Source organism: Quercus lobata, chromosome 2, assembly GCF_001633185.2.
Source record: "Quercus lobata isolate SW786 chromosome 2, ValleyOak3.0 Primary Assembly, whole genome shotgun sequence".
In the NCBI taxonomy this organism is placed as follows: domain Eukaryota; kingdom Viridiplantae; phylum Streptophyta; class Magnoliopsida; order Fagales; family Fagaceae; genus Quercus; species Quercus lobata.
In genome coordinates this window covers 37480494-37552582 of record NC_044905.1, presented here as the reverse complement: position 1 = coordinate 37552582, position 72089 = coordinate 37480494, and the positions used below count along the sequence as shown (strand labels likewise).

At 34.8% G+C, this 72089-nt stretch overlaps 3 protein-coding genes and 1 pseudogene across 5 annotated transcripts; all 4 read right to left on the bottom strand.

Annotated features, from left to right (window-relative positions):
- Positions 1–13593: 13593 nt before the first annotated feature.
- On the bottom strand, positions 13594–15535 carry LOC115975512 (40S ribosomal protein S18). 2 transcript variants are annotated; one of them, XM_031096313.1, is made up of 4 exons: positions 15530–15535; positions 15105–15265; positions 14818–15006; positions 13594–13894 (listed from the first exon to the last, which is right to left on the bottom strand). In XM_031096313.1, the coding sequence occupies exons 1-4, from the start codon at positions 15530–15532 to the stop codon at positions 13789–13791; spliced, it is 459 nt and encodes a 152-aa protein (XP_030952173.1). In that variant the 5' UTR covers positions 15533–15535; the 3' UTR covers positions 13594–13788. The 2 variants fall into 2 exon arrangements, with proteins under 2 accessions (XP_030952173.1, XP_030952172.1); XM_031096312.1 differs by lacking the exon at positions 15530–15535 and adding an exon at positions 15370–15468.
- Positions 15536–22430: 6895 nt separating this feature from the next.
- On the bottom strand, positions 22431–26491 carry LOC115963949. Its single transcript, XM_031083208.1, has 4 exons — positions 26021–26491; positions 25498–25760; positions 22882–25341; positions 22431–22758 (listed from the first exon to the last, which is right to left on the bottom strand). Exons 1-4 carry the CDS (start codon positions 26489–26491, stop codon positions 22431–22433), a joined length of 3522 nt encoding a protein of 1173 aa, XP_030939068.1.
- Positions 26492–38368: 11877 nt separating this feature from the next.
- LOC115974903 lies at positions 38369–43722 on the bottom strand (annotated as a pseudogene).
- A 4224-nt stretch (positions 43723–47946) lies between these two features.
- Positions 47947–59960, bottom strand: LOC115975511 (protein GIGANTEA-like). Of its 2 annotated transcripts, none has more exons than XM_031096310.1 (15): positions 59788–59960; positions 59079–59336; positions 58532–58603; positions 58298–58352; positions 58042–58184; positions 57634–57908; positions 55916–55971; positions 54494–54734; positions 54191–54341; positions 52526–52735; positions 50825–52360; positions 49980–50048; positions 49205–49423; positions 48798–48890; positions 47947–48582 (listed from the first exon to the last, which is right to left on the bottom strand). In XM_031096310.1, exons 2-15 carry the CDS (start codon positions 59163–59165, stop codon positions 48283–48285), a joined length of 3507 nt encoding a protein of 1168 aa, XP_030952170.1. In that variant the 5' UTR covers positions 59166–59336; positions 59788–59960; the 3' UTR covers positions 47947–48282. The 2 variants fall into 2 exon arrangements, with proteins under 2 accessions (XP_030952170.1, XP_030952171.1); XM_031096311.1 differs by having other exon boundaries at positions 59792–59960.
- Between the last annotated feature and the right edge of the window lie 12129 nt (positions 59961–72089).

The window sequence follows — 72089 nt, the reverse complement described above, 5'->3', positions numbered from 1 at the left end:
TTGTACTTGGTTGAAATAATCTTGAAAGGTATCAAATTGAAATTCATGATATATACCAAAACGAACTATAATTTTGCTCTTTCTTACACTTATCTATATAGAGACTACTAGAGAGAACCATTTAATATTAAATTAAATTAAAAGAAAAAAATAGTTGTAGGAAAGAAAAACTCACCACCGCCTCCCCATTCTCCTTCTAATTGAAGGAAAGAAAAATACCGCTGCTTTCCAACGGCAATATATCTCAAAATCACAGAGCAGACATTATTGTTTCTTTTATCAATTCTCTCTCTCTCAAAGAGATTTAATTCTGTTAATATACAGTTTAATCCTCATGGAGTTGGAGTTCAAAAGCTTTCTCATTCAAGAAGATGAGTACTGGGAAACATTAATTGTTCGTATCTCCTCTTAATTCTATATATGACTTATTATTCCATCTCTGAAGCAAATTTGTCGCTCAAAGATTTGTCCACTGATGATGATCACTCCTCGCTTGCACTTGAACATGTACAGACAGACAATCTACCATCTGATGAGAGCTTCTTTAACGCACTCGTGGATCAAACTTTGGACGTGGAAACTACTTTTGGTCACGACGATATCTCTTTTCTTCATACCCTTTCGGAGCAACGTTCTTATTGTGACAAGAATCAACAAGTACCATATGGATCTTCTTGTTGCATTGACAAGTTTGAGATTGACGTCATATTGGCCTGGTGGTGCTGATTTCTCCCTAAAACTTCTTTCTCTTCAACATTTTCTGAGGGTTCTACATTCTAAAGCATCTTCAATGATGGCGGCTCACAACTCTAGTAAAGAATTAATTCAATGCGAGACAGATCCACATGATTTTAATTGATTAATTTGCTAATTGTTTGGATGGTTCTAACAAAATATTATATAAGATCTTTAGTTTTTATTAATTGGCTTCTGTTAGAGCTGGAGTGATATATATGATTATTATTCTGGTGCTTATATAATAATATTGATTGTTCATACGCACATTGATCGCACAAGCTAGTGAACTTCATAGTTGTATTAGTCTTTTCTTTTCTTTTTTAAATAGTAAATAATATTTTCCTACTTTGTATCACACTTTTCTGAATATATTTGTCTATTTAGTCCTAATAAGGATGGACTGTGCTTCATCAAATTGGTAGGTATTGCTGATTTCTCCCTTCAACTTCTTTCTCTCCAAGATTTTATTAGAGTGCTTCTGCATTAATTTAAAAGCATCTAAGATTAAGTACGGCTCACAACTGATCTGATAAAAGAATTAAGGGAACTGACTCAATGCGATTCTGAGATTGATAATGTATATACAGATTCATAAAGGTTCTTGACTAGCTACATTTGTGAAGGCAAAATACTAATTTATTAGGTTTTTATTTTTATGTCTCGCTTCTCTTATTGTATGGAAAAAATTTTAATGGTATGGCAATTACTATTTAGGTTCAGGTGGTTTTTTCATGAAGATTAGGCTGGTTTGCTATATTGATATTGAAACCATGTTAGTTTTCTTCTCTTTAATACAGTCATTAGTTTTTTTTTTTTTTAGAACAATAGTCTTTTTCTTTTTTTTTTGGAAATAAGACTCACCGTTAATTTTCATCAAATAATAATACTTTGTTTATTTAATGAAATAAAACGACAATGAGCTTGTGCTACTACTTTCTACTGAACTTGATTAAGATTTCATTTATGCATGGGCTCCATTTCTCATAATTAATAATTAAGAACATCTAACCGAGAATATTAAGCTGGGACAGTACTCCATAGTGATTTCTCTAGTTCAACTTCAATATAGTCAACCACCAAATGTTTGATCAAAATTCTCTTAAGAGGTAGTGTAATTCTGACTTTGGTGACTTCATATAAGTTAGTTGTTTCTTAGAAACCAAAAGATTTTTTTTTTTTTTTGTTGAAAAATTTGTAGTTTATATTGTATTATTATACACTTTTGATAAATGTATACAACATTATAAACAATTGTTTAGTCTAAATTTTTTTTTTTTTTTTTTTTTTTTGATACTATAAGAAAACATACAAGCAGATTCCATAGGGTGCCGTAAGTACAAAAACAAAAGATTTAGAGGCTACATCCTCTCTGCATTCAACTCCCATATATATATATATATATATATATATATATATATTTCCACACCATTGCATCCCTCCAACTTAATTGGTTTCTTCTTATGATCTTATCACATCCCAACATACAAACTTCTTTTGTCAGCTCAGCACAACAACACCGTTCAGTTGCCAAGCTTGTATTCTTGATATTATCAAAATTTTGGGTTTTTCACTTTTTTGTTCTAGGTCTTGATTTTATTTTGTTAATTGGTTCCATTTGGGTTATCAAACTTTTGAGGTTTTTTTTTTGGGTTTTTGGGATTTTCAGAATTTTGAGGCTCTTTATTGTTTTAATGTTTAATCTAAGTTTTTGTCAAAAAAAAAAAAAAAGTTTTCTCTAAGTTTAAAGCAATACTTTTTTTTTTCCTATTTTAGAAACAAATACATGAGACATACATACAAGGAAGAGAAAGAAAAAAAATAACACAAAAACACATCGCAAACTCAACTCAAAAACTACAGTTACTTTAAAGCACTAAAAAAGAGCTTTATGGCTCTTAAAACTCTTCAGTAAATATTGTCACATGTCTAGCAATTTTTGCATAAACAATTTATGTGAATCCAATAAATTTAAATTTAAATTATTTAAAAGCTTTTTAGTACAATTTTATAGCTTTTAATAAAAATAATGAATTGATATCAATATTTATACTTAATTTTAAAAATGACGCTCAATGAGCTTCTATTTTTCAATTTAGTTACAAACAAGGGATAAAATTTCAAAATGCTTTATTATTATAGTTTGCAAAATAATGTAAATGCTAAAAGTACAGTTTTTAGTCAAATCTCCTTATCACAAAAACTCTACTACTAAGTATCCATTTGGGTCCGCAAACACAGATCCACGATTGCGTTTCTTTCTTTCTTTTTTTTCCTAGCCGTATGTTTTGACTTTTCAGCAGTGAACAGTGTACTGTATACTATTCACACATTTAAAAATTATTTTGGTACAATGTTTTCAATTTTCAATTTTAGCAAAATAAGTTCTATCTAAACGGACCTTAAAGCTTTGACTTTCTGCAAAAATACGAAATGTGCCCCCACTTAATTTTGATTATTATTGGACTTAACTAGGAGTATTGTAATATAGAGATTTTTAATTGCTGGTAAACTTAAATCAACTTGATTAAAATTGAAATTTTAATTAATTGAAATCACGTTATCATAACTCAAAATCATCACAATTATTTTAAAAATAATCTCGAAGGGTATAAAAATTGAAATTCAAACAAATGAAAATTTAATGACTATTTTCCTTTAAAAAAAAAAAAATGAAAAGTTTACCTTTTTTTTTTTCCTTCTTTCTTACAGAGAAAGAAAGCAATTTCCTACTTTCTCACTACCGCCTCTCCATATCCTTTTGGTTGAAGGAAAGAAAAATATAGCGCCTGGCTTATTTAAAAGCTTGAACCCCAAGTTTCCAACGGCATTATTTACAAAATCACAAAGCCAGTTTTGTTTCTATTATCAACCCCTAACCCACGTTCTCTCTCTCTCTCTCTCTCTCTCTCTCTCTCTCTCTTAAATATTTGATTCTGTTTACAGTTTGATCATGGAGTTCAACAGCTTTTCCATTCAAGAAGATGAGTACTGGGGAATATTGATATCTCCTCTTAATTCTACTACTACTACTTCCATCTCTGAAGCAGAATATTTGCCAATCAAAGAGTTTTCCTCTATTGATGATGATCAGTACTCCTCGCTTGTGCTTGAACATGTACAGACATACAATCTACCATCTGATGAGAGCTTCTTTAACGCACTTGTGGATCAAACTTCGGACGTGGAAACTACTTTTGGTCACGATATCTCTCTTCTTCATACCCTTTTGAAGCAACATTCTTGTGACAAGAAGCAAGAAGTACTATATGGTTCTTCTTGTTGCATTGACAAGTTTGAGATTGACGTCTTATTGGGTGGTACTGATTTCTCCCTACAACTTCTTTCTCTTCAAGATTTTCTGAGGGTTCTACATTCTAAAGCATCTTATCTTAATTAAAGGACAGCAACTCTGATAAAGAATTAAGGGGCACATGATTTTTGTTTAATTTGTTAATTGTTAATTTGGATCTTTGGATAGTTATAGCAATTTATATTCTACAAGATCTTTAGTTTTCATTCGCTTCTGTTTAGAGTGATATGGCAATCAGTATTTTGTTTTATGGGTAGTTTTAACTTCCCTTTTGTTTCTGGAGATAGATTACACAGACCTGGTGACTACTGGCTTGCTATATTGACTTCGAAATCTTGTTAATTTTCTTCTCTTTAATACAATGTCATTATTACTCATGGACATGGTATATATGATTATTATTCTGGTACTTAATATTTATTGTAGCACTCTACCTCATTGCTTCTTTGAAACCCAATACACACCCCCAGTGAACTTCCTACTTGTTGTTCAGTCTTTTCTTTAAAAATTAAAATTAAAAATCTATTTTTTAATCAAATCTTTTCCTTTCCCAGCTAGATTTAGTTCCATCAACGTCTGCATGTATTCTGAATATATTTGTTTATTTAGTCTTAAAGGATGGACTATGCTTCATCAAATTGGAGGGCCTCATTTAGTCTTAGAATATTGTCCAAAGAATAAAAAATTCTGCATTAATAGAGCGATGCTAAATACACAATTTTTTTTTTTTCCATTATAGTAATCAATTCTTTTTGTGCTATTTATTTCCCAATTGTGTACCTACAATATTCATTCTTCTAACTCGCCATTAAATTTATTGAATGATCACATCTTAAGTTGAAGAATAAAAGCCAATTTTAATTTTTAATAGTTTAGCTTAATTAGTATAGATGTGGCTAACGTTTTTCTCAAATCATTATCAACAATATGTATCAAAGCCTATCTAGTAGCCCAATGTGGGTTTAGAGAGATTGTCTCTCAACATAGGCCCAGACGAGAATATCAGAGATTTAATTATGGAAGATAGTGATACTCTAGACTTATATTGAATTAGTTAAGTAGGTATTGTGTGTGCTATGATCCACAACATCCTGAATTGATCTGGGCAATTTATAAACAATTACAAAGAACTTTAATTACATACTAAACTAATAAATTTGAGGTATAGTATAGATGTGGTTGGTGTTTTTTTTTCTTTAGTAATTAAAAATGAAATTACATAATAACTATGATTTGTGAGTAGCACAACCCTTAACTTCTATCTAAAATTCTTTTATGAATTTTGAAATTTCTTTTTATGATTCATCCAAACATGAAATTTGATTTGACAGAATTTTAAATTATGTGACATGGCTAGCTTTTGTATATAACCGGATCTACCAATTGCGTTTTCAAGTAAAAAGAATATGCCCCATACATCGAACTCTCGTTCTCCTTGCAATCTCATCTAGATTTGGTCAACTAGTTAGATTCCAAAATATATGCATGCTTGTTTTTCAAAATCTCACAAACAATTAAAAAATTATTATGTTTCAAATAATAGGATTTAACATCACATTATGTTTGCTAAGAGACTTGTAGTTCAATTGATTAGTATTTTTAGATATTTCCAAAGAAAACATCAAGAGTTCAAATTCTTGTAATTTAACTAGCAAATCTTGGTATTTCTAATGGACTAAACGTATAGTATTTAAATCCCTCCTCTCTCTTTGTAACTATTGAATTTATTAAAAAATCTACACCCTTAAACTAGACACTTAGGTCAGTAATTACTAGACAAAACATTGGAAATAACCCATTCTCGACCTCTTTTCATAGGTTGTAACATTTTTACGTACAAACCATGAACTAGTTAGTTCGAGAATTTCTGCCCAATGATTCATCAAACTTATTAGGAGCATCTTGATGTTGAGCTTGAAGGTTCAATATCGCTTCCATTTTTGTGAAATTGGTGATAAGGCATGCTATATATTCATACTAGATTTCATGCCCTAACAATAGAATTAATGCTCCATTATACAGCTTACAATATATAAAAAAGAAGCAGTAGGATTCCTAAATCTAGATTATGGTAAATACTCCATAATCCATATGCATGTCATCCACTGATCCATACAAACCCTTTTCAGCCCAGTATATAGGAATGAGGCTCCAACTTTCCAAGTGTGGAGGAGACAGTTCTAAAAACTTATTCGAAAGGAAGTGGACATGGTGGTATTGCTACGGCTCGTCTTTTACCTTCACATCGATCCAAAGCTTTGAGATGAGCCGAACCAATATCACTCTTGTATGCTTCTTTGCATAGCTAGCTTCTTCTTCTTCTTCTTCTTCTTCTTTGGTTTTATTGTAGAGTTGAAGCCGCCATCAGCGGCTTACGTGATCAATAATACCTTTGGATTCCCTTGTGCAAAGCAGATTTGCGTAATTCATTTCTGTCTCCATTGGGATATCGGAATTCTATAAAGTTTTTTGCTGCGGCAATGTTGATTTGATTTGATTTGATTTGATTTTTTTTTTTTTTTTTATCTAGATTTTATTTGATTTTTGGTATTGGGTTAATAGGTATTGCTAAAGTTTTGAGATTTGTTTTTTTTTTAGTTCTAGCTATATTTGATTTTAATAATTAGATTTAAGTGGGTTTATTGGAATTTTGAGGATTTTTTCAATATAGGGACCGTTAGCATTTTGGGTTTTTGCTTCTTTTGTGCTTTAGCTCTCCTTGATTTTGATAATTGGGTATTATTTGGGTTATTGAAATTGTGATCTTTTTTGTTGAGGTAATGCTGATTGTTCTTGAATTTTGGTATTATATTTTAGGGATTGTCAGACTTTTGAATTTTTTGTTGTCATTTTATTGGTTTTTTTTTTTTTTTTTTTTTTTTTTTTTTTTTTTTTTTGAGATAGAGAAAAAATTGTTAGATCTTTGATTGTTGGGCTTAACTCGGATTACGGGAATTTTTAGATTTTTAATTTTGGCAAGAATTTTGGTAAAGTTAAAGCTACTTGATTTAAAAAATTTAGTCTTAATTAATTGAAATCACCTAATTTAATTCAACACTTAATTTTTATTCTTATTATGGCACCCAAATTAAATATTTTTCTCTTAATTTATTACTTTATAATTTTTAATAAACTGTTCCTTATTATATAAAGCAAGCCATTAAAAAAAATATTTAAATTTTTAGATTTTTAATTTTAGTAATATATTTTTTTTTTAATTTCTTGCCTCCATAGCTAGGTTAGAATTGTATTGTATTGTATTTATATTTAAAATTAAAAAAAAAATGGCCATATTTTTTAGAGATAGTTTCAACATTCAACCTATGACTCTATTTTAATATTAACTAGCTTGTAATCTTATGCATATACATGGATATACTTAAAAATATACAATAAGATGCATAATATAGTTTATATATATATATAATTTAAATACTATTGATAGTCATTTTTATATTTTGTTAACTCTTTAAAAAAATTTGTAAGGATAATATTAGGTATAAAATTAATGTAAATTGTCCTTTTAAAAAAAAATTATTGTGAAGCATTTTTTTTTTTTTTTTTGGATTCATTTATTTTAGGCTCTTTGATTTTTGATTTGTACTTAATAACTCACTTGGATGAATATTTATTAAGTACATTCACTCAGCTTAAGTTTTTATTAACAAAAATCACTAATTAATGTAAATTTTTGTACCTAATTTAAGTTTCTCCCAGTTTCACTTATCATTATATACTAGACTAGTGTTGGCATTACCATTGCATGATTAGTTGTAGAATAGTATTCATATTAGTTCTAAACAAAGTGTCATCATTATTGGTTTACTTTTTCCTGTGTGCGCGAGGAAACTACGTAACAAGTAACATTCACTCACTTCGCTATCCCTGTCTATTCTCTCATCGCTCAAGACCTTAGTGCAGCAACATTTCTATTGCTTCGACCTCATTTACTCAAACACAGCCCAAAACTTGCTCATTAAATAGAATCAACATGGAAGAGGATCTTAATTATTCACTTGTAGGAATTTTTGTAAGCATTATTTTTGTTCAGAGTTTATTACTGGTGTGTTCTGTGAGTCCAAGTTATTTTAAATAAATTACAAAAATATTATTATTATTATTATTATTGCAAAATCAAAATGTAAGATATTTTGCATTTTAAAACAATAATTCTTTATCTTTAGAAACATTGTTTTCTTCTTCCAAAAAAAAAATTAATAATAATTGGGTATTTTTATTTTTAAAAAAAATGAGTTGATTTAAAATGAATGGAAATTCATTAGTCCCTTTGAGAGGAGTAATGAAATTCAATTAAAATCTTGATTTCTGTTGGTTCATTTGAAAGATTATCAGTCATACATTTATGCATGGGAGGATCCTACAAGATGATTGTGGAATTTTCAATTATTAAATATAATAATTTGATTTTAATAAATAAATAAGTAAATTGATTATTGAAAAACCCAATCCCAATTGAAATTATCCTTACTAATTAAGAAAAACTAGTTTATAACCCCATGCATATACATGGAAACACTTAAAGATATACAATAAGATGCATAATATATTTCATATATATATACATATATAATTTAAAGGACTTTGTTAACAGGTGCCGGTTAGTACTTGTTAATGAACCAACTGTGGTTCATTTATGATCTATCACAAATCCCACTGCATAGGAAATTGACAAAATTTTACTTTTCAGCTGTAGTTTATCACAAAATGATTTGACTTTCACCATCTAAACTGACACACATTTAATACATATTTAGTTTTTTCCACATTCCTAAAAAAACTTGAATAACTTATTTTAAATTTTATCACATTAACGGGTGTTGTACAACACCCGTTAACAACACCCTAATTTAAATACTATTAATAGTTATTTTTATATTTTGTTAATTCTTTAAAAAAAATTTGTAAGAATATAATTAGGTATAAAATGTAAATTGTCCATTTAAAAAAAAAAATTATTGTGAAGCATTTTTTTTTAAATTCATTTATTCTAGACTCTTTAGTTTTTGTACTTAATAACTCACTTAAATTAATATTTATGATGTGGTCCCACATTTAATTCTGAAATTAAGAAATAAAACTCTTTAAGAATAAATAATTTAGAACACATAGCGCAAAATTAGAACTCTAATTTCAAATTTTAATTTGAATTTCTCTCAACTTCACTTATTATTATATATATATAAATATAGATATATAGATTGGTTTTTGTGTAGGCAAGGTTCAAATCTCTCAATGATAAAAGATTTTAACAATTGAAATCAATTAATTCAAGCAGCACATAATTTTTGTTTTTATTTTTTAAGTGCTCCCAAAACGAATATTTTGCTCTTCATTACCTTATAATTTTTTATAATAAATAATTTCTATGTTCCTTAATTATAGGGGTGAAGGTGGAAAATAATCATAAAGTGGACCATTAAAAAAAAACAGTGAGGCGTAATTAATCCCAAAATATAGTAGCTGAAGTTACCCCCACCTTCCCATAATATAATCCTTGTAAATGAAGGAAAAGGTTTTACACTGAAAACCGCCTCAAGTTTATTAATTTTATATATTTAAAAGCCCAACCCCAAGTTTCCAACAGCTATATTATCCCATTATTTGCAAAATCACAAAGCCAGTTTCTTTGATCAACCCTATTCCACCAACACAAAACTCTCTCTTGCATTCAAAGATTTTGATTCTGTTTACAGTTTGATCATGGAGTTCAATAGCTTTCCCAGTCAAGAAGATGAGTACTTTGGAACATTATTCATATCTCCTCTTAATTCTATGACTTCCATCTCTGAAGCAGATTTGTCACTGAAGGATTTTTCCTCTGATGATGATCACTCCTCGCTTGCGCTTGCACTTGGACTTGCACATATACAGACATACAATCTACCATCTGATGAGAGTTTCTTTAATGCACTCGTAGATCAAACTTCAAACGTGGAAACTTTTGGTCATGATAATGATATCTCTCTTCATACCCATTTGGAGCAACTTTCTTATTGTGACAAGAATCAAGAACTATGTGGTTCTTGTTGCATTGACAAGGTTGAGATTGACGTGCTATTGGGTGGTGCTGATTTCTCCCTGCAACTTCTTTCTCTTCAAGATTTCCTCAGGGTTCTAGTTCTACAATAATATTTCAAAGCATCCCTAGATGAAGCCGGCTGATCACAAGTCACAACAACTCCGCTAAAGAATCAATCAAGGATGCCAACTTAATACGATTCTGAGATTCATAATGTATAAGCAGGCCCAAGGAATTTTGTTTTATTTGTTCGGATCCGGAGGTTTTGACTTGGTATATTGATAATGTTTTTACTTTTTATTGGTGAAAATTTAAAGGATGGTTTGAGGCGTAGTGGCCAAGAATTGGTATTGATTGTACACTAGCGCATTGATACCAGTTATTCGGTTTTTAAAAAAAATATGTATGCGTAACAAGGACACATACATGTAGTTGCATGTGCTGCCAGTTCCAGAGAGGACATATACATGTAGTTTGGCATTAAGACAATACATAGTAAATCGCTCTACTTCTCTACCAAGCTTTTTTTTTTTTTTTTTTTTTGAGAAGGACTTCTCTACTGAGCTTGATTGTACACTAGCGCATTGATCTCAACAGTACATGTTAACAGTTACAAAACTTGTTCTAGTTCAAAATACAAGATTGTAAGGTAGTAGGAAATAGTGATAGTAGAAACAAGGAACTTTCTCTCAAAGAAGGCTTCTAAGGAAAGAAGTTCTAAGGGGAGAAAATTCTGAAGTAAAAGCTTGTTCTAAACTTAAGGGACAACCCCCCTTAAATAGGCAAAATTTAGAGTGAACAGTGTTATGAATAGCAACAGGTAAATAGTAACGGATGAACAATGACAGGTGAATAGTGATAGATGAATAGTAAAAGTAAATTTTCCCACTTTTTGACTCATTTTTGGGGAACCATCCGTGGAGTTCAGAGACCTACAATTTTAGGGTCTATGCCATATTATTGATGTCCTTTTGTGCCAAAAGAAACCAATAAGCACTATCCTTCAAAGCATTGGCATTGTTGTCTTCTTGTGCTAAAGGAAATCAAATGAGCACTAGTATTGGGAATCTTCAGAAGTATCGTATTGGTGGGAAACAGGCTTTTAATAGTGGTAAATATTGAAGTGTTTTGGCCGTTGTGCAAGCCAGACAAATAGGAGAATCAAAATCTTCCACCAAATCTGGGGTATCTTGAAACAGTTCCGGATTTTCAGCAATTTTTTGTATTTGATGAAATGATAATGTTTTTACTTTTTATTGGTGAAAAAATTTAAAGGATGGTTTGAGCCTTTGAGGCGTAGTGGCCAAGAATTGGTATTGATTGTACAATGGCGCATTGATACAAGTTATTCGGTGTTTAAAAAAAATATGTGCGCGTAACGAGGACACATACATGTAGTTGCATGTGCTGCCAGTCCCAGAGAGGACATATACATGTAGTTTGGCATTAAGACAATACATAGTAAATCGGTCTACTTCTCTACTGAGCTTGATTTCATTTATGCATGGCCTCCATTATTTCTCACTAGAACATCTAGCCAAGTTTATTGGGTTGGACACTCCTGCGTGATTTCTGTGCTCCACTGAGGTCTGAGATGTAGTTAGGCATGTTCCCAATTCAACCTCAATATGGTCAGCCAGCAGGTGTTTGACCAAAAGTCTCTTAAGCTACTGTGTAATCCTGACTTTGAAGACTGCTGAGGAGGTCCATCGCAGCATCATATATGAATTTGATTTCAGTGCATTTGTAAGCCCAGACATAGTCCTAAGGGTGTGCATATATACTTTTGAATACCTCTTTGTCCTAAGGATGGACCATGCTTCAATGAAATTGAGGGGCCTCATTTAGTAATAGAACATTAAATTGAAAGCGGAGGAAAAGCTTCGTCGGCTAAAAACCCCACAAGAGGCAAAAATGCAAGTTTATATACGTGTTTTTGCTGAAAAATGCAAGTTTTATATGGACATATATTCTACTACTTTTTAGAAATCTGAACCAGTAACATGAACTAGTGGAAATTAAAGTAGCGAAAGGGTAAGAGTCGTTACTGAATTCTCCTTCATTCGCACCTGAACACATATAGGAGAAATTTGTTCCACACATCCATCTCATTGCGTAATTGACATTTACGAATAAGAGAAAAGCTTTTGTGAAACCAATGTGAGCAGAATTTTTCAGCTTATCTCTACTTTCAGTTTATTTTTGCTACTAATCTTGAGTTCCACTACACTTTTTGATACTATACTATTCAGCTAAATTTTACTTTTATCTATAATACTTTCAGCAAAAAAATTTCAGTTTCAACTAAATAAGATGTTCTCAAACATACACCCAGTAGGAAAATAAACATGGATCCGGTTAATGTTGGTCACTTTTATGGAAAATTAAAGAGCTGTTTAAAATGTTGTTCACTTTTTCATTTCTAATAACTTTTCTCACTTTCCTCTGTCTCATCCCCCTCTCTGCAAGTCCAAGCTTGAACAATTCACTGAAATCAATGCAAACCCATCTAAATCAAAGCAAAATTGTTATTTTTTTTAGTTGAGACAAAAATTGTATTAATGAATCCAAAGAATAAGTATTATACAACTGAGATTTAGCAAGCCCGTTCTCCAGGCAAGAAAGAAGCGAAAGAAAAAATTAAAAGAAGAACTAGTGGAGAGAGGCCGAGAGAAAATAACACGAAAATACAAGGAAAGAAGCCATATTGCATCATTGGTTATCCAAACCCAGAAAAAAGAACAAGAAAAGACCGAAACAAAAACCCACCAACCCAAAAGAAAGATCCACCAAAATCCAACCTCCAAGAGAGAGAGAGAGAGAATAAGCTCGTGACAGAAAGAGCATGAGATCTGAAACCATAAAGGCCAGGTCCAGAGAGAAAGAGAGGAGTTTACTCGTGAAAGAGAGCCGACTGTTTGTGTTGTCAATATCAGTGAGTGCTACAGTTTTCTAGCTAATTACAATAATGTCACAGGACAATGTAAATCAAAAATTGAAAACTAATCTTAAGAAGTCCTCTGAATGCAGTGTTTAAACACCTTAAATTGATAATCATGACTCAAACACTCCTAAAAATACACTCCTACCAAACAGGCCCCAAAGCTCCAAACAATAAGAATTTGTCCCCATAGCTTGCTGGCCCGGCCTGGCCCGGCCTTGCCCTGATATTTGCGATGTCCAAATATAATCAGTAGAAATCCTCATCGTGTTAAGAAAACAATCAACCTTCACTGTAATTTATTAACGAATTTACAAACCAGAACTTCCAGCTATGATATATCTAGCTAGCCTACTTGGCCCCATACCTCGGCTTTCGCGTCTCATTATGTTGAACATTCCAATTACTTGAGATCAAGCAAGGTATGAAGATTCAGGTTGGTGTTTTAAGCGTAAATTTCTTCTTAATATGGTACCAATCAAGGATTGGAAAGCATACATAGAGATGGATGCATTTATCAATTGCTTGATATATAATGCAACTCTGCAGATGGACTACACTAGATAGAACCATAGAAAAACCAAAATTGACCAAATATGATAATAGGGTTACAGGCTTAAAAACACAACCACAGTGAAACACCCAACCACAGCCCACAGTAACAAAAATCTAAAAATGTCCAATCAAACATACTAAATAGCCAAAAATCTGGATTGCCCAACCATATATATTTAGTTTGGAACAAAGAAAAATAAAATCTCAGCGCTTTTTAGAGACACCAACAGTCTTTCCCCTGCGGCCTGTAGTCTTGGTGTGTTGGCCACGAACACGAAGGCCCCAGTAGTGCCTCAGACCACGATGGTTCCTGCATACAACTCTCAAGAGTCAGCTCTATCTTATGTTTCACAAGCCAAAACTTAAAATGCAACCTTTTATGGTATTAAGAAAATGATATTCTAGCACCAGACATGTTTCTTTCACCAGGAGAGAGTAGAAAGTATCAGGCAAGACATATGTTATATTGGGGGACTATTAACACAGAAACCACACTAACAGCTAGTAAGAGTGATTAAACAAGTTTGAGAACATTCTGGAACACTCCACTGAATTGTTTGAGAAAGCAACTGCCACAGATTAAATGTCTTTTAGATAAAATATTTTGCACCAATATACCAAATGTTTGAAGAACAATTGTCAACAACTCCTCTGATCATTCTAAGGATGGTAAGTATTATCCAACAAGGGCAAAACTTAAATAAAATTCGGTTATGTAGTTCATTCATTAACGCAACCAACATGGTTAAATATAATTGGGAAACCTAAGGTACAGGTCCTTGTACCCTTCCAAAAATTTACAAAACATCCATCAAATATTTTATTTCATTTCATATGACTCCTAGGGAAAGAATCTCAAATCAATTCCATGAGTTCTAAGGGTTGTGTTGACTGCCTAGAAACAAATCTTAAAACAAAAGTAAAACACCATTCCTAGTACACAAACTGCAGTTAATAACTCTCTTTTTTTTCTTCTCATCAATTAAACCATGAGCATCAAAACAGGACTCAAATATGTAAGAGACAAAGTAAAGAGTGTCCATGTAAAAAGTGATTGTTCACCCCTCACAATCGACCATATTAGCAAATTGTGAAATTGGGTGTCCCTATATTATAAGTGATTGTCGTCCACCAATCACAACTGGGTGTGTCCCTAAACATACAATTCCATTCCATATAAAGAGAGAGATGAATTTAAAAAAAAAAAAAAAAAAGAGAGAGAGAGTAGTGGACCTGATCTTCTTCAAGCGTTCCAAATCATCTCTCAACTTCATATCAAGAGCATTGGAAACGACCTGAGAGTACTTTCCATCCTTGTAATCCTTCTTCCTATTCAAAAACCAGTCTGGGATTTTGAACTGACGAGGGTTGGCAACAATAGTCATCAGATTGTCCAGCTCAGCTGCACTCAATTCCCCAGCTCTAACAACAACAAAAACAAATTCAAAATCAATACGAGCAAATATTATATAAGATTTGAAACAACAACAAAAAAAAAAAAAAAATATCAAATCTAAGACCTCTTGTTCATGTCGACATCGGCCTTCTTGCAGACGAGGTTGGCGAAGCGGCGACCGATACCTTTGATGGAGGTGAGAGCGAACATGATTTTCTGCTTTCCATCCACATTTGTGTTCAGCACACGAAGGATGTGCTGAAAATCCTCGTTTGCCACCAGAGACTGCGCGCATTTTTCACACTCTCAATAATCAACATTCTAAATCTAAATCTAAATCTAAGTAGGGTTATAGAGCTATGATAACAGAGAGAGAATATATAATTTACCATTTTGCAGAAGAGACCACCGCGAGGCTGTTTGCGACGGACGCCGTGAATGAGAGAAACCGCTTTCTTGCTTTTCTTTCTTTACTTTTTCTCATCTCTGCCTTCTTATTCTCTTATATACAGTACTCATTAGGGTTTTCCACTTCCTACCTTTTTTTACCATTTTGCCCTCCCTCCCTCAATAATCAATATGAACGGCTTTCCCCTTCTTTTTTTCTTTTTTTTTTTTTTTTTTTTTTTTTTTAAATAAATGTTTCCGATATAATAAACCACAAATTTTTTTTTTTTTTTTTGTTACCACTTTTTTCAACACTATAGTTACAGCAGCACATACAAGACATGCGGAAAAAGAATAATGATTAAGGTTAATATTAAATTTTATTTGTATCATAAAATAAATATATAAATTTTTTAATTCTTAAAGTATATAGTGATTTACATTAATAAAAAAAAGATATTAATTTTAAGAACTTTGATAATTATGTCATAAAAAATCATTTAAGTTTTTAAAGTATATAGAGATATACATTAATTAAAAGAAATTAATTTTAAAAATTTAATAATTATATCATAAAAAATTAATCTCATTCAAATGAGAATTTTGATCAACTACAAAGTTAGGATAGCTATTTAAGATATAAATATCTATTTTATTACAATAGTTTTTAGTACCTATTTGCTATATGCAATACATCGACTCACTACAAATTTCTAAGAATGATAATGAATATCATCATCGTCCAACAATAAACAACTGAGTTTTGCTAAGAAAATAACAAAAAAAAAATTAAAAAGATAACAAAAGACATATGTCATCAAATTTTCCATTAGATAAATTATAAGTTTCGAAAATTTAAATCTAGAAAATCAATGTTCTTTAGATAACAAATAAAACACCTTATATCTTCATTCCAACTTTCTAAGAATTACTACCCTCTAAAACTAAAAATATGTGAAGAAAATTTTTGGAATGTTAAAATTTAGTGGGACTATTTTAGACATTACACAATAGAATATTTTAAGAATCATAAGCTTTCATTAGGGTTTAACTGACATATTTGCTATTTTCCAAGGAAAAATTGCTTGATTATAAAGTTTAAGGAGGAATTATAAACTACCCCAAACGTAAATGATGAAAAGTGTTTTTATCCTAAGTTTTTGTTTTTGTTTTTGTGTGTAAACTATGTATTTTTACTTAAAATGGTGCGCAAAGAAAAAAAATACAAAAAGTCAACCTAAGAAAATTGTATATGAAACAGTGAATTTTGGCTCAACAAAGCTAACTAAACCAACAAAAAATTTCTAAAAACACAACAAAATGACACAACATTTTATAATACCTTTATAATTTTGTTATATTTTATTTTGACTTGTAAAGAATTGACAACTCAGCAATTTCGAAAAATATTGTAACGACAACAAAATGTTTTAACATTTCACATAAAAAATGTTATATTCATAATATTTTCACAACAAATCATAAGTAGTAGGTTATTACATGTTGTTATAGGTGGGCAAAAAAGTAGTTTCATTGATAAGTTTAAATTAGAACTAATGACAATTTTCCACCTATGATTTGTTATGAAAGTGTTTTAAAAAATATTGTGGATGTAACGCTTCTTTTTTCACAATACATTTTGATATCACTCCGAATCAGTAAGGTGGATGATCTGGTTTCGGTGGGCTACTGAAGCGGTGGAAGGCCTACAAAAAGCAAGCGCAGTCAAAAAGGGGACTGGAGAAGACCGGCCAAACCCCCTCCGATGGCAAAGTTAGTCTCACAGGAATGAAGTTCCAAGTTTTTGGGAGTGAAGTCTCAGAAATGTTCTTACCTTTCTCAGGTTCAGACCGATCCTTTATATAGAGATCCTAAGGATGGTTATTTGTCCAATAACCTTTCCAAGATTTGTGGAAGCCAATGAGTCCGGAGTTAACTTTCTCAACGGCTACTAAAGTTGTAACCGCTAACGGAAGTTAACTCATTTAAGGGATTCATGGCGATAGCTACGGGTTTAGTAACCGTTACAGAGAGTCGAAAGTTTTCTAAGTGTTGTGTGTTCGTCCGTCTAATGTATGATGATCTAGTCGTCCTTGGACATCTGATGATCGTCCATGGACGACCTCCATGGACAAGTTTATCATCCATGGGAGACTTCATTGATCAAGAGTAATATCATCTTCTATGAACATTTTACATTCTTCTGGGGTGATTCTTGGTCCAACCTGCTCTATTGGCTCTGGACGATGCCTTTGGACGAATCAGAGTTGGACTTATTTTCCACTTCCCCGTCAGTTGCCCCTTTGTTCAAAGGGTCAAAGGGTCATCCAGGATATTGTTGTGATTTTAATAAGATTTCACTTTTTTGTGAGCCACGTGTCGCGAAGCTGTTAGTTGGCCAGTCGTGTCGATCCCGTTTCCCAAAGGAACTGCCACGTGTCAATTTTTGAGTGGCGAGCGTCGTTTCACTAACCCTGTTGCTGGGGCCTATAAATAGTGCATTCTCTTTCATACCCCTTACTTTCCTCTCATTTTCCCTTCTGCCATCTCGTCCAAGAGCCTCGTCCTAGTTCTATCAGGTATTTCTCTTTCTTTTTAGGTTTTCATCTTAAATCTTTCTACATTTCAACCATGTCTTCGTCTAGTAGTATAGAGAGGGAGATAGATGAGTACCAGGACGATTCTTCTGGGAGTGAGGGTAGTGAGGATAATGTAGATAGCTCGTCCTGTAGTGATTCCTCAGACGAGCATTACTCGTCTGGGGTTCCTGGCATTCCCTTAGAGGAATTTCAGGAACTACAACATAGGATGGCTTCTGGATCTGGGGCTAGCTCGTCCAGACAGCCATCTAGCCCTCCTCAAGACGAGGAAGAGGACGAGGAAGACGTCATTTATAGTTGTGCCCCAGAGGTAGCATCCACCTTAGACGCTGCCAAGTTAAAAACTCTTGTAGATAGATACTAAATTCCTAAAGAGCTTAACCCTCGTCTACCCAAGGCTGGAGAATGGTGTTGTTCTCCTTCCTCTGGTTTAGGGGTATATACTTCTTAACTTTTAGCTGGCCTTAGGTTTCCTCTAAATTCCTTCTGTAGAGACCTCTTCCAAAGGTTTGGTATTGGACCTAACCAGCTCAACCCCAATGATTGGAGGACGATAGTCGTCATGCAAGTGTTATGGCATGAGGCACTAGAAGGGAACCGTCCAATTACAGTGGACGAGTTCCTTTATTGTTATAAGCCTTCGGAGATAAAGAAATCTGCTGGTTTTTACCAATTCTTGTCTAGGGGCTCTTATTACAGTTTAATTAAGGGTCGTAACTCGTCTGACCAGTTTTGGAATAAAGAATTTTTTGTTATTTCTGGAAATTGGGCTGGGGACCCAGTTGATGTGGGTAGTCCCCCCTTCCCACCTTTTACCAGCCCTCTAGGTCGTCTTCGTCCTGAAGATATGTTTTCTTTCCATTTTATTTCATTTCTCCTTTTTTTTTTTTCCATCTTTCAATCGTCTAACACTTTCTCTTAGTGATGCAGCTGTTGTTCGTCCACGCTTGGACAAATTTTACTTGAACCGGATAGACGTGATTCGTACCTTCCCTGGGAGAACTTTCCACGATTCGGTAACTCTCAGTCGTCTAGCAGCTTGGGGACTCGGCCCAGTGCCTACTACAGAGAACCTTAGTCACGAGGAGACTACTCGTCGAAGTAAGTATCGTCCACTTTATTTCATTTCCCTTTCTTTTTTTTGATTGATTTTCCTCGTCACAAGGATAACTACAATGAGGGAAAACAAAGAGAAAACAGTGACTAGTGGGGACGAGGATGTTGCTGCACCCCCATTTGTCCAAGTGGCTTCCGTCCAGGCTAGGAAGAGGAAGTCTAAGTCAATTTCCAGTGTCGTGGACCTGGACGACCTATCTAGTCGTCGAGGCCCTAAAAAGCAAAAGCCTGGTAAGACTTCCCTTCCCAAGGTCCCCAAGTTTACACCTCTGACAGTGAACTTGGACGACCCTCTCGTGGATGTGGAGCTCGTCCAAACAATCCATCCCGTCCAGAATGATCCTCCCCTTCCACCCAAAGCTTCTCGCAAGCCTAGTTCGTCGGAGCCCTCTGATCGTCATTCCAATCTAGTTCTGGACGAGGGTTATGCATGGAGGATGTTCAAAGGAATTGTCACTAAACGTGAAGTTAATGAATGCTACAACATGTCAATGAAGGAATTTGAACGTTCTGGCATCCATGACCTTTTTAAGGTAAGTCTTTCCCTCATCCTTATGTGTAAAAAGTTTTTAACTTGAATAGGATGTCTAACTCCCTTTCGTCCACCTGCAGGCTATGTCAAAGTTTTATACAGCAACCTGCCAAGCCAAGGAGCTTGCTACAGAGGCTAAGATGGCTAAGGACAAAGCTAAGGAGCTGAACAATGAAGTTCTGCTCAAAAAGGGGGAGGTCCTTAGGTTGACCGAGGATTTTAATCGTCTACAAGGAAGTGAGACGAAGTTGAAGAACAAGGTGGAAGAGCTTAAAGTTGATAACTTAGAGAAGGATACCCGTATCGTCCATCTCGAAGGACAAGTCTTAAAGTTTGCCTCGTCCTTAGTGAAAGCACGTGAAGAAGCCATTACAGCCTTTAAGAAGTCTGACGAGTACAATAATTGTCTAGACAGCCACTATGCAGCTGGCTATGAGGACTTTCGTGCTGATGCTAAAGAGGCATATCCTAACTTGGACTTCAATTCTTTCAAGCTTCCCCTCGCTACTGAAAGTTCCTTGTTGCAGACGAGTTTTGAGGACGTCAACATAATGGACGATGCTAACACTGAGGTGACCAAGGACGACCCCAAGACTAGCTTGCCCAAGTGATTGCATTTTCCTTAGAAAATTTACTTTACTTTTATTTACCTTTTCCTGGAAGTGCCCGTTGTTTTGGGCTTTTCACTTCTTTTATTCAAGTTCATACAAGTACAATTGTCTCGTCCAAGATTATGGATGAGTCTTATATACAATTAGTTTCATTTTCACAACTTAAGGGGTTTTTGGACGTGGGTCGTCCACCCTTCTTTAAATTTCATGAACAAATGAATATTTTCTATTTTCACCTTCCATTGTGTTTGAATACATACATTTCCAGCTTTATGTATGAAATTTTTATTTTCATTATTCATATCATTTGTGGCTATATGGTTCGTCCACCCAGGAATTCAGTTTGCCTCGTCTTGAGTATAGGGGTGAATTTTTATTACATCACCAAGATAGAGCAAATTGAATCCTTTTAGCTTATGTATTGTTCGTCTATGAATGAATTCCTTTTTGATTAGATTTTATTCATCACTCAAATTTAGGGACGACCATATTTCCATCCTTGATAAGACTTCCCAGCAATTTCTCGTCCATGCAATGGATTGTTACACTGGTTTTTGCAGTCTTTGTTCGTCCATGTTTTGGACGGCCATTTCTTGGATTTCATCTCGTCTTGAGCTTTAGACGGATATACCTTTAACTCAGGTTTCATCTTGTCTTATGCTTTGGACGGATGTACCTTGTTTTATTTTAACTCGGGTTTCATCTCGTCTTAAGCTTTGGACAGATGTACCTTGTTTCATTTTAACTCAGGTTTCATCTCGTCTTAAGCTTTGGACGGATGTACCTTGTTTTATTTTTCCTTTTGAGGAAAGCTTATGGACGATACATCCTTGCGTCCAAGGATTTCATTCGTCCATGCTTATTTTCTTTTTTGTGGATTAGTTTGAATGAATATGCAAAAATAAAGGATTCCCATAATATACTTGAAAATACATCATATATATATTTGAAAATCCAAACTTATGTAAACATTCGTCCACAGGCATGGCACATGCTCGTGAGCTAGTTCCTTATGGAATTAAAAATACAAACCAACTCGTCCATGAATAGCACAAAAGTGAAAACACTAATGTACTTTCTAAGGGATTATTAAAATACTTAAAACACATAATAGTAGTAAATAAACATGAGATACTTCTGCTCGTCCAGATATCTCGTCCAAGGCCACCTTCGTCAAGAGTCGGCACTTATTGATGGTATTTCCTTAGGTGCTTAACATTCCAAGGGTGTTCTAGCCTCCGTCCATCCAAAGCTTCCAAATAGTAGGATCCTTGCCTTTTGCAGTTGATAACCCTATAAGGTCCTTCCCAATTTGGCCCTAGTTTCTTGTAGGCCGGGTTTCTTGTTGCCAAGGTAACCCTCTTCAGGACGAGATCCCCGATGTTGAAGCGCCTAGTCTTCACCATGGCATCATATTGTCTTGCCATAAGATTTTTGTACCTCGCTGTTCTCTGTTCTGCATCCATCCTGACCTCATCCATAAGGTCAAGGTTAAGACGGAGCTGTTCTTCGTTTTCTTCAGCTTGATACTTCCTCACCCTGTGGCTCGTCATGTGTACTTCTGCCGATATAACTGTCTCGCTTCCATAGGCTAGTTTAAAAGAAGTTTCCCCTATTGAAGTTCTCACTGTCATTCTGTAAGCCCATAAAACACCTGGTAACTCATCCGACCATACTCCCTTTGCCCCTTCGAGCCGAGTCTTAATGATCTTCAATAAGGATCGGTTTGCTACTTCTGCCTGGCCATTGGCTTGTGGGTGGGAGGGTGAGGAGTAATGGTTCTTTATTCCAAGTTGTTCACAAAATTCCCTAAAAGGTGTGTTGTCAAACTGTCATCCATTGTCAGACACTAGTACCCTAGGTACCCCGAATCTGCATACAATGTTCTTCCAGACGAAGTTCTTGACATTCTGTTGTGTAATTTTTGCTAAGGGTTCGGCTTCCACCCATTTTGTGAAGTAATCTATTCCTACCACCAGAAACTTCATTTGCCGAGTTCCAGTTGGAAAGGGCCCCAAAATGTCCAGTCCCCATTGCGCGAAAGGCCAAAGGGCCATCATTGGCGTGAGATACTCTGCTAGTTGTCTAGGAATGTTGCTGAAGCGCTAACATTGATCACATACTTTAACATATGCCTTAGCATCAGCTTGGATGGTTGGCCAATAGAATCAGCTACAGATGACTTTATGGACGAGTGATCTAGCTCACGAATGGTTACCACATGCTCCTTCATAAACCTTCCTCAACATGTAGTTTGCCTCGTCCGGAGCCAAACATCTTTTGTATAACACTTCATCCATAAGTATGTACCTGGCTGATTTGACCTTGAGCTTCCTAGTTTCGTCCTTCTCTTCTGGAAGCCTTCCATCCTTCAAGTATGACACTATTGGGGTCATCCAATTTTCGTCACCCTTTATCTGCAGCATCTCTGGAAGGTCTATACTTGGCATGTATTGTACTGCATCCAACTCGTCCACTGCTTCATTTGCAGACGCTTCTTTTGCCAGAATATCTGCTTCCACATTCTCTTCCCTTGGGATTTGAATGAAATCAGTTTTTTTGAATTTCTTTACAAGGCGCACTACCTTCTTTAGATATTTCTTCGCTCTGTCTTCCTTGGCTTCACATGTCCCATTTACTTGGCCTATGACCAACTGAGAGTCTCCCAAGACAAGTATTGAGTTTGCTTCTACAAACTTAGCCAACTCCAATCCCTTTAAAAGGGCTTCATACTCCACTTCATTATTAGTAGTCTGGTATTGCAAACGAGCCTTGTACTTTAACTTGTCTCCTTCTGGTGCCTGCAAAACAACTCCTATTCCTCCAGCATACAATGTAGACGATCCATCTACATGGACGACCCATTTTTTATTGTACTCTCCTTCCCCAAGATCCTCGTAACTCGGAGTGAACTTTGCAATGAAATCTGCTAGGGCTTGAGCCTTTATTGCGTTTCTCGGTTGGTACCGAATGTCGAATTCACTAAGTTCCACCGCCCATTGAATCAGCCGTCTTGCAGCTTCCAGCTTGTTCATTGCCTTCTTGAACGGATGGTCCGTCATGACATTGATAACATGAACTTGGAAGTAATGTCTTAACTTCCTAGAAGCTGTTATCAGTGCAAAAGCCAATTTCTCTATAAGCGGGTACCTTCCCTCTGCTCCTCTGAGTGCTCGGCTAGTGTAGTACACGGGTTTTTGTACTTTCCCTTCCTCTCTGATTAGAGCTGAGCTTACGGTATGTGGGGACACCGCTAAGTATAGGTACAGTTCTTCTCCTTGCACAGACGGACTTAATAATGGAGCTGTAGTGAGATAGTCCTTCAAGTTTTGGAAGGCCTTTTGACATTCGTCTGTCCATTCGAATGCCTTCCTGAGGATTTTGAAGAAAGGTAAACATTTGTCTGTGGCTTTCGAAATAAACCTGTTCAAAGCAGCAACTCGTCCAGTGAGGGATTGGACTTCCTTGATATTCTTCGGTGGTTCCATGTCCAATATGGCTTGGATCTTGTCTGGATTCGCCTCGATTCCTCTTTGTGAAACCACGAACCCTAAAAACTTTCCCGACAATACTCCGAATGCACACTTACTTGGGTTCAATTTCATCTTATATCGCCTAAGTGTTTCAAAGGTTTCCTGTAGATCGTCTAAATGGCTTCCCTCGTCTATGCTCTTCACAAGCATGTCATCGACATAGACCTCTACATTCCTTCCTATCTGTGAACGAAACATGTGATTTACCAACCTTTGATAAGTTGCCCCTGCGTTCTTCAAACCGAAGGGCATCACTTTGTAGCAAAACAAGCCTTGGCTGGTAATGAAGGAGGTCTTTTCCTGATCAACTTCATCCATCTTGATCTGATTATATCCTGAGAAGGCGTCCATGAATCTCAGCAATTGATGGTCAGCCGTAGAGTCCACCAATTGATCGATGCGTGGCAAAGGATAACTATCCTTGAGACAAGCCTTATTCAAGTCAGTGAAATCTACGCACATTCTCCACTTGTCATTTGCTTTCTTCACCATCGCCACATTGGCTAACCAATTCAGGTAATAGACTTCCTTAATGAACTGTGTCATGGTCAGTTTCTGAACCTCTTCCTTGATTGCCTTATCCCGCTCAGGAGCGAACACCCTCTTCTTCTGACAAACAGGCTTAGAAAAGGGGTACACATTCAATCGATGAGTGATTACACTTGGGTCGATTCCCGGCATGTCATCATGACTCCATGCAAAAACATCGATACTCTTTCTCAAGAATTGGATTAGGTCTTTTCTTGCCTTCTCCTTCATACCTGTTCCAATTCTGGTGAATTTCTCGAGATCATCTTCTTGCAAAAGAACATCTTCCAATACTTCTGTGGGCTCTGCAACAACCCTTCTTTCCTCAATGCTCATTGTCTGCACCTGTTCGTCCAAAGCCATCATGGCTAAATAGCATTCTCTGGTTGCCAACTGATCTCCTTGTGCTTGCCCTATCCCGTACTCCGTAGGGAATTTGACTGATAGATGGTAGGTAGATGTTATCGCCTTCCAACTGTTCAGAGTTGGTCTTCTAATAATGGCATTGTATGAAGACGAACAGTCCACCACGAGGAAATTAACTTCTCTAGTTATCTGCTGCGGGTATGACCCTACCACTACTGGTAATGTAATGGTGCCTACGGGCTGCACCTTCATTCCTCCGAACCCTATCAGTGGTGAACATACTGGGCGAAGTTGATCCCGCCCAAGCCTCATCTGTTGGAAGGTAGAGTAGTACAATATATCTGCTGAGCTTCCATTGTCAACTAACACTCTCCTGGTTGTATAATCTGCAATAAGTAGAGTAATGACAATTGCATCGTCATGCGGGTGATGGATCCTCTCAGCATCTTCGTCGGTGAAGGAAATGGCCTGCTCGTCCATTGATCTCGTCCTTGGTGATCTTCCAGAGAGTTGGACGTTTTGCACCACTTTGAGATACGTCTTCTTCGACTTGGAAGATTGCCCCGTCGAGTTTCCTCCAATGATAATCCTTATCTCTCCTAGTGGGGGCCGGGACGATTCCTCCATTTTTCCTTTCAACTTCTCATCTTTATGATCCCTTCCAACGAAGTGCCTCAGCTTTCCTTGTCTAATAAGATTCTCAATTTACTGCTTCAGGTCATAACATTCGTCCGTGTCATGCCCATGGTCCCTGTGGAAGCGACAATATTTACTCTTATTGCGCTTATTGGGATCTCCCTTCATCTTCTCTGGCCATTTTAGAGAAGGGTCATCTTTGATTTACATGAGCACTTGATCAAGTAGAGCATTCAGGGGCGTATAGTTTTGGCTTCTTCCCAAAGGACCCGTCTTCCTGTTATCTCGTTCCTTCTTATCTTCCGTCCGTCCCTTCTTTGGACGAGGGCCTTGTTCTAAGTGGCGTGCTGGGTGCGCTCCCATCCTTTCAGCTCTTTTCCTCTTCTTGGCTATGATCGCATCTTCTGTACTCATGAAGTTCTGAGCCGAATGGACGAGTTCAGCCATGGTTTGAGGCTCCTTCTCATATAGCTTGTGGATAAATAGATCAGAATTAATCCCATTATGGAAGGCCGCCAATAGAAGCTTGTCGTCTACCTCGTCCACACTAAGGGCTTCTTTGTTAAAGCGAGTGATGAATGACCGTAGGCTTTCATTCTCCCCTTACTCTATAGTCAACAAGCTGGACGAAGAACGCTTGTGTCTCTGTCCCCTAATGAAATTGTTAACAAACAATTTGCTCAACTCTTCGAAAGAACCTACAGAACTTGGGGGTATTTTGCTAAACAAACTTGTGCCAGGTCTTTAAGGGTGGTAGAGAAGGCTCTACACATGATTTCATTAGGGACCCCTTGAAGGTGTATCGTTGTCTTGAAAGTAGCAATGTGGTCAAATGGGTCACGCGTTCCATCGTACGAATCCAGGGAAGGCAGTTTGAATTTTGATGGTAGAAGATGACCGTTGATGGAAGCCGTAAAAGGAGAGTCAATTCTGTGGACCAAATCTTCTATGGGATTCGTCCTCCTCATGTTCTCTTTCATTTCCTCCATAACTTTCTTCATTTGGTCCATCTCTTCTTTTAAGTGTGGTACCGTCCGTGAAGTGGTGCCTCTTAACTGACTTCCAATCTCAGTATTTTCTCTATCACCATGACCTTGTGTTTGTCCTCCTTCTTCACGTTCCTCACGTGTCTGTCTTCTCTGATTGATCTCCATTCTTAACTCTTGGTTTTGGCGAGTCAACTCCGCCATTGCAGCCGCCATAGATTGCACATGCTGAACAGACGATGTCTGCATGACTGGTGCAGATTGGCGATCACGTTGGGGATCGCTTGAAGCGCCTCTGCTTCCCTGACGGCCTGGGCTAGTAGCCCTCGATCTGGTCCTGACCATCCTAACCTTTTGTCGCAGAAAAGAAAGTTGCAAAACAATCTCCTTCCCACAGACGGCGCCAATTGATATCACTCTGAATCAGTAAGGTGGATGATTTGGCTTCGGTGGGCTATTGAAGCGGTAGAAGGCCTACAAAAAGCAAGCGCAGTCAAAAAGGGGGTCGGAGAAGATCGGCCAAATCCCCTCCGATGGCAAAGTTAGTCTCACAGGAATGAAGTTCCAAGTTTTTGGGAGTGAAGTCTCAGAAATTTTCTTACCTTTCTCAGCTTCAGACCGATCCTTTATATAGAGATCCTGGGGACGATTATTTGTCCAATAACCTCCCCAAGATTTGCGAAAGCCAATGAGTCCGGAGTTAACTTCCTCAATGGCTACTAAAGTTGTAACCGCTAACAGAAGTTAACTCATTTGAAGGATTCATGGCGATAGCTACGGGTTTAGTAACCGTTACAGAGAGTCGAAAGTTTTCTAAGTGTTGTGTGTTCGTCCGTCTAGTGTATGATGATCTGGTCGTCCTCGGACATCTAATGATCGTCCATGGACGACCTCCATGGACGAGTTTATCGTCCATGGGAGACTTCATTGATCAAGAGTAATATCATCTTCCATGAACATTTTACATTCTTTTGGGGTGATTCTTGGTCCAACCTGCTCTATTGGCTCTGGACGATGCCTTTGGACGAATCAGAGTTGGACTTATTTTCCACTTCCCCATCACATTTATTTTCAGTTGTGGTTGGTTCCAATATGATATTTTATTATTTTATTTTGACCTATAAAGAATTAACATCTCAACAATTATGAAAATATTGTGTCAATTTATTGTGTTAATATTTTATTATAATGTGAAACAGTGCAAATTGGACAAACCAAAAAAAAAAAATGTAGCAAATCTACTATAGCTTTACGCATTCACCTCAAAAAAAAAAAAAAAAAAAAAAAAAAAAAAAAAAAAAAAGAAAAGAAAAAAAAAAGTGGCTAGCAAAACAATGAAAATTGAACAAATCAAAACTATTATAGAGAAGCTACTATATTTTTTCTTATTCACTCTTTTTATATATAGCTAGTCAAGGTACTGATAAAAGTGATTTATCTACTTCTTCTCTAAAATTTCTTAGATGCTTCCTCTCTTCTCAAAAAAAAAAAAAAATTAATAAAAATAATTTTTAGATGCTTTATCTACCTTTAACTTGTATTTTGTTAATTATATTTAATCAATATAATAAAAATTAGTATTATTTTTTTTAATGATCATAATAAATTCAATCTTATAGTTCATTTATCAATGTAATTATATGGTTAAATTCAATTGGAGAATCTAAAAAAGTAAAAATTTAACCCAAAGTGATAGTAATGTGTTTGTATGAAAGTAATATTATTTTAATCATAACTTGTCACAATTTTGTCACAAATATATGCACAAAATAATTTACTTTGTGATCTATAAATATGAAACAACAACAAAATGAATGTCATTTGAGATGGTGAGGTCAATTTAGTGAAGCTCAATGAAGGGGTTTTTTTTTTTTTAGGGGTATGATTGTATGACGCATATGTGAACTAAGAGTCTTTTTTTTTTTTTTTTTTTTATAAGAAACTTTGAAAATTTTTCATTAAACTGAAACCTCATACAGATTTAGTACATCTTTAAGCACTTGTTCAGCAATATAGAGCAGGATATCCTCAACCCACACATTACAATCTAAGACAGAAAAGGCCTTCCTCACCAACTGATGCGCAGCTGCATTCACCTCTCTATGCGCATGAGTAACCTTCCATGCCTTGAAGCAACACAGGCTTAACTTCACCCCTTCAATAACTTTGGAAATGGACCACGACACTGATTCTGCATTCAACAGGGCAGATACCACCTGTTGAGAGTCACTTTCAATTTCAATTTCCTTCAGGCCTAAATCCCAAGCAAGCCCGATACCCTCCTGCACAGCTAAAGCTTCTGTCTCTAATGCCTTTAGTGGGAGCTTAATATGCTTACTCATTGCGCCCATCATACAGCCAACCTTATTCCTAATAACCACTCCAATCCCACAGCAGCCATTCTCTTTAAACAATGTCCCATCTGTATTGATCTTGCACCAGCCCCTCTTGGGGGGAGGGGGGGACTATTGAAGGTTGGGAACATCTGGGCTTTTACCTGGATTATGGGAATCTTGCCTGAATTCCTTCATATAATCAGAGACTTCCTTTGTGATCCTAGCTGCATTCTTGCCCTGCCCCCCATACTTGACAGCATTCCTATGGTTCCAAAGACTCCAAGCCGTGACAACAAAGAGTTCCCAGTCAATGTTAGGTTTCTTCTCAATTATTTCCCAAACTAGCTCAATGAATTCCTGCATCTGGTCTGGTATATAGGGAAGTTTCAGCCTTGATTCACCCCACACTTCTAATGCTAACTTGCAGCCCCACAATATATGACCCGAGGATTCACTTAAGCCACACTGGTCACAACAATCCTTAATGCTAATTCCCCTAGACTTCAACCTGTGTTTTATCAGAAGGATATTTCTACATGAGTGCCACATGAACTGTTTGATTTTATTTGGACAGTTTAGATTCCAAATCAACTTCCATAGGGTCTGCATTCATGATTTATCAGATGTTCCCCCAGCATCAGCCTTAATATTTCGATTCTTCAACCATTTTTTAGCCACCTTGTAAGCACTTTTCACCGAGAATCTTCCATTGTCAGTCCATGCCCAAATCAAGGAATCTTCAAACAAACGAAGGCTAGTGGAGATCCCTAAAATCACCTCAACTTCATGAGGGAGGAAGGAGCATCTCACCTTGTCTGCATTCCAGGACCCTGTCTCCTTATCCAGGAGGTAGGACCCTCTCTGACTTTAAAGGGACCCTCGGGCTGATTGGCCTGAATGAATCTGGGGTGGGTAGCCACCTATCCGTCCAAATATCCACCTTTTCCCCATTTCCAATAATCCATCTAGACCCTACCTCCACAATATCCTTGGCTGCCATTATACTTTGCCAAATGTACGATGGTCTTCTTCCTAGTTGAGCTTCCTTAAAAGTCCTATCAGCAAAGTACTTCACCTTTAAGACCTTATGGACTAAAGAGTTAGTGTTTTCTTGTATTCTCCACCCTTGTTTGGCAATTAAAGCAACACTGAAAGTTCTAAGGTCTCTAAAACCCATGCCACCCTCTTCCTTAGGAGTACAAAGCTTTTCCCATGCAACCCAAGCATCTTCCTCTCTTTATCCTTCTGCCCCCACCAAAAGCTACTTATTATTGAGTTTAATTCTTTGCAAAGCGAATCCAGCAGCTTAAAGCAGCTCATTGTGTATGTGGGAATTGCTTGAGCTACTACCTTGATTAGGATCTCTCTCCCTGCACTTGACGGCAGTTTTTCTTTCCATCCTGCTATTTTCCTCCCCAATTGGTCCTTGATACGATTAAAGGCCTTTCTTTTGCCCTTCCCCACCAAAGGAGGCAGGCCAAGGTATCTTTCATGGTGTTGGATGATTTGGGTTCCGAAAATCTACTTCACTTGGTCTTGGACACCCTTACTGGTGTTCTTACTAAAAAACAAGGATGTTTTTTCCTTGTTAAGTTTCTGCCCCGACTCCGCTTTGTAGTCCTCTAACACCTTAAGTACCTTTCTACCCTCTTCCACGGTTGCTTGGAAGAAAACAATACTATCATCTGCGAAAAAAATGTGAGATATTTATGGCGCCCCTCTACACACTGATATTCCTTGGATGTTACCTTGCTCTTCCTCCTTTCTTAACATGGCAGATAGTCCCTCGGCACACAACAAGAACAAATATGGAGATATTGGATCTCCTTGCCTAAGCCCCCTTGATGGAACAATATTTCCTTTGGCCTCCCCATTGATTAAAACAGAGTAGGTTATAGTACTAATACACATCTTCATTAGGGAAATCCATCTCTCACTAAATCCCATCCTTCGCACAATAGCTTCCAAATACCGCCACTCTACCCTATAGTATGTTTTGCTCATGTCTAACTTTAGGGTCATCAATGCATTTTTACCCTTTTTCCTCCTATTAATACAATGCATCGTTTCAAAAGCCACCATCACATTATCTGAAATCAATCTCCCTGGGACAAAGGCATTCTGTGATTCAGTGACAACTTTAGCTAGGATTTTTTTCAACTGGTTGGCCAGAACTTTTGATATTATCTTGTAGCTCACATTACATAGGCTTATAGGGCAGTACTCGGTAATTTTTTGGGGAGACTTAACCTTTGGGATGAGGCAGATGTAGGTTTCGTTAAGTCCACTAGGCAACACACCCGTATTAAGGGCTTTCAGAACACAATTAATCACATTCGGCCCTGCTAAATCCCAATACTTTTGAGAAAAGATCGAGGACATACCGTTAGGGACTGGGGATTTTGTTGGATGCATTTGGTGAAGTGCACTCTAAATTTCCTCCACTCTAAACTCGGCAGTCAGAGCTGCATTCATGGCCAAGGTCACCCTAGAGCTGCATCAAAATTGGACAGATGATTCAATTCGAAGATGGAAGTAAAGTAATCCAAAATAATACCTTCAATACTCCTTGGGTCTTCCTGCCACTTTCCATCCGAATCCATAAGTCCCATAATACAATTTCTCCTCCTCCTCTAACTAGTAGTGTCATGGAAAAATTTCATATTCCGGTCACCCCATTTGATCCATGTCGCTCTTGACCTCTGGCTCCATATGATATCCTCTCTTATCAGGGCCTTGTTTATATCCGCTTTCAAATTCTGCACCTCTCCTGCCCTGTCATGGAGGCTGTTTAGGAATTCCATAAGCTATAGCTTCTCCCGCTTCTGTTTGATTGTGTGCTGCACATTCCCAAAAACTCTCCAATTCTAACTCTAAAGATTTTCCTTGCACCGCTTCAACCTGTCTGAGAGTTCTAAATTTGGATCACTACTACAAGTATCCCAAGCCGACTCCACCACCTCTCTACATCGATCATCCCTCATCCACATTGCCTCAAACATAAAACTTTTCTTAGAATTCCTCTAGTTCTGCTTGTTGCTTAATTTCAATTTGAGGAGACAGTGATCCGAAATTGACATTGCGGTGTGGAAAACTCTTGCATCCAGGAAATGCTTCAACCATTCCTCATTAGCCACCATTCTGTCAAGCCTAAGTTTTGTTCTACTATCATTGTCCCTACCATTACACCAGGTGAATTTCTGTCCAACAAAACCCAAATCAACCAACCCACATTTATTCATACAATCCTGGAATGCCTCCATTTGGCTTGCTTCCCTCTCCACTCCACCCAATTTCTCATACAAATACATAATTTCATTAAAGTCCCCAAATACTACCCAAGGCATATTACATTGAGCATTCAGAGATTCAAGGAGTTGCCAAAAAATGTACCTTTTGTTCGTGTCGAGGTGTCCATAAAAGCCCATGGCTCGCCAATGCTCCAAAGCCGAAGGCCCATGGACAATCACGTCTATATGGGAATTTGAACAGCTCTTAAAGGTAATTTCGGTACCCTTCTTCCACAATAAGGCTAAGCCGCTGCTCCTACCATCGCTTGGCACCATAATCCCCTGAGAATACTCAATCTTTCGCTGAATTCCTTTGATGCGATTCACATCGGCCTTCATTTCAGCTAGGAAAACCAGCGTCGGGTCCATTGCCTTCACCTTATCGGTGAGTATACAAACCGCTAGGGTGGACCCTAAACCCCGACAGTTCCACGCCAGGAGCATCATAAGGCTCAGCGGGGCTGCTTCGCAGCCTCTGCCACCCCACCAACCTTCTGTTCATTCTTTGCAACCTCACTCTGCTTCCCTATTCCCTTTCTTCTTTTTTGCTTTAACGTGTTTGGGTCCAGGTAGCTCAAAGGAGTAGAGCTCTCTCTCTTTTGTTTTATTAGGCTTTTGTCTGTAGTGGGCTCGTTGTTTTGATTTCCCCGTGCCAATCTTTTCCAGTGCTTGGTCGTTGGGCCTATTTTTTCTGCAACCCAGCCCACTAATGGGTCAAACGTCATTGTCATTGGGCCCAACACGAGTGTGGGGTCACCTTCCTTCACCTTAGATCTGGGTAGGATGGAATTTGGCGCCTGTTTGTATTTGGAACCTTCCCATTACATATCTGCCCCTAGTTTCGTCTGGGGACTTTTTGAGCCCGAGGACACTTCACTAAAACGGGCTGCCTTCTCTTCAACCTTCCCTGTCACCCTGTTAACCTTACCCGATTCATGAAAGTCCTCTTCCACACCTTATAGCTTTTCTGACATTGCTACCACACCCAATGAAGCGTTGGGCTCCATGCCTGAGAGCGACTACACGTGACTCTTGCCGCTTCCATCCCCTGCAACAGCCAACCGTGATAGCTCCGTTTGCTTCTCCAAACCCTCTCCGATGACCTTTTGGTTCGAAACAGACTTCCTTCCCGTTCCAACCTGGGTTGATGCCCACCCATTCTTTCTCCATGTGTCCCCTCTCAACCAAGCCCCATACTGTAAACTTTCTTCTTCAAGCCTGCTCTTCTCCGCCCAACCTTCACGACAGTCTTTAATGGCATGGTTTAGTAAACCACATCCATAGCAAAAATTTGAAAGTCTTTCGTACTTAAAATTCACCCACCTGCTTTCCCCTCCTTCAACGTTTATCTTCTTCACTCAGATAAGTTTTTTAGTAACATCCATTCGCACTCGTACACACAGGAACTTGCCCTACTGTACCCCTGACTCAGCCACATCCACCTCCACCTCCATTACCTCCCCCAGCTTTGATCCGATAGTCACACCCGTTTCTCTAGTTCTACTCTTTAGAGGGAGGTTATAAATTTGAATCCAGAAGGGCGCCCACTTCAAAACAATGTCCTTAGGGACAAGCTCCCCCTCAAAATCCTGCATGAGGACCAATTGCTTTTCGAAACTCCATGGACACATGTCGAGGATTCTCTGCTTATCCTTACCGTCCCCAAATTCTACAAGGAAAAGCTCATTCTCTATTTCTGAAATTTGAACCCCTCTAGTTGGCTTCCACAGCATCCTCATATTTTTCCGCAACACATCCAAACTCACACATCTAGACGTAAGGACCTTCATTACTACACAGTTCCTCCCTATGGCCCTCGCAGCTTTAGTGCAATTGCTGCCCAGTTCAATGCCTTCGTCTTCCTCCTCTGTAAAAGACAATTTGCTTCACAACTTTTCAAGATCCTCAACCATAGCAGACTCTAGCTATCTAGGACTCTTACATCACTTATTTACTTCGGTGACTAAACAAAACGACACACAACCTCACACCAGGGAGGTCACTTAAACTCCTGTAAGGATACTATAGGACTCTCCACTACTACCACATGCACTAGGCATGAGAGCACATACTGGTTAGCGACTAGTGTGTTTTGGTTGTTGTTTAATTAATGCCCCCCTTACACAAAGTTTTGGGAGTAAAAAGATGAAAGATAATAGAAGTAGTGAAGGTATGATCCAATAGGCAAGGAGTTTTGACCATTCTTCCTAGTCCTTAGCTAAGAATGGCAAGTTCGTTTTCCTTAATTCACTTGGTCACATCTCCTAATTGTTACAAGACATTCAAACAGCTTGATAATGAATGCCTTGTCACCATTTAGGTCATTCTATTCTTGCTTATGTATTGAGCTTAGAGCAAGGAAAGCCTCATCAACTTAAGCAATGCCAATGGTGAAGAATGTATAATGGAGCTTACTTCCTCCACACAAATTCGTCAGAGATCCAAGAGGTAGGAGAAGACATGTGAAGCTCCCTGCTTCTCAGTTAACTTGAAGTTGTTGGAACTTTGTTAAACATATTCTTTCTTTTGCTCTCCAAACTACGATTTTTCAAATTTCTCTTATCGTGATTTGTGTGATTAGTTCATGGATCAAATTGTTTCATTTTCATGATGAAGTTTGGTGAAGGGAAGAAGAAATAGAGGATTCTTCATCTTTTATGGAGCTTCGATCATCACTTCTCAAAGCCTGGCTGAAGCTTCGTGAGGAAGGAACAAATTCCTTTTTCTTTTTCTTTTTCTTTTTTCCCCTTTTCGATTCTCAATTAGTCAATGGGGCTTGTCTCATTTCTAGTATCAGCAACAATAGGCTACAAAGGGAAACTTTTGAATTATTAGCCACATGTCAAGCCCTTATTCTACATGGTGTTTTGGTCCAACTATCAGTCGATGTAATTTGAACAAGAGAATAACTAATCCAACAATTCTTAGTTTATTTCTTAATCTTGTTTTATCATCTTTTTACGAGCTGGGCTTCGTTGCTTTTGCCTTTGGGCTGAGCTATAGAGTGGGCCAAGTCTTTTTAGTGAAACGAGTGGCCCAAATGACGTTTTTTTTTTTTTTTTTGTGTGGCCTTTTCCTTTTCTCTTTGGTTTCGAGTGATGTGGGTCTTTTTGGGCCCGTACTCCCAACAGGTGAGATGATAAAATTATGCTGTGTAGTTTTGTGAGGAACCAAAATAATTGGGCCTTAAGCCCGGTTGGTTTTCATAGGGAAATTTTTAGGCTTTTGGTTTAGTGTGGTAGTATGGTGGGGTCTTTTAGCTCATTTCGTGAAGTCATGTTTATAGTTATTGGCCCAAAATTTCTTATAAGTGATGAAACAAATGTGTTGGACAAAGCCCAACCCGTGTTGTATAAAGGATAATTTTATTGGGCCTATTCCCCATTTTCTGATTTTTTTGGTATTTTTTTGCTAACTAAGCAAATATTACTCAATGAGATTGGACCACATGATGTGTAAAAAAAAAGTCCCTAAACACATGTTAAGACATTATGGAGGTTTAAAAGTGACCATACAAACAAAGTTTATTAAAATACAATGTTGTTATCACCTTAATATACTTATTATTGTAAAAAACTACAAGCTCTCTAAAATTGATTAAAATGCAATGTTGTTATCACCTTAATATACTCAGTGGCGAAGCCAGGAATTTATCTTTGGGGGGATCATATGTAATTTTTTTTTTTTTTTTTTTTTTTTTTTGTATATGAAATGTAAAATAGTAATATACAATACTTTATAACTCAATTTTTTCCCTTTTATTTGTTGAGATAATTGTTAAAATACCTATATGTTCATTTTAAAGATAATGAATGTTTAATTATTGTAATTTGATTACACATATATTTATAGATATTATTTTTTTAAAATGAAAATTATATTTACTTTTAAACTTTCTTAAATATGTATGCATATTATTAGGTATAGGGGCCAAAATAATAAGGTTATTTAAAAATTATCAAATTATTTAAGATATTTTCAAAAAAATTAATTAATTTTTTCAAAAATTTTGGGGGGGCCTAGGCCCCCCTTCGTCATCAAGTGGCTCCGCCACTGAATATACTTATTATTATTGTAAAAGACCTACAAGCTCTCTAAAATTGATTGGTGATTAATGAATGAGAGCTGAGTTGTTACAGAATAATTACAGAGATTGAGTTTATATACAATCCTAGAGAGAGAAGAAAATATCTAAAACAGAAAATTAGTTTTGGAGGGAAAAGATTTCCAGCTAATCACTGATCAACACGTGGAGCCTCTGACAAACGGCAATAGCTGATGGCACGTGAGATAGAAGCATGTCTTCACTAAAACAATGCATCGTCGTTTTTATTGGGCCTGAATCATGAATATAACAAAACGGTGCCGTATCAATCCAATTTAGGAATTCTTCATGTAAATCAAACCCTGCCGTTTCATGCTTGACTTTCTCTTCATTTTCAACACTTATAATCCATATATAATTTTTTCCCCTTGATTATGCATTCTTTGTTTGATTTTATCCCTTTTTTTTTTTTTTTAAATGTTAAAATACTATAGGAATAATGTAGATACAGTAAAATAGTTTAGTAATGAAAGGCACTGAAATTTTTTTTAACAGCCTTATTCTGCTTAGAAATGTAAGTTTTTTTTTTTGCTAAAAGCTTAGAAATGTAAGTAGTAGCACTGAAAAATTATTTTAATTTTTTTGTGTGTAGTAAGCGTGTATGTAGCAAGTCAGCATCATCAAGGATAAAGCTGAAATAAAACCTTTGTATGATCTTCCTCCAAATGTTGTGTTAGCAACATACTCAATTGAACTGAGTAATGCTATGGACACATAAAAATGCATAACTTTGTACCATAACTCGCCACATAGTGAGTTGTGATTGGTGGATGTGTGATGGTAGGCTATGTGAAGACAGACTTTCACCACTCACAACTCGCCACATGGCAAGTTCTAACACAAAATTGTGTATTTTATGTGTCTCTAGCATTACTCAATTGAACTTCTCAATTTTCGTAGTGTATGTAAGAAGTAGCGGTCTACTTCTTCCATAGCATTAGGTCAGGTTGAATTATATGATTAAATTCTAATAAGGAGCAATTGCATTGCATCAAACTGAGGACCCTTCCTCCTTACCCCCTAAGAAGTGTTATATGTAGTACAGTTATAATTCAATCATAGTCGATTTCTTGTTGGAGTTAATTTGTTAGCATTTTATACCACAAATCACTACTTAGTTAACTGAGGCAATATCGAACCTGTTCGATCCCTATAACCAATATCATAATACTGGTTTTTAAAGTTCTATACTTTACAGAGGTTTACTTGTACAAAATAGAAGCACAGCTACCTCCAACTCCAAAAACTATGTTCACGTCAATGCAATGAACTGAATCAATGCTTTCAACTATTAGTTTATTAGCATAAAACATTTTTTTACAATTTTGGGGTAGTTTTTGTCAATCGCAGAAAATAATTTCCTTTGATTAACATTTTCAGTTGCACCAAGCACTAAAATTATTTTCCAAAAAATGCTTTATGCTAAAACAAACAGGTTTTAGGAGCGTAATTCAAGAATATTACGAAAATCTCTTCATACTATACATTCTAAATTAATAGAGCAATTATAATGGTGCTAACAGATACCATCAAACTAGGGAATAAAAAAATATTGATACATATGAAAAACCCATAGGGGTTTACCTAATTGTCCAAAGATCTCATGAGATCTATGAGGTCTTGGGCTCAAACCTCCTAGCCAATATCTTGGAATCATCCCAAGAGATTTTTTTCTATAAAAAAGAAAATCCCAACACAGAGTGTGAGCCTTCCCTCCACATGGCAAATTTGAGTTAAGAGATAGACCTACAACAAATTTTGATTCATTGCAAGAATGATACAAGTGAAGTATTTGTACTTTAAAGATTTCATTATTACACTCTTGAAGCATGTTCACATTCAAAGTATTTAGACAACTAGTTTACCCGAAGTACCAACCAACTTGTTACTAAAGTTACACCCTTCGTTAGGATTGAATAGTTGTGTATAGCTATTATAGTAAGGCTACCTTGCCCTTGGCCAATGGCCAACCTACTGTCACTGGTAGACCTAAAACATAAACGAACAATATTAACAATCTTTTCTACTTATTATTGGTTAAACGAGATTTTAAATAACATGATACTATATGTATATATATATATATATGTTCAGATTTAGGAAAATACATAATTTTTATTTTAAAATGAATCCTCTTCATTCTTATAGTGAAGAGGATCCTAATTGGGGGAACAAGGAACATGATAGGGAATTCATTGCTTTATATTCCACCATCTGACTATTGAAATGCGAAACATATATTACACAATGGTATGATGCAATAATCAAAGAGAAATCACCATACACAAACATCAGTACAAAATACAATCACATGGAACTTCAAGCAGAATACACATGATCTATGATTTTCTTGCCAGACAGATCAAGCATCATACTCGCACCATTCCTGTAGAGTTGGGGTCACAACTACAACATTTTTCATGTAAAAAATGTTGGCTGGTTCATAAGATGTAGTCCATGTCAGTCGGGTATCATATTAGCAAGCTAAAATCCTTGACGGCAAGTAAATTTAAATGAGAGGTGAAAGTGCAAGAAATTTTATACGTTAATAATAAGTAACAACAGTATATCACATACCTGCATCTGCCTGCTAGACAAATACGACAGTCATCAAACAAGCAATAACATCCGTACCACATGTATTTAAAAATGCAAAATGTTAAAAATTTGCAAGAACAGATCACCCACTACCATCATGCTAGATATGGTCCTAAATAAATGTCTATGACAACATAAACCAAGACAACTGCATATAGAATAATGGCCAGGAAATATCATGTTGGAGCAATTTTATAGTGCTAAAACTGCCTCATAGGGTTTGTCCTTTTGAGAATGTTAGCATTTGAAATCTTTTTTGCCTTGTTTCTAGTATAGGTTGATTATCTTAGGCCTTAGCTAATAAAGATCCCAATTTCAACAAACATTTCTAAGTTCTAACTCTATATTGCACATGATTCAGTTCTAAAACCTCTCTTTTTTGATAATCAGTTGTAAAATCTCTCTAGTCTGTCATTTTGGTGTTGAATATGCTAGTATGAATGCGGAAGCGAAAGCATAAAGTATAAAACACAATAACACACGAGGGTTACGTGATTCAACCTAACGGCTTACATCCACGAAGGAAACCCTAAAGGGCTAGATCAATAATATATTATAGTATAGTACAAATCTTGTGTTACAATGAATTATAACATGTGTATATATAGTAAACTAAACCCTAGACTAATAGATTTCTAGTACAAGTAGGAGACTTGGCTTGCACACAAAGTAGAATTAGGCTTGGGCCTATGCTAATGGGTTAATATATCTCTAACACCCCCTCTCAAACTCAAGATGGAAGTTTGATGAAATCTTGAGATTTGATAAGGTTGAGAAGATCTCTTGAATGAAGTTTGGCTCTGTGACCGTAGTTTGAGGAAGGCAATAGTCTTACAGTGTTAATGCGACTTCTAACGGTGGAATGACTATATCGGAGAGTTTTGACGACAGCAGTAGGAAGCCAAAGAAGATGAACGCAGCGAAAAAAAAAAAACACTGAGAAAGACAAAAATTGGTCTTAAATATACAGGAATGTGGCTTTGATACCATGTTAAATATTAGCATTGATACACCATGTTAAATATGCTAGTATGGATGCGGAAACGAAAACATAAAGTATAAAACACAATAACACACAAGGGTTACGTGGTTCAACCTAACGGCCTACATCCACGGAGAAAACCCTAAAAGGCTACATCAATAATATATTATAGTGTAGTACAAATCCTGTGTTACAATGAATTATAACATGTGTATATATAGTAGACTAAACTCTAGACTAATAGACTTCTAGTACAAGTAGAAGACTTGACTTGCACACAAAGTAGAATTAGACTTGGGCCTATACTAATGGGCTAATATATCTCTAACACTTCAAATTCAACTATTACAATTTTCTCCTACCACAGCCCTCCACCAACCTTCTTCCTTTCTTGTTTTCTCTCTATCAAAGGGTTGACGTGAAAGATTGTAGTTTTCAATTAGCAATCACTTGAAATTTTGCTCTTAAAATAGGAAATTAAAACATATAAGACGGTCTAGTTTTGCTTTTCTTCTGCAACAGACATTTGTGTATACCTTGATCACTTCTATTTACCATAGGGATTAGCCTTCACTACCTGGCTTTAGTTGCCGTTAAACAGCTTCCTGCTTGCCTTTCTCTTTGACAGAGAAGTCATGCTCTCTCAAAGCCTCACAGGTGGAAGTTAGGTGATCTTAGCTGCTTTGAGTTTCAATCCTGACCTTCACATCAGTAATCACTAATTTCAAACCCTTAGATCTACAAGGCCCTTCTACATTTTGTGCAGCTAAATACATTATAAAGCTCTCCTCGTTACATATCAATACCTCATCTCATGTGTATACAGCGTTGGATATATTTGTACATCATGCTCCAAGTTGAAATATGAAATATATAGCACATTATTTAAATGCAAAGCTTGCTGCACGTTAATGTATCATGCTAAGAAAATTTCTAGAAATTGCCTAAATGACATACCCGACTATCAATTTTTCAAAGCTTTCATAGAACGTGTTGATATTTTGCCCATCATTTCTCTGAATTTTTATTAGATCATAGAAGCTCAATATATCATTTATACTCCAGTTAAATCGAGTATCAATGTTCAACTTTCTTCAACAAAAAAAAAAGGACAACTTTCTTCACACGAACATAATACAAAAAAGTGAATCTTTAGGTCAAGAAGGGTTTGTTTTGTCCCAAGGAGACATGCTTGAATGGAAATCCTCGTAGAGTCGTAGTGGTCTTCTTTTGTCTGACTTGGAGCATAACCAAACCCAGGTAGCCAGATCTTACTCTTTTTTTTTTTTTTTTTTTTCAAAACTCTACCTATTGTGGCATAAACATATTCTGATACTACTCAGGAACCATACTAAAAATTAAAAACCAAACAACAATATAAAGGGAGCAGTCCTAATACTGCTATGTTTTGTCCCTTCGAAGCTTCAGCAAATGAGAGCTTTTGGGGGAATCCTATTAGCCATAGTCCAATTCTCAATAAACTCATTCTTCGAAAAAAAATATGTTAAACTTGTTCTCATAAGCAAGATTTCTATATCAAAAAAGAGAAAGAACGATTTTATAAGATCATTTGAAGAAGATGATATAAAAACTTAAATAATAATAATAATAATCAATATGTCTACGTTACAATGTTTTGTTAATTACCTATTGCAGTCAAGATCGTCTGCTAAGATAGGAAACCAAAATACAAGTTTCCGCAAATGCTGTATGAATTGAATGAAATAACACATTATAATAGTTATTTACTTACCAGCATATATGTCAGTTGTGGGCGTGTAGCAGCAGCCGTGGCTTCAAAAATAACAGAAACAGATTGTTAATCCAATGCTAAAGCGTCAAAGGCAGTCTGCCTGATGCAATTTGGAGTTTGAACACCAAGAAGCAGAGGTTCAAACTAGAAGCTGTAAATACAAACTTAACATGCATGCAGCACTATCTATAAAAAGTTTTAACTCTCCAGATTCTAAGGTTCACAAACCAGTGATATATAATCAGATTATTAATCCCAGCACCCTGAAGTAAAGAATGAAGGTGTGTAGCAAAGAAAGCACTAAAGCGCGTCTTCACCAATTTATAGTCTCCTTCTTTGACCAACAGACCATCAAGATCAACCAGTTCCGCACCCACACTTCCCTTAACAGCCGGACCCACTTTCCCAGCAGCATACCAGTCAGTGTCGGCAGAAGAGTTCAACATCTCTCCCTTCCTAGTGCATCATGCTCACGAACAACCTAAAACCCTTTTTTTTTTTTTTTTTAATATGATCATCACCATCAATGCCATCGAATTTATTAAGAAAAACAAAAAGAAACATTCACAATCAATAAATTAAAATGCCTAATTTAACCACTCTACCATAAGGTTACTAGTGTATCATTCAATAATACTAATAAATTGAATTTTTTATTAATAATAATAATAATAATAATAATAATTGCAACTAAATAAAAAATAATAATAATACAAGAAACCATAATCCCCCATTATTATTGTAATAACAATTTCTATATTGTCGTACTCATCAAATAATTAAAATTGGAATTCTTCCATGTTGATGAAAAGATGAAGAATAGTAACTTGAGATATTTTGATCATGTCCAGAAGATTAAAAAAATTGATTCAAGTATAATTAATTCAAGTTGAAAGAACGAAAAAATGTAGAAAAAGATTAAAAAAAAATTAAATTTTTTTTTTTGAAAACATCAACATTTTTTTTGGGAGAATTAAAAGGTAAAAAATACATGTAGAAGACCTCAATTAATTTATTGAAGATCCATAGCCAACCCCAAAATTTGGAATTAAGGCTTCTTGTTGTTGCTTCTTTGGTATTTGTTTGTTTTACACCAGGTAAAGTGTTTTTTTAAATATTGTGAGGCCTCTTATGAAGTTCAAAGTGGCTAGAGGTGATTCTATTTTTCTTTGATTTGATAATTGGCATATAGATGGGCCTTTGTATCAGAAGCATGAGCATTAGAGCATAGAATGGGTAATGACACCGGTAGGAATTTAAATGCTAAGTTGTCCAACTCCAACATGATTCAAAATGGGCCACTCCTCGAGCAAGGTCAGAGAAGCTTGTTCAAATTCAAAGTAGCTTTTTTGAAATCCAAATTTATGATGAGGATAATCAGTAAGTAGGAGTGCCTACTAGGCTGCTACTACTAATGGAAAATTGTGCTGTTGTTGTCCAAATCCAAATTCATCCTAATGAATAAGTAGGATGAATTGTGCTGTTGTTGATTGGTGGAATGGTATTTGGTTCTCTCTAGTCACATTCCAAAGCATTCCTTTATCTCACGATTAGCCATCAAGGACAGATTGTTCACAAGGTCTAGAAAGGCTAAATGGGGTTATAAGGGTGAAATGCTTTGTATTTTTTGTAGAAGTAGGATGGAATCGAATATATTCTTTCATTACTCTATTACAAAAAAATACGAAGAATTCTATACAATTGGTTTTCTGCTCTAATTCTTAGTCATTCTTTAAGTTCCATAAGGTGAAAAAATCCAACTCAGCTTAACCCAAAAATCTAGTTCTTCTAGGCTTTTTAGTTCATAGAAGGTATGGAATTTCTCGGCTCAGAAGCAATGATTGAACTTTAATTTTTGACATGCTCTATATAGGCTTATAGCCTTTTCCCTACATTTTCTTAGCAAGCAAACAGAGCTATCCATCTTCCTTATGCCTCAAATCAATCATTTATCTGTTAACAGTAAAATTTGAAAGGAAAAAAAATAATCATGGAAACAAACAAAATTTTTTTTTTTTGACAAAGAAACAAACAAATTAAAGCCCATTAACTCATAAAGCAAATAATGCGAACAATGTTTATCAAACAAATAAATAAAGCGAACAATAACAGAGAAAAGTGAATAGAACGAAAAAGTGTACAAACCCAAATAACAAGATTGCCACGCTGCCTAGCGACCTCAACGGCCTCGATTACATTAGGGACTATGGCTCTTCATCCATTCAGTGGCACCTGACCGTCCTCATCTATAAAATCTTTCTACCAAAAATTGAAAAAATAAAAAAGCAACTTCAGATTTTTTTTTTTTTGGTGAGAGAGAGAGTGTGTGTGAGAGGACCTGCATGTCCATAACAAGTAGAGCTGTGTGTTTCCAATTTTCCATTTATCTTTCATGTTCCAAAATCCAAAAGAAAAGGGCTTTAATAAATCTTTCTTTCCAAACCAAAACAAAATTTTCAATGAGAAATGGAAGATAGGCCTCGCTTTGCTTTTATTGCTTGATAAAATTTTGTACATATTTTTTTTTTTTTTTTTAATTTGCACTTTTTTCAACTACCCCTCATACAAAAATGTAAGGATGACTTGTTACTGGTATAGTAGTATTACCTACCTGGATAAGATAGGCGAATCTTTCCCACGCTCGATTCATGCATATATATAAATATATATATATATATATATATATATATCATGTATGTATCAAATACGTGATACAAAAAAATAGAAACGCAAACACTGACGACCTGACGTCAATAATCAAACCACTAATTATAAACAAATTACACACCCATGGCTACGGCTATGGAGGTAATAAAATGAGACCCACTATTTTGATCGGTGTTGGAATTTAGAGAATAACGTTTTCAGGATCAGCGATTGTCTAAATTTTATTGTATGTAACCGCAACGACGATGCATAGTTAAATAAAGCTGTAATCTAATTTTTAATTTTATATTTTGATTTTAAGAAAGAGAGATAGATATTATTTGGTGTGTGGCTTTGTAGAATATTAGTTTACAAAAATCAAAGTCTCAAACTATCAGGGGAGATTAATATATAATTGATGATTTAACACATTTGCAACATCTTTTTGAAATATTTTAAGGTTTCAATTGAATTAAGGTTCTATTGGTCTCGTAAGAAATGAAAAAGAAAAATGCGTTAATTAAAAGTACTATAAAATGTTCAAAATATAATGTGACATTGTCTCTTATTGATGAATTTTATCAATTTAACTAATGAATGTTTATATCACTTTTTTGTGATTAATAACATGACAATTTGTAAGCCAATAGTAAAATTTGTAATATCCTTAACATCACTAATAAAAAAAATGTATAGCCTTTAGAACAAAAAAAAATATATATATATATATATATAGTTTTATAAAAATTTGGATCTTTAACTATAGAAAGTGGGGCTTTTTCCCGTAAGAAAATTTTTGTTTTTCTGGTGGACCTTAGGCCTAGGCCTAACTTGCCTAGGCCTTGAGCCGGCCCTAGAAGGTAAAGACATGCAGTGAAGAAGCCGCTGTGTGCGTGGGATTTAAGTCTTACGAATTTTGCAAAGGAATCTGAACTCGTTGCTGCATTTGACAGCACAGGACAGTTGATTTCGAGACATTGTCTTTGAAGGTGATTCAAAGTGCATGGTTAGTTTATTATGGAGGCGCTACATTCGCGCGAAAAGGAATAGCATGGATTACAAACAAACTTAAAAAACTCATCTACTTACACAAACAACCCTCACAAATATGAACAGAGCATCTCACAAACACACAAACTTACAACCACAAAAATCCATAACCCTATTACCACCCCCCCAAGAAAACAAAAATAAATAAACACTCAAACTACTCTTTGAAGAAACTCATTCCATGTAATTCTAAAAGTCTTTTCCTCTCCCTACAGCTAGAAAGCCAGAATTTCAATTGAGGAGCCAAAGTATGAACCAAAAAAAAAAAAAAAAAGTATTGGCTTCTAAATAATTTGAATATCTCTTTCTTTTGAAAATGTCAAATATTGTAATTGAATTTTCTCCTAAACTACAAATCAAATAAAAATTTATTTTATTATCTTGTTATATATCCAATAATCTTCTAGCAAAAAGATTAATTATTGTTGTTAACTAAAAAAGATTAATCCAAAGTAAAAATTAAAACATGTAAAGACAAATAGACAAACTAAAATATTAAGCAAAGAAGTAAAAAATAATGATTGCAACCACCAACAATCCCTAAGTATAAATTTATTAGTTTTCATGATTTAACATTAACTAATTGTGTTTATCTGGCATGACTGTGCATGGATTGGATTGCTTGAGTTGATGGAAAAATTTTCGACCAAACTACCAAGGTTGGAAAAATTCCAAACCATCATCAACTCACCAACCTCCAAAAATGGTGGGTAAGTTGAAAATTTGGGTAGGTTGAGGAAAAAATTTTATTCAAGCCTGCTAGCTATTGACTCACCAGCTTCCAAAAATGGTGGGTAAGTTAAAATTTTGGGTAGGTTGAGAGACAATTTTTCATCTGAGCCCACTAGTTGCCGACTCATCAACCTCCAAAAATGGAGAGCCAGTTGAAAATTTGGGTGGGTTAGCTTTAGTTATGGGTAGTATACTAAACTTTAAAATTTATTTTACCACTTATGAATAAATTTGAGTTGTATTTCCAATAAATTCTATAAATCATTGAAGAAAATCATAATGTGACTCACTTTCCCATTGATCAAAGTTCGAATGTCTTAAGTTATACCCATAAAAGAAAAATGTCTTAAGTTATAACTTAAGAGTACTTTCTAAATTTTTCTTTGGGTTAAAAAAGAGAAAAAAAAAATGGTATGAGTACTATATCCATGTCACTATGTATGCTTAAAAATATGTTGGGAAAATATCATTCGTTTTTCATATATATTAATGTGTGTAAATCATGGAGTTAACAAAAAATAATAATAATAATAAAAATCTTAAATTTGATATAAGATAGTCTAAAAATAGATGAATATATCTAGGCAGGTTGGGTTGGATCTTTGTGATTTTAAAAACTCAACTCGCCATCTAACCCGACCCACCGCTTTAATAGTTAAACCTGCCCAACTCGCTTGAAAATCACTATCATATCCATACAGATGTTAAGGGAATCACAAAAATGTGTCTTTTAGTGTGTTAAATTAGGTCACTAATTAATCTTACTTCCCTCCAAATTTTGTTGTATGCATGATTTACTATATTCTATATTTGGTTTTGTTTCAATTTTCTGCCACCATTTTTTTCCTCAGCTTCTATCACTAATGTTTCTTTGTACTTTTTCTGTCTTTTTATTTTTATTTTTTTTAGTTAAGAATTCATCTTACAGAATAAGAGAATATGATGTTGGAAGAAGCAATTCACTTTTTTTAAAATAAGTTTATATATATGTGTCATTCTTTTAAATAATTGGCAATTGTGGAAAAAAAAAACCAAAAAAAAAAAAAAAAACAAAAACAAAACAAAACAAAAACAGATTATCTAATCATAGACTTTTGGGGATTTTTGTTAGTCTTTGAAATTTTATAACTCTGAGATGTCAATAATTTATTGCTTTAAAACTCACTTAGCTCAACAGTGGTATAGTAATAGTAGAAAAATATATAACCTCTGAGCTTTGAACGTGCGTAGGTCTTATGAATAGAAAATTTTGACAACTAAAAATACAAAAAATCTGAACATGCGTGTAGTGATTATTAAACCCTTCCCAGGGCAAAAATTGGTTTACACCATTTGTTTTCCCACTTCCGCCCTCAGTTCAAATTGGTCTTAATTGTCTAGTTCTTGCCTTCTTGGTGTCTTCTTGGTGCAGACATAAGGTACAAGCTCCCAATTATACACATGTATGAGAGAAAGTAAAAAGAAGACAACCCAACCTTATGAATGAAGCCTATTAGTTATTGGGTTTGAGATAAAGCACGCCCGAGCATTTAATAATTAAGGTTTCTTTATACATTTTATTATTAGTTATTTAAGCACTTTTTCTGATTATTATAAGATAGCTTTTTGAGTATTATTAAAAACAAGCATTTCTTTTACATTGATGCCGACTTCAGTTTTCCTTAGTGCTGACCCCAAGCAACCCTTAGGTGCTGACTCCTAGGGTTTATTCTTTGTTCTATTGTTGTTTAATTGCTCCATTAAAATAGCATTGTTGTCTTACGTCAGTTCTTTTGGGTGATATTTTTTTCAGGCAATTTCTTGGATTTGCTTAGATAATTGTGTCTGTTTTGAGCAGATTTTATGATTTCTTGGGTTTTGTTTGATCTTTGAAATTTGATTTGAGCTAATATTTTCTATGATTTCCTGGTTTTTTTTTTTTTTTTTAATACTAGAAAACACCTTAAAATATTTCCCAAAGAATTTTTTAAAATGCAACTAAACACCTGAAAATATTTTAGATCAAAACAACACAGCCTTACTATTTGACACGCTAGCAGCTTTAGACCTGTGTCCACACCAGGACCAAGATTACAAGAGCAGTGAGATGAAAAAAAAAAAATCAAAAAATCTACCCGTCGATTCTTATCTCGCTCACTTTTTCACTCTGCCAGGAAATCCAAATTTACATCTTCAAATCTAATCATAAAGGTCACTTGGGCCTACTTAACATTAAGAAGGAAAGAAGAAAAAAAAAAAGGTCATTATATGGAATAAATATTAGACAAGAAATAAAGACTAATTGTGGCCCTATCTACTCAATGTACGCAATAACACTTGCAGAAGGATTGTTATGTCTAGCCAAAGAAATCACTGTAATTGACAGTCTCAGGCTTTTATATCTACAACAGAATGCATAATTACCAACCTGCAAGCCCACGTCGTTCAAGCAAATAACTAATGTATGATTCTGTGTAAGTCTCACTAGGAAAAATATAGTCATAAACCTAAAATGGCTGGCAAAAGCTACCTAATATTATAAGGAAATACTACAGTCTAATTCCTTGGCAGCAGTACCAAGAAATTCAATAGACATTCCAGTTGCGAGTCTGCTATGAGCTTCCCATGTTAAGCACTTTTCAATGTCATCTTGCCAGTCAATTACACCTAAACTAAAATACTTATAAGGGGGACCAGACATGCCATTTATGTCCACTGGTTTAGAATTAGACTTAATTGAACCAGTGTGCAAAATATCACGAAGAACTGATATGCTCAGAGCACGAACATGAGCACTTGGATGAGAAAGGCATCGGATGGTAGCTGATAGGCGGCACTGCAGCATTGGACCAAAAATTTGACATTAGTAATGGTTTTACATTAACATAAAATGAACAGAATACTCATTCTTTTCATCTTGTTAATGAGTAATGTCAGGTGGCCAGTCAATCAGGCACTTGGACTTTCCAGTGCCGGAGTTCATAGCAAATTTACATTCAGCCAGGAATCAAACTTGATCAAGTGTGTCAAGAATTGGGTGTGTATGTTTACCTTTAAGAGGTTTGAAAGGCCATCTGCAACTGCCAATCCAGATTCTCCCCACTCCAGCACAGGTTGAACCGCTCTGGCTGTTGCTTCCAGTAACTGACAATTTATATGTTTGGATCATCAATAAAGCATTGAAGACGTATAGAAATATAATAAAAATAATAATAATTAATTAAAGGGAAAAATTACAATTTACTCTTGTTGTTTGACCCTATCACAATTTAATACACAAATTTTCAATTGTTACATTCGATCCCCTAAGATTTGGACTAAAATGAAATCATTAGAGTTCGGCCTAATGTATCTATCCATAACAATTTCATTTTAATCCAAACTTCAGGGATCATAGTGGTTGCAAACTATATGTGTCAGTCATGGAACTACAAAAACATAAAGTTATGAGATGTTACCTCTAGTTGTGGTAAAGTGCAAGCTTCTCCGTCAACGAGCATCCCATCTGTGGCGCGCAGAAGCAGATCTGAAGCACTAGCCAAAATCATTAATGATTCTGGCCTATCGTGATTTCTCATTAGCTCCACAATCAGTTTTACAATTCGTTGGTTGATTCTCCACATCTTCTGACCTTGATCATCATCTTTGGCAATCCAAGGTTGTAATTCCCTATCCGCCTGACATGCAAACAAGGCCATGAAAGTGATGAAACAAATAAAATAATTGGAATTACAATATAACAGTAAATAAGGATGGTGACTGGAACACCAGCTAGGCAACACCTCTATTAGAGGTATGTGGTTAAATGGTTAAATTTACCATATCACAATAGCTCAAGCTTTTAGGTTGATCGGTAATTTAACATGGTATCAGAACAAGAGATCCTAAGTTTGATCTGTGATTTTACTCTACCTCCCATTTAAAATGTTAAAAATCTCACGTGTTGGGCCACACTTATTAAGGAGGAGTTTACCAATTGTTCCAAAAGCTTAAGCTGTTAGGAAATTGTGAATTTAATTCATTACAACAATGAATTAAATTTCACAGAATATTTTTTTGTTCTTTTCCTAGAAATTAGGTTTTCATCCTATCACAAAGGTTGTTCTGAATTTTTAAAGCCATATTTAAAAGTTGTTTCAAGACAATTGCCAAAAGAAAGCTAATATATATATATATATATATATATATATATATATATCTAGGTGACAATACAAGTTGAAAAAAAGTTTGGACCTGAAGAACAACTGCTGTAGCTGCTTTTGTAGGTGATGCTGATACGACATTGCATAGCGCATCTAGAACCTAAATACATCCAAATATGGTCAGTGAAATACATTTCAGCTTGAACGTAGACACAATTATTGAAATGAAATAATAGCAGAAATATATTAAATGAATGAACCATCCCAGAACCAGAAGTGAGATACATTTCAAATTCAACATAGAAACAATTATTGAAATTGAAATACATCCAAATATGGTCAGTGAATTACATTTCACATTGAACAGACACAATTGTTCAAATAAAATATAGCAGAGATATATTAAATGAATTAACTGTCTCCAAACCAGAAGTGCCTATTGTTAATACTTAATGGTAAATTGGTAATAAACTCCTACTCCAACATAGAATGTGGGAACCAAATCACAAGATCAAGGCAGAATCAGATATCTTGTTCACATTTGAAATTTCATGTCACTAATACAATCTACAAGCATAGACTGAAAGGTACACACAAAATTCATAGTAAATAAAATAGCACAAGGAGACAACAGCAAATACATGTTTTGTGATTTCTTGCATTTCCCCAAAAAAAAAATACACACACACACAATATAACCATACCATGAACAGATCCTTTTAACGTCAGACATATAAGTGATATTCCTTTTACATGACAACAATTCAGTTCTAGGAACATAACAAGGTACATTCATATTTCTATTATATCCTTAAAATATTGTCAGAATATAAATCCAATATAGGGAACATCATAGTCAGAAAATTATATTGCTTATGTTCAGGAGTTTATATATTGAAAGACTTAAAGAAAGGCTGCAACAGAAATGATTCATACCTGCCTCCATCCTTGTTGGGCAGAAGTGCTTTCTTCACTAGGTTGAGTTTCAGGAGCTGCAATCAACTTGTGCCACAGCAATGAAACAACAGAGAAACATAATTCTTGTTTCTCTGGCAGCACTGATCTTAGAAGAACTTGAGCACTGCAATTAAATCCTATTTGCCTATCCATTGTGAGGAAGTTGGCTAAATCTGAAGCATCTAATGGTAAATTTGCAATACCTTTACCCAAGGTATTTCCTGAGCCTTCATTTGGATGTGATGCTCTAAATTTAGTATCTGAATGGGCTGAATCCAAAGACTGTGGAGTAGATGACTGCCCAGGATCAAAGCAAACACTGTTTTCACATTGACTTCGTCTTTTGCCATCAGAATTCAGGAGGGACTTCTTCCACAATGGTGTATGTATTAAGTGTGCTTCTAGTGGCTCAGCCTTGTTAACAATGGATGCAACAGCTTTGCTATGAATATCAATGAGGTTGTATAGTGATGATGCCCTGGTGTAAATTTGATTGTCCCACTTGCAACGCATCAATACAGAGAGAGCATGCATGCAAGCCTTTGACCGTCTAAATAGTTCAGAAATATGTGCGGCAACCATTGCCGCAGCAACTATCTCGTTTGAACTATAACTCCATGAGGTGCCAATAGAAGAGGGCTTCAGTGAAAAAAGTGCTTCTAAAATTGCTAAGATTCTGTGAGTATGACGAATTGCAGAGTCAATACTATTTCGAAACTCATCACTAGATCCATTTATTTTCACAGGCTTGACAACATCTGAAGCATCTTTAGAGTTTGGGTGACTACTCGCCCTTGAAATTAGAGGAAATAACTGAAGCTCACAGGCAAGAGCACAAACAGCAGCTAGAACATAGGAATCAAATGCTGCTACAGGCCCTTGCTTTTTCAACTTCCTAGTTTTCATCTCCCTTTGCCTTTCAGATATCACTTGTGAGTCCTCACTGCTTTCATTAGATGGAAAGCTTTCTTCACCTCTCGGTCTCTTGCTCCCATTCGACTGAGCTTCATGACTAACACACACAGTCAACACAACAAAAAGTAGCCGTGAAGCAAGCTCTACAGAGGCACATGATTCTAAGAAAAGTGAATGGACCATGGTACGAAGCTCTGCCACAGCAAGGTTTTTGGAGGCAGACCCTATGCCATAAAGGTATCTTGTTTTTCTGGTTTGTTCTTTAGAGGACTCAGATGGAAAAGTTCTCTGAAGAACTGCTTCAACAGTAGCAACAAAAATCTTCATGAGACATGCTTCAGATGGACTTCCACGAGGAAGGTATTCCAGGACTTTAAGGAGAGGTATGTACAGATTCCATGATAATATGGGGGGTTGCAATGGAGTTGCAACTATGATTTCAGGAAGATCAACTGCAGAGGAACTTAATGGAATCAGGCCATAGGCAGCTTCCCATATGGTACAAATTCTCCATTCAACCTCAGGGCCATGGGCACAAAGCATTGATGCAATCCCTTGTGCAGTAGCTTCAATAGTCGCTTCAGCCGCAGGCACTTCTATCTGATCAGAAGTAATTTTTGAGATGGCATTTAGGTTAGATTCATATTTACACACAGAAAATAAAAGGAATCATAGTCGAAAAAAACTATGTTGAAGTTCTCCTAGCATATGGAATCATAAAACTTGAGAAAGATAAAAAGACATGCCAACAATTATCACTTGTACCTGCTTTTTATAGCTTGAAATATAACCGCCCAAAGGTTCATGTTGAACTTCAACTCCCTCAACTTGCCTTAGTGGAGGAAAAAGCAATGCAGGCTGTGAGAGTATGCGGAAAAGTAAAGCTGCTGCAGCATCAGCAGCTATGCCTGCTCTCATGGACATTGCAGTCCCGATGGCACGCAAGAAATGCAGATGCATCCAGTTCCGAGGAAGCTACAACAACAAAAGAAAAGCAGTTTATACCAAAAAACAAAAATGCTATATACATTTAGATTTATCTGTTTTTAATGCTATAAAGTGGCTGTTAACAAATTGAAACATCAACAATACCAATTATGGTTAACTTGAAAACAAGAGCAAATTTGTCCTTGTAACATATGGTGACCCATGAGAATACTTGATGGAAGTATTTGTGTAAATCAAAATCTTCTGAGCCCTTTTGCAACAAAAATATTGTATTCTAGAATAAGGATAGTAGTCTAGATAGGAGAGGAATGCGTGAAAAGCAATAAGAGCAACGACCTATTAGAGCTCTAATACAATGTTGAACTACTAATTAAGGATTAAAGCATTTATTATCCTAATACATTAAAGGCCCAAGTATGTGTGTGTGTGTGTGTGTGTGTGTATTTCAGGGGAAATAAATGAACAAAGGTGTTCAGTTACATTCCAGGGGAACCTATATGGAAAGAAGTGTGAAGAGTGAACCAGATAACTTGAGCTTTGCACTGAGGTTTAAAGCAGGAGGTAGAATAAAAAGATGCAAACCTGACTGATATCCCACAGATCTTTGGAGTAGATCAAGGGAATCAGTCCCACTAGTGGCAAAAATTACGACAGTTTATTGCATATCAGCAGGGACTAGCCACTTCGAATCTTTATTGCATTTTTGCATGGTGAGTTGAAGGAGAGATTTATGAGAAATATTTATTCAATTATCAATATTATAAGAAATAAAATAATGAAAAAATACTTAATTTCAAGAGGTTTCTGGGAGCCATGAAGTATGGGCCTAAAGGATTTGGGACCAGGGTAATGAAATGAAAAAGTTGAAGACTATACACGTGTGTGTGTGTGTGTGTATAGAGAGAGAGAGAATAAAATGTACAACACCAAATGATGATTTTAGTTGTAGAGATTCTCCAGCTGATACTATTAAAGGTCAGAGACTATAAAACATAACATCACTTAAGTTTTCAATGTTGTTAGGATGTTCAATAATTCTCCAAAATCTTCCCACCCAAAGGATGTACTCAAAACATATTTGGAATTTAAGGGAATCTCCAAGAAACTCATCAACATTTGACTACTTATGCTGATGTAAATTTTAGAAAAGTTACCAATAAAAGATATGCAGGATTTTATATTCATTAGTGACAATTACCTCGACTGGGGAAACGGAAGGAGATTGTTATTGTATAATTCATTGCTGGTGCAAAATCCTAATCTTTGTTGATGGAAATATGAATATCAGGTTTTCCATATAATTCAACAAGATCTCTTCTTGCAGATCAATGACACTCAACAATAAAGATTTCTACTGAAGCAGGTTATTAATGGGTAACAGATTAAAAAGAAAACTATATTGGTTTGAATGAGTTCAATTGATATTGATCAAAAGCATAGTATCACAGCATACGTAGTTTTCTACCAAAATATCCAGCTTACCCTTATGCCAGATGCATAGTCTTCAGCAGCCCGAAGGAGTTCTACAAGCTGGACAGCAGCATCAAGTGCATCTGGGGCCCATGATGGTGGTGCTTCAAGAAGTCCAAGAAGAAGTCTCTGTGTGGCACTTGGTGTAGCAATGGCGTAATACCTAACAGAGGAAAGAAACAAATTCAATCAATTTATCAGCAAAAACTCAAGATATATGCTGCTAGATTCAGTTTCTTTTCTTTCCCTTTTGTTCCCTCAGCAGGAAAAGAGAGTGGTAGAGGGAGGAAAAGGATGTCAGGTTCAGATATTAACCTATGAAACAAACGTGCATATGGCTCAAGAGCTGGTAGCCCAGCAACAAGATGCTCATCCAAAGCTGTCGTTGGAGGAGGAAGCAGAAGCGCAGGGACAGCAGCCGCCGTTAAAGTAGCAGTTTCATAGCGAGCAACTTCCTCATCACAAACACTTAAAATGACACCAGCACCATTTGCAACAGCCCACCTTGGAGTTGATGGCATAAGCTGAGGATGCTTTCCAGATCCACGAGAAGAAGCTGGAAAAGATCCCAAAAATAAAATAAATTTTTTTGAATAAGTCAACTAATGTTGCCCCTTGTCTCATGCAGTATAAATCTTTCTCGATATTACATTTACGAAGATTTGAAGAGTGTAAATGTAGATAAGTGCCGTTATAAACTTTTATGAATTTAGTAATATATGTGAATAGAGAAGGTACAATCATATTCAGCAGTATAAGTAAATGGAGAAACCAACCACTCTAGGAGTCTCACCTTGTTTTCTTATTTGCTCTTTGCCCCTATTTATTAACACCACATGGTATCATAGTCTTGATCTTAACCCAAACCATCAATGTTCTTTCCTTTTATCCCTCCTCATCCTATTATGCCTATTTCTTCTCTCTCCATTGCTATTTGAAGAACCAAGGACCCAAACCAGTTTATCATACAGAGAGAGTCCATACAGTTTCATAAAGTTCTAGAGTTCAATATGTTTCAGTGCACATAAAAGTTTATTAATTTTTTTTTTTTTTATGTTAAATTTGTTTAGTTTGCTTGCTTCGAATTCATTTTCTTCTTTATGTTACTTTCTTCATTCAGCTAATCAGAAGAGCAGCTTGGGGATGGGTGTCGAAAGTTTTATATGAGGTGAGATAAGAATGGAGAAACCCACCTCATTGCCATCTCTATTTACAAGATAGCTTACAAGAAGAGGAAGAAACAAATACTAGGTGTTTTTTCCTTGCTATTAATACAACAGCGTAAGTTTTTCTTGCTCATAAAAATTATAATGAACGGAAAACTAAGAAAAAAGATAGGATCACCCTTGTTTTCCAAAATCCTGTCAAGTAGGAGTGAACTACATTATAAAATGCAATTTGTTCTTCAGTTCTCACAAAAAAAGGTACATATTAACCTAGACCTTCTATATTTTATTAAGTACTTCAATATGTCCTATCATTTCACATAAAAAATTAGTAATAAGTTTTTTTTTTTTTTTTGATAAGTAGAAAAAAAAAAAAAGATCAGTTTCCATAAAATGTATTTCAAATTTAATGTTGCCAGTTGAAAACTTCATCTCGTTTATGGAACTAACTAAGATTATTCAGAATTGCAACTCAGAACCATCGTTTCAAATTATGTTACTGCAAATCACGTAAAAAACAAATATGGAATGCAAAGTCACATTTTATATTCTGAAGAGAGATTTAACTAACCAGTTGTAGGTGGCTTGAGTTCTCCAGCAGCATATTTACCCATAACACCACTGCACCTGTAAATGAAAGAGAACATTTAAGAACTTAAATAAGAGCATATGAAAAGAAACAAAAAAGAAGGTTAAGTCTTCTTTTTCAACCATGTGTAAAACTTTACTACCAATTGAAACCTGTAATTAATCAAAACATTACTTTCTAGTTTATGCTTGGAATTGTTTACCATCAATAAACCAGCATGTCCTTGAAAGTTAAAACCAACAGACGGCAATTTTGGAATATTACAGAGAGCATGATAAATGGAGCAGCAACAGAAATTGCTAAACTCCTCAAGTCCACCGTGATATCATTGGCGTAAACAAAAAAAGTATATGTAAAAATAAATAAAATAATAAAAGAAAAAGAATACAGACCCAGAATTAAGTCATCAACTGTCTTATCTTTTCAGAGATTCAGTTACAGTATTCATTTTGCCCTCAAGTTAGCATAAGATATCTTGCATTGCCAACTGATCAAGAATCTCATCACAATGATAACAGCGTGATGTCTAAAGCTTGTGATTATAAAACACAAAAACAGTGGCGGCTCTAGGAATTTGTTTTAGGGTGGTCACTAAGAAACTTAAATTACACAATCTAATATAGAGACAACTTGAATATAACAACGTCACAAAAAAAAACACACACACACAAATACATGAAATATTACAATTTTTTTGTCCTAACAAAGAGAGAGAGAGAGAGAGAGAGAGAGAGAGAGAGAGAAGTGGAAATTGAAAATTAAAAATTAAAAATGCTGATATGAGAATAATAAAATGACCACAACAATTTCATAATAAATCTTATGCAACAACCTGTTATTGATGGGTAAAACATGTCAATATTGAGCCCAAATTAAAATTAGTAATAGCTTACCACATAAAATTTATTGTGAAAAAATTGTGGATGTAACATTATTCTTATTTTTGTTGAACTCAAATTCTTGTAATTCTCAAGTCAAGGTGTTTAACATTTGTATTAGGGTAGTCAAAATAGGTTAATTTAATATATAAATTTTTTTTCAAGTCAAGGTGGTCACAAAACAAATTAGTTTAATCTAATTATTTATATAATGTTTTTTGCTAAGTATAAAAAAAATAATAAATAAATAAATTGGCAAGTGAGGGAAGTCCCAGGACCACCCTCACGTACAAGTGGAGCTGCCACTGCACAAAAACGATTATGATAGAAAATGGTAAACTACCACTTATCCCAAAAGCTTAAGCTATTAGGAAAGTGTGACTTTAATCATTTAACCATTATTCTAACAGACAACACATTGCTTGGCACAAAACATTGGTAAATGAATTGCAATGTAGCCAGTTTTATGAATAAAAATGAAGGAAGTTTGCAAGACCAAAACCAGGTTGTCCAAGAGCAAAATTCATTCACTTAAGCCCTTTTCCTCACAATAAATAAAACATCCAGTCTACCAAATTAAAAACAGTTGTTCTAGAAGATAGAGATATCAATTAATGAAGGCAGTTTGGAACCCCAAATACTAGTTTATCTAAGAATAAACTTGACCCCTTTAAGCCTTGGTGTTGTTTAATTATTTTTCTAAGAATTGGATCAGGTGCCACTTTGCCTTTCCACAGTTCATGTCTTGTAATCAGCATCATAATTTTCATAACTTCATAACCAAAACAGTAGTGCTAAGCCACTTCTAAATGATGCACTCACCATCGGAAATAGTCACTTCGGATACCAAGAGGTGCAGCCAGCAATATATCTGTAATCCAGGGAGACAAAGGCCTTAAAGGTTTCCTCTCTTGCTGTAACAAAGGAATATGGTGGCTGGATTCCCCACTAGAGTCACTAGTGGTAGCATGGCAGCCACTACTGCTTCTTTCTGAATCACTATTCTGTTGTTCCATCTTGTATATTGGGCGATTGTAGTGAGTTAAAACTCGCAAAATCTCCCCACATGCCAAAGCCCACTGTTCAGAGTACTCATTCTGTAAAAAGGGGGAAAAAAAGTTTGCAAAATATAAAGGCAGAAAATTTTGTTCATCAAGCAAGGAAAATCTTCAGTACAAAATGAAAGAGATTTGAAAATAGCATGATCTATCTGCTTGTTAGTGCAAATACCTCACTGCTTGGGCAGACCAATGATATGAAAGAAGCAAATGGAGAACTGGTCCTATCATACACCAATGTACCATCAATGATACATGAAATAATTGGAAGAACAACAGCATGCCCATGCTCTGGATGATGAAGGACAAAAGTAGCTGGAAGTACATTTAAATATACAAAGCAGTCATTATACAGCATGAGAAAATATTTTCAAATGAGAACTTATAATCAATTATTATTCAAACTAACATGAGGAAAGCATTAATACCCAAAACATCATCAAAAAGGCGCTTTTCCTTTGATGGATAACGGTTACGGATCAACTGTCAAAAATAACATGTTTCAGTAAGCAAAATCTGTTATAAACATCCAACACCTCAAGCCTCCATGAAATTAGCACTTCTTTCATTCTAATAATAAATGGAATTAGTAGAGTATCTGTCTCATTCCAGCTTTCAGGATGAGAAAAATTAGTTCAAAAATAAAAACGAAAAGAACATACCTCAGCAATGTCCTCTGGAAATTGTTCTGATGTAAATTGACCAAAGTACTCAACATAAGCAGTAATTTGAGCCTGGTGGGGAAGGAAAGAAAGAAGTACGTTTCTCAAATATTGTAAGAAATGGACTCAAAAAAGGCAAAAATCTAATAACCAAAAAGAAATCAAGTAGAAAACATAAGATATAGAGAAGATCAATAAACACTCAAAAGCAAACAATCATTTTCAGAGCAGATAATCTACAAACAAGTAGTTTTTTTAACCCCTTTGTACTTTTGGAATAGGCATGCATAGAGCAAGTTCTCAATACCTTAACCTTCAAAGCAAACAAGATGGCTGTGGAAATAGAAATAAAATTTACACCACAGTAAATTGAGGAACTAACGGATGCATTAAGAATATAACACTTAGATAATGAGATAAATCTACATATTATGTCAGTTGTTTTTCACTACTACTACTGAAAAGATTAAAATCAAGCATAAAAAAGAAAAAGAAAAAGAAAAAGAAATCATAAGAATTAGAATTAGAATCAGAAATGGGCAGGCACCTTTCGTTGTTGGGCGTCTTGCGGGGGAGGCCAGAACAATGAGGAGAACTGAAGACCATCAATCCACCTCTCAGATGAAACAGCCATTAAACAAACTTATGCTCTCTTAATACACAATCAAACTAGCTAACAATCAACAATCAAAACACTGTAATTCAACAGCAGGGCCCGGAGGCCGGCCCGATGTGGTCATAAGATTGATCAGAAACCACGGATTGAGCTCCACAACTCCCAAAACCGACAACCAAATTCAAAACCCTGTGCAAAACAAATCGCCAACTTTACTATTTAGCTTTTTAACCAAAAACAAAAACAAAAAGCTTCAGACTTGAAAATCTTGTTAATTGTTAGCTTAATTGTGATTGAAATCTAAGTTCAATGACTAACAGAGTAAACAATAATCAGAATTACGTAATTAAAAAAGAAAGAAAAAAATCAACTTTATCAGCCTAAATCTAAACAAAACTTATATTCAGAAACTACAAACAAAAATTTTGAAACAAATTAACCACACAAAAAAAAATATATATATATATATAATAAAAAATCTAAACGCTAAGCAACCAGTACCCACCAGTTCAACTAAGCTTTGTGTAGTTGATAAATTTGGCAAATATGCTCAAATTAAAGAAAAATGTTATTTTTTAAGGCAAAATTACAGCATGAAAAATCAGAAAAAGAACACTCAAAAGAAAATAATTACAAGTACCTACAGGTGCCTCTCTGGAAGCTGATATCTGAAGGAAAAAAAATCTTGAGATATTTTTAACTCTGAAATACTGTGATGTAAAATGAGAAAAATAAAATTCTTTCCCTTTTTTTTCTCTACTTTGCTTTTGGTCTGAGAAATATAATAGAGAGAGAGAGAGAGAGAGATGAAGATCTTTAGGAGAAGAGTGAGAGGCTTGTTATTGTTATGCTTAGGATTTGGGGAGTGCGTACGTGGCAATGATATTTTCCGCGAGCCTTAGAGGTTGCCTGTCACGTCATCACCTATTACTATTACTCTTTTAAATTCCCATCCCCATCCCCCATACATGCATACATTCACATTCACATTCACATACATAAGTGAAACCAAACTTCTTCAACTTGTACCTCGTCGTCAAGCACGAGGGACTGATTCAATGATATATAAGATGGTATGTGAAATGACGCAAATGCCCCCAACATCATGCATTTTATTTATTACAACTATTAAACTCTTTTTGCTGACAGGGTATTAATTAGACTAGTTGGTTCTATAATTGGATTCAAACATTTAGTTGCATTGTTCACTAAAATAAAAATAACTAAATTTAAAATAGTCAAAGTTTTTATTCAATTTGAGAACTTAATGTATCATTCTAATAAATGTGAACTTATTGGAGGAAAGACTATCTATGACAATAAATATAAGTATTTATGGGGCGTGAGGGTTAAGGGTGTTTACAACGAAAAATTATTAGGTTTTTTGGGAGGACTGCAGAAGTAGTTTTTTCTGACCTGTCAACCAATAAAATGCAGTTATTTATACAAACGTGACATCACTTGATGATTTTTTATTTTTTATTCTTATGCCGATTAGGAAGCTCACTCACACATGTGCATAGGTGGCATCATGTCATTGGTTGGGAGGACCACTTCAGCAATCCTCTCAGTGGACCTAATAATTTCTCATTTCCAAAATGGGATTTTACACACATATATATTTAGATTAGATTTGAATAAAATTTCTATTTTGTATCAAAAAAAAAAAAAAAAAAAACAATGACAACAAATGTAAATTATTGGACTGAAATAAAATTGTAGGGTCACGATTCGTGGCGGACCGTAACAGTGTCGGGTTCGCACGTAAAACGGCCCTAACAATATCATTTGTAGAGCGTGGGTTTGAAAGGCTAGGCCTTGATCGATAGGCGGTGGGTTTTTCAGGGGGTTCATACAAGGTTAAATGATCGTCACCCCTAGAGTACTTCTCATGGAGGTGGGCTGGGAGGCTCTCGTTTCTTGGCCATTTTTCCCAGCCTCTCCCCAAGGTTACTTTGTTTTCCTTTTATACTCGCCTGTATCCATTTATCCTTCATCCACGTGTAGGGTCAATCTTTCCAAGGCTGATACTTGTCCCATCAGTCTATCCCCCAAAGTCGTTGGGGGTGGTTGTAAAAGCCAAAGAATGCGGCCCTGTCGGGTTCAGAACATTAAATGATAATAACAGCAGCTTTCCCCGAATATTTTAGATCTTTTTTCCGAGTTTCAGTTTTATACCATTTTTACCCTTCTTTACGAGGGGGAACTTTGGGTCTGCCGAGGACTGAACTACCCTCGGCGGTACCCAAAGGCTATTTTGTTGAACTTGGGCCATAATCCTCCTCGGCTTGGCCCATAAATCATTTACGCCCTACAAAAATAAATGAAGTTTATTGGACCAAAATAACAATTAACCAAACTTAAGAGTATAATTTGTATTTTCACTTTTTTTTCCAAAAAATAAATTTTTTGATGAAAAAACTAGCAGTGACAACGGTTGTGAATCTACAGGGTAATTATTGAGTACTTTCAGAATACCATAAATATGTACTTAGGACCCACAGTTATATGAGAGGCAGAAATACGCATTTATGGTACACCTAGAATTCAATAATTTTTCGAACCTACATGACGAAAATGACAAAAATGAAATATAAAAAACTAAACTCTTAAATTTGTTTTTAATTTTGACAACAGCAGAGTTAAAAGAGGGAAATGTGAAATGACGGAAATGGCCCCAACATGATGAATAATTGAACATAATAATACATAGTATTGGGTCGCGTTCAAAGTAGCAAATTCCAAGTTGGAATTATTGTTTGGTAGGAGACGTGGCGAATAAAATATTTTGGTTGTTGGAGTGGTCTCTGAGGACAGTGCTAGATATTTTTGCTGCAGTTTGGCTTTATTATCTATTACTTATGTGTATGTCTTCCTTGTTTATCTGTACCGTCAGATTGCCAATCAAAAACCATTACTCTGAATGGTGATTATTTTAAATTAAAGTCTTAATCCACATAGAGAAGAAGATAACCCATGGCCATGGGAAGTCTGGAAGTGCGCATCGGATTAATCTTTTCTTGGATTACTTTTGCCACCATTTGGCTGTCACGAGATTTTCGCAGGGTGTGAGGAAAAGTAAAAAAAAGTAAAAGATAAAAAAGTTTTTTAAAAAAAAGTGAGGGACTTAGGTGAATTGAACGGTGCAATTGCATTTGAATCCCAATCCATATGAAGAATAGTAGAATACAAGAGAGTAAGAGAAGAGTCAGAAGACAGTGGGTTGGGCATACTTCTTTTCATCTGACCCTGAAATACTCAAATCAAAGATTCCATCATCTCCTTCTTTTCAACATGAAATTTTCATTTATTTTACTCTTCTTTTTTCTGAATAAACATTACAAATTTTAAAAATATATATATATATACATCATACCATATAATTTAAAATCACATTCCATCCAATAAAGTATGATATCTAATTTCAATATTTTTTTTCCATATAACTGTTTCCATAACCATTGTTATGATATATTGTAATTGGAAAGCCATTTAAACATCTCTTTCTCTTCCCGATTTTTTCTGGCCCCTCCCCTCTCTTTCTTCCTTAGTTATAAATAATAATATACTTTAAATATAAAAATAAAAGATATATTATAATTGGTTTATATTAAAATGATATTAATAGTGAACTTAGGTAAAAGTGATATTGTTCAAATACCACTTTATGTCTTACTAGTTGTGTCTCCACTCTCACATTTCTTGTGACCTTGTCATATTTTAGACAACATGGCATTATTAATAGTAGTGCATTTGGATTTTCTTTATTTTTAGTAACTTATTTACATAGTGTTCATCAAAATATACCCTTTTTGATCACTTTTATGTTAAATGTGTGACAAAAAGCTAAAAATTAGTTTCTTTTCTTTTCTTTTTATGAGAAGTTTGTAACTTTTATTTAGTATAAGACAAATACAATGCGTTTTGAATTAGAACTGACTCAATAATATTAGAATTTTCTCTAACCAAGTTACAAAACTATGAATGCCTTTAGCATACTAAGCAAGAGTATGCGCTTATTGATTCACTTAGTGGCACACATGGGAGAGTTTCACCATTCTGAAGCAGTTTAGTTGAAACTAAATACCTTGGACTAAATTGATGATAAATGTAGGTATCAAAGTTCTAGTATGGTCTCGTACTACAATGCCAACACCAGCCTCCTTTGTAGGTATTAAAATTAGCAATTTTGTTCTATAAAATTATATTTTTCCCTTCCTTAAAAATATTTTTAATTCTTTTGAGAGTAATGTTACAACTACAAAACTTTTCTACAATATTTTTATAAACTGTTGAGGTAGTAAATTCTTATTAGTTTGCATCCGAGCCCACTACTTACATCACTTTTTTACAAATAATAATCACTAACCACATAGCAATTTATAAAAACATTTGTAACTCTAGCATTTTCCTCATTTTAAATGCTATAAAAAATTTATAGATCCAAAATTTAAAACAAAATATACAAGCCCTGAAAAATTAGCTCATCAACAAAAATAACCAATAGCAAAAATATAATTAAAAAATATTAAACACAATCAACCAATTTTACCCAAAACAAACAACCTAACCCTTTAAAAAAATTTAAACAAAATAATTTTGTCCTCACCTAGAACTACTCATCAAAGACACTTCCAAAAAAAAAAAAAAACCATAGCAACTAAACAGTATAGCTAGAAGCCAAAGTGACTGTACTCAACCAACAATAAAACTGTCCCCTTAATTCCAAGCCCTGACTCTGTCCTTGATCTTGGCAACTCCTTCGTTCAGGTATGAGTGAGTTTTGGGTTTGCAATCCTAAACTCATCCAGGTATCTACTACTCTCCTTACTATTTTCCTACTTAACTTCCTCTAGCCATTTATCCTTGCCTTACATTTCTGCATATTAAACTCTTCATCAAGTCACAACGTGAAGCAAGCTGCGACACACTCACAACACCATGTGTTCACCAACACACACAATTCCTTCCATCCATCAAGGGGAAGATCCGTGAATTAGAAGGTCCAGCATTTCAAGAAGTCAAGTTCATCTTTAAATTCATTGTCAAGCCATTTGAAGGAGGTCATGGCATCATGCATGAAGGTTTAAAAATCTTAGTCACTATAAGACATAAATAATAATATACATATATAGTAAAATATGATGATTGATGAGATGAGGTTTCAGGGTTCAAACTTCAAACCTCATTGTTCATAAAAAAAAAGGGTTCAAACCTCATACATAGACGGACCACATCATTCACCATAACATAATCAAATCCTAATGATGGCTTATTGGCTTGGGGATCACACAAAGGGTATCTCATGAGTTTTATGGAGAAAACCAATTTAAATGTAAATCCAGGTTTTTGAGTTTCGAATTCCTTAGAAAAATATTTCCAAAGGGTATTTCATGAGTTTTTGTGGAAAAGTATTTGGAGATGTAAAAATCCCATGGTTTTAGGGAAAATGTTTTTATGAAAAATTCCCCATGAAGACACATGGATTGGAAAACCATTTTTTAAGAAAATAACAAGGAATATAGTTTGAAATTAAATTGTAGAAAGGCTTTGGAAGATGATTTTGGAAAAAAAATTTTGAAAAGGGTTTTAAAGCACTTTAAGAGATGGTTGAATCAAGCCAATTTGATTTGGTGCAATGAAGTTCACAATGTTAGCTAGGAAGTTAACATGTAAACTAAGGTGGTCGATATTGTACCATACTGATCGGTACAGCCGATATTTACCGTTCTAGTATATGCACCGGTACCAAAACACAGTTATTTTGTACCAGTTTAAATACTGGCCGATTTCAAGTGAACCGGCCGATATAGAAAAAAAAAAAAACCTTTTTTTTTTTAGTTTTGTAATTTTCAAATTTTTATAAGGGCAGAATGGTAACTTATTTGTATTATTTGTTTTTTTAGTATGCAATGAATAATTAAGTTTTCTATTTTTTTATATTGTGTTTTTTTTTTTTTTTTTCTTTTCTTTTAGTTGTGCTAAAGACTAAAATCATGAATAATTTGTTCTAAATTGAGGTAATGTTTTATGGTAAGTTTTAATTTTTATTTTATATATAAATATATATAATATATATATTTATAAATATAAAAAATAGCAGTAAATCCAAAATGATACACCGGTATTGACCGGTACCAAAATATATCGTTCCGTTAACCAAACCGATATAGCCTTCAGTACGAGATTAACTCATGTAAAGGAACGGAGGCATATAAACAATAACAAGATTCATAAAAACCAACATAATATCATACTTGGACATACAAATTACAATAGCAATTCAGCATGCCTGTATAATTATGTGTAGCCAAACAAACATGTTCAAATCATCGATACATCAAAGGAGAGATACGAAGCTCATTCATAATCCATGGATTCAAGCATGCTGTTAATCAATTCCAAAGCAAATAAAGATGCTAACAGTCCATATGCATATACATGTGAATCATGGGGTCATATCTCACTATGCATGCTAATACCCATTTTTAATTCAATCAAAATTTAGCCAAACAAACATGGATATCCAGATACATTCATAATTCACCAAATATACACATAGAAATTGAAACATGTTATTTGTGAAATGAAATCAAATTCCTATACTCCAAGCAAGAGGCATCTCGCGCAGAGTAAATCCATGCGAGGTAGTTTCTCCTCAAGTCTGAAATTTACAACACCTTTCTTTACCCATTTTTTTTTCCCAGTTTCTTCTATTTTGTGGCTGTAACTTTAGACACTCGGTTGGAGTCTTAAACAAACTCTGATTTTTGTGTTCATGCTGCCGATGTAAATTAAGCCAATGCAGCATATTTTTCGAAGGTCCCAACTTTTCACAATTTGGTGCAGTGTGCTAAAAGTTAATGGTTGTCTCTCAATATAGATATTCTTTTGGCGAGCCGTTTCTTCCAAGGTGTGGGAGATCAAATCTTGTTTAAAAAAAAGGAAAGTACTAGCCTTTCAAATTTGATTTTCGTGAGCCATTAAGAATTTGGCTGCAAAGGGAGTATCAAAATTGGTTTTTGTGAATTAGGCATGATTTATACTAATTTTACAATGTTGCTTTCTAGCCTTTTTGACCTTCGTTTGGCTCAAACGAGATGTTACTAGAAAGGTCATGATGTCTATTTTCTAAAGTTATCCAATTTTTTGTTCCAATTTCATATTTGGTAAGCTAGACACTTTGAAAAGTGATGTCAAACTAAGTTTTAATTCAAGAGTTCTCGCCTTGATATTTTTGTAAATTGACTTTGATTTAAGTGGAATTTTGCAATCCAAGTATACCAAACTGAAATTTATCATAAGGTATTTCCGGCGACTCCTTATTTGGTTCAATTGGTGGTTGTTTGATTATAATTTAATTAAGATTAAATTCTAATGAAGTTTACAAACACTCATTTTTAAAAAAAAAAAATTGGCTAAGTGTTTTGCACTTTTTCATTATCTCCGCAATATCTTGCTTGTTTTGTATCCAATTTGGGATTGTGAACAATCATTTTAAAGGAAATACAACTATCTACAATGGGAGTTAGAAAGTATCTCTATTGCAATGGTCATATTTTCAGTAAAATCTTGATTGAATTCAGGTTAACCATGATCAAACTTGGTCAAATTTGTGAGACGGGTTTGAAAATTTAGGCTTTCGTACAAGATGATTTGACAAAATTTTGACTTTACTTGACTAATCACACCTTTAAGAAATTTCAATCATTAGTTTGTGGCTTGGTGCTCCATAGACTCTACACAAACCCCTGAAGTTCTACATGCACAAGTAATGAAAGCAGCGCACCAACACACCGTGAGGGAGAGGGGTCATCCTCCAATCTTTCTCGCACATGCACTAGTTGCCATTGACCCCAATATGCACGAGTATGTTGTTGGTTCCCTAAATCCCTACGTTGACACCTAAAATAACATATGCTCTCCGTCTTACTGCATGTATTGTATTGTAGGTTCGTTTTAAACTTGCTACGACTTTTAGCTTTAGGACTTAGGAGTGGACTACCTTCGGTCACAATAATTAATATATGAGTGGTTCTTCTTAGGTACAGGCAAGTTATAACTATTACTCAAAATATGGATGTCCAGGTTTTGTTTTATTTTGTTGAATTAAAATGGAGATATCCAATTGACTTTGATTTTGTAATATTTAACTCGATCTGGTCTTGCTGAGTTGACCTTTTTTTTTTTTATATAAAATAATTGGTCTATTGTTGACTAATCGAGCTGTTATGCACAAAAAATTTTAGTGCTTTCCTTGGAAGAAAGAAAGTGTTTTGAGAGAGAGCACAAAAAAATGTTTTCATTGATTGACTTGAAGTTTTAAAACGATTCGCTGTTACTAAAATTAGTAAAATAAGTTGACCATCATAATTTACTTATTAGGCCGCCACAGATAGTGGTGTTTGTTGACTACTTTCGGCACCGATATGACACTTATATGTCAACCACTTCGAAGTGGGGAAACTGGAAAGCAAAGCTATGGAGATTGAACACATGAATTGAATAGAGAAAAACAATTTTTTTTTTCTTTTGTCTTTTGAATTTGTATTTGTATTGAGCTTTATCGTATAAATCGAAACTAGTAGTTACTATATATTACATAAACTACTCATGATTTAAACAAATTTAAGAAATACTCTTAACATTTACTTTGTGAAAGAGGTTTTAGTAATCTTGAAATCTCGTCAACATATATTCTGACTAATTTTATAAAGTCTCAACAATACACTTTTCTAAATTTCTTCGAAAGTTTTATATGATTAACTTTATTGAAAGTGGACATTGAGATGAGAAGATTGAGTAAGCTGATGTTGAATTGGTGCCTCCAATCCATCACATGATAATTTCATATACATTATAATAGTTTGTTTGAATCGAGAGGGAGGGAGTCACGATAGGGTAGAGTAAATAAGAATTAGTTTAAAATTAGTTTATTTTTAATTAACTCTACTCTATTCCCCTCCACACTTTTTTCTTCTCCCTTCAATCTAAACAAGCCACGAAAAGCTCTTGATTCAAAGAGACTCGGTGGTGTTTATAGGAGCTCCAGTACAAGATTACTCGTATAATAAGTTGCTTAATTTTATTTAAATTCATGAATATCAAAATATCTCAAACAATTTATGTGATCTAGTAGTACAAAGCTTTTTTGGTAAATTCTTTTTCTTTTCTTCCTTTTAATACAAGCAGGCAACCAATGCGAAAGAAAGAATTTCAGTGTGGCTTTTATTTGATTAAAGAAAAATTTATGCGATCCACGTAATATAAAGGATGTTATCGATTGGAACTAATTAATAAACTAGTACAAAGACTCTGACTTATTCGATCATGCAGCTTAGCTTTCTGTGTGTCCATGATAGATTAAAAAGACATAGAAGGACTTTAGCTAGGCTAGTTGCTTGTCTTTTATAATTTATAATGCTTGAAAGCGACATTCCATTACGCTAGCAACTTGAACATTATGATTTCTTTATGAGTGGACTTTGTGTGAGTCATCCTTAATTGAAAACATTGCTTCTTTAATCCTGATTCAGAGACAGACACAATTAAAACTATTTTTATTTTCATTATTGATAAAATTTGACTATAAACTTAGTAGTAGCTTATAGTTACCATTCTTACTAAAAACATTAATATAGTTAAATATTTTAAAATTTTAATTGTTGAATTGTATGTTCTTAACACGCATGTTAAATTTCTTTCGAATCAAATGTTATTTACTAATCGATCCATAAATTTATTTTTTATGAATAATTTTAAACTACAAAAACTTGAAATTGATAACACAGTTATTAATTTTTGAATCTTCTAGAAAATTTTGAAAGTATGGAGGATATAAAAAAAAAAAATATATATATATATATATATATAATCCAATGATTGGTTTGTCAAAATTTACATCTCATAAAAAAGATATTAAGTAGAGTTGTAACCATTAGATACAATCAAATTTATAACCAAATTTTGTCATTTATGTAATATACTAAAAACATTTTTTCTTTGAATAAAACTTGGCTGCAACTTCAAATTACAATATATATTATATAAGCATTGTTGTAAACTAGCTCGGCTGAGTTCCCCGAGTTGACAAGTGGTGCAAAAACCGATTCTGCAAAAAAAAGGTACCGGGCAGGTAGTGCCCGAAGAGCATCGTTCTATTATGGTGTGGACACGTGGGCAGATTAGTGGCTGAGAACACAAAGGGCAGCTTGAAAGGGTCAGGCCACAAATATCTGGCTGCGGACGCGTGCACCATTACCATTACTATTTTAGCATCTTCTTTTCTTTTTTTTTTCTTTTTTTGTAAAAAGAGAGAAGAAGATATTTACAGCGCAGCAGCATTGCAATGGGGATTTGTACCAAGTGTTAGGACCAATGAGAGGGTAGCTCTAGATATATACATTTCTATTTTTTTTTATTTTTTTATTGATTATTACAAAATCAAAGTCTGATTCGGCCTAACACTACGTGGCTCAATGCTGTGCTAGGAATATATCTCTCTCTCTCTCCCTGATCTTTGTTTTTCTTCCACTTGCCTCGTGACTTCCCTCCCATGTGGGCCCTACCCTACTCTACAAAAAAAAAAGAAACCTCATCATTCAATTTTATTTCATTACATTACATTAACGCGGTGTGAACTCAACTAGACTGTGATGCATGCATGAGCGAGCCATCATGAGTTATATGTAATGACCCCATCATCATCATCATCATCACATATCATGTCTCTCACTGCGTTGCTTGCATAGTTGCATTCTCTGCTTGAATTTTTTATGAGGTGATTGCCTGCTTTTGAATTTCCTTCTCTGTTCTTCGTTGACCCCTGTGGCGGTGGGAACTGAGAATTACTTTTTCTTTCAAAAATACCATTATACCCTCATGATTATTTCAAACAATATTTTTTTGGAGTATTGCTAAAGATACAAATTTTCTTACAAAACTAGTAAGAAGTTTGCGACATCAACAATTTATAAAATTGTTATAAAATAGTTTATGCTGATAGCATTACTCATTATTTTTTCCTTGTCAGAAACAAGTTTCCCATAATTAATTAAATGTTTAATTATGATTATACGTGTCTACAATTCATTGATTTGTAGGAATAAATTTATTATGATTGTGTATTTTTTTTTTTATTAAATTCCGTAAGGATGTGGTGTAAAACACATGTTTTACCCTTCCAATCCTAACATGCCATATCATTGTATCACATATTTAAAAATAAATACAATTACACTCAATCAATTATAATACCCATTTATAAATTCAACCAAATTGAGAGTTTATTGAAATGTTATTAGGTGATATTGAATTTTAAATAAAATACTGATGCGACAATCTCTTATTAAATAGTGTAAAATATGGGTTTTACACCCCATCCTTACCAAATTCAAAGTCGGGGGTTCAAATCTCCAAAAGAGAAATTCACACACATATATACTTAGATTAGGTTAGAATATAATTTCTATCTTGTATAATATATATATATATATATATATATATTAGATATTTGTGAACAATATGATTTTTCATTTTTAAAAAATATTTAAAATATTATTTAATAATGCATCAAATGAAAATTAATTTGCACCCTTAAAAACTAACCCTTTGATTTTTAAAGAAGATTCCAAATTACCAATTGATGCCGTGCAAAGCTCTTTGAGCTTGAGACTCTATTTAGGTAACCTTAAATCTAAGCTTGGTCTCTTTTTTTTCTTTTTTCATCTTAAGTGGGCTCTTTTTAGCATCATTACTGTAAATGCTCTAACTTTAAAAAAAAATAAAAATAAATTCAAGCTAGCCTAGTATTAAAAAATAATATTATTTTGTGTTTTTTTGTCTTTGTTGGTAGATAATTGTATCTTAATGTGTTAAGAAATAATAATTTTGTGTATTTATAATTTGTAAATACTATATAAATGTATATTTGGAGTTTTTTTTTTTTCTTTTTTGCTTATACTCCGACTCTCTCTAACTTAAAAATCTTGGCTCCGTCTCTATTTGGGTACCAATCTTACCAAATCTATACTTTTCAATTTTTTTGTAATATTAAAATGTCTATGTAAACAAATAACTGTATAAGATTGTTCATAATTTTTCGCTCTTATCCTATTCAAGCAAGTAAAGTTTAAAAATTTGTAAGACTCCCTTAAGTTGGAAAATAATAAATTCATTGTAAGACTCCCTAAGTTAGGTCAAAGTCTAAAATGTTTAAATACATTTCAAGTTATCCTCTCAAAGAGTCATTATAAATTAAAATTTAAAAAAAAATTAGTAAATTGCACATGAGGTTTATCTTGAAACTAACGCTCCGTTTGTTTCCACGTAAAATATTTATAGAGGTAAAATATTTTACATTTAAAATATTTTTATTTGACTATAAATGGTAGAAAAAAGATAATGGATCTATGGTAAAGTAATAGTCCACTAATTATAACCGGGCTTGCAGTTAACTTATAGCAAAAAGAGTGGCAAAGTGTGTCTTTGAAGAACAGTATAAAAAATGCACTTAATATCTAATTAACGTTGAATCGTGATAGCATCTCCAAACAATACCCAAAATTCTATAAGTTTATGCCAAGGTCGTTAACATTGAGAGTCAATTGAGTTTAGTTGAATGAATTCATGTAAGGGCATTCGCGTTAGTCCATCTAAAATTTTTCATCTATTTTAGTATAAAAACCTACTTTTTCTATTTTACTAAGTCATTTCACAAAAACACACACATCAGTTTATCTATTATACACTCTATTTTCTTTAAATAATAATTTTTTGTTCTTTCTTTTTTTATTAAATTAACCTACGACATCAAAAATCTCTCTCTCTCTCTCTCTCTCTCTCTCTCTCTCTCACACAAAAAAAAAATGAAAATTCTTTCTCGCCTCTCAGCTCTCTGTTGCTTCTTCTTCTTCACTAGTTCTCTTCTTCTTAAGGTGGTGG

What these genes read in the sequence shown, in the direction of transcription:
- LOC115975512 (XM_031096313.1), bottom strand. An exon ending in GATGTCGACATGAACAAGAG is followed by an intron (nt 15,007 to 15,104) that starts GTCTTAGATTTG and finishes TGTTGTTGTTAG; the next exon opens with AGCTGGGGAATTGAGTGCAG. An exon ending in GAACGCTTGAAGAAGATCAG is followed by an intron (nt 13,895 to 14,817) that starts GTCCACTACTCT and finishes AGTTGTATGCAG; the next exon opens with GAACCATCGTGGTCTGAGGC.
- LOC115963949 (XM_031083208.1), bottom strand. Translation starts at nt 26,491, where the DNA reads ATGGCGGCTGCAATGGCGGAGTTGACTCGCCAAAACCAAGAGTTAAGA. An exon ending in CCCTTAAAGACCTGGCACAA is followed by an intron (nt 25,761 to 26,020) that starts GTTTGTTTAGCA and finishes TTTATCCACAAG; the next exon opens with CTATATGAGAAGGAGCCTCA. An exon ending in CTACTTGATCAAGTGCTCAT is followed by an intron (nt 25,342 to 25,497) that starts GTAAATCAAAGA and finishes GAATCTTATTAG; the next exon opens with ACAAGGAAAGCTGAGGCACT.
- LOC115975511 (XM_031096310.1), bottom strand. Translation starts at nt 59,165, where the DNA reads ATGGCTGTTTCATCTGAGAGGTGGATTGATGGTCTTCAGTTCTCCTCA. An exon ending in CGAAGTGACTATTTCCGATG is followed by an intron (nt 55,972 to 57,633) that starts GTGAGTGCATCA and finishes TTTCATTTACAG; the next exon opens with GTGCAGTGGTGTTATGGGTA. An exon ending in ACTCAAGCCACCTACAACTG is followed by an intron (nt 54,735 to 55,915) that starts GTTAGTTAAATC and finishes GATCTTTTCCAG; the next exon opens with CTTCTTCTCGTGGATCTGGA.